The 59,987-nt window shown below is 38.4% G+C and overlaps 1 protein-coding gene across 2 annotated transcripts; it reads right to left on the minus strand.

The window, feature by feature from the left end:
• Positions 1 to 1,837: 1,837 nt before the first annotated feature.
• STK31 (serine/threonine kinase 31) lies at positions 1,838 to 55,043 on the minus strand. 2 transcript variants are annotated; one of them, XM_008148046.3, is made up of 24 exons: positions 54,996 to 55,043; positions 53,281 to 53,327; positions 53,140 to 53,192; positions 48,815 to 48,913; positions 43,032 to 43,106; positions 41,074 to 41,232; positions 39,017 to 39,375; positions 36,313 to 36,487; positions 30,853 to 30,968; positions 29,094 to 29,253; positions 27,035 to 27,157; positions 25,811 to 25,990; positions 23,640 to 23,756; positions 22,539 to 22,658; positions 20,162 to 20,293; positions 18,838 to 18,939; positions 17,441 to 17,521; positions 15,568 to 15,693; positions 14,823 to 14,948; positions 14,558 to 14,644; positions 13,724 to 13,873; positions 11,816 to 11,938; positions 6,948 to 7,016; positions 1,838 to 2,435 (listed from the first exon to the last, which is right to left on the minus strand). In XM_008148046.3, exons 2-24 carry the CDS (start codon positions 53,306 to 53,308, stop codon positions 2,208 to 2,210), a joined length of 2,988 nt encoding a protein of 995 aa, XP_008146268.2. In that variant the 5' UTR covers positions 53,309 to 53,327; positions 54,996 to 55,043; the 3' UTR covers positions 1,838 to 2,207. The 2 variants fall into 2 exon arrangements, with proteins under 2 accessions (XP_008146268.2, XP_054582207.1); XM_054726232.1 differs by lacking the exons at positions 41,074 to 41,232; positions 43,032 to 43,106; positions 48,815 to 48,913; ... (1 more) ...; positions 53,281 to 53,327; positions 54,996 to 55,043 and having other exon boundaries at positions 11,816 to 11,932; positions 39,017 to 39,357.
• Between the last annotated feature and the right edge of the window lie 4,944 nt (positions 55,044 to 59,987).

Raw genomic sequence — 59,987 nt, forward strand, 5'->3', positions numbered from 1 at the left:
GTCTCTTTACATCACACATTAGTATTTTCAATTTTGAAACAAAAAATAAAAATACTCAGTATGCTACAAAATCTGATTCTCTCCCTAGTTTCATAGAACAGAAATTGCTAGGTATAATGTGGAAAAGGGGGGTTTTTCGTTGTTGATTTTGGCAAATGCTAGGCTAAAAACTAAACAGGTTTTTCTTCTACAGAACTTCTTAGAACCTTTACCATCTAATATAAAAGATCAACCTCCAATTTAGTATTTATTACTTTCCAAACAAGTAATCACAGAATTCGTTTTTGTAATGAACCTCTCAAGGGACTTGGTTCAGAACACATTTGGAAAATACAGGTCTAATTCTTTATTTAAAATAGTGAGCATAAACAGTGTTCTATTCTTTGTTCCCTTTAATTATCCAAGTTTGCTGTAACCTTAATTACTGTGTCTTTATTACTGAATCAGATAAAGTTAAGTTCTATTATAAAACAGGAAACCCAAAGGTAGCAATGACTTGAATGTATGGCAATGGTTCTTTTTAGTACATTAGAATAACTTAAAGCCCTTGTTAAAGCACAGATTGCCAGGCTCCACCCCAGAGATTCTCATTTAGTGAGTCTGGAGTAGAGCCACGAATCTGCATTTCAATTGGGTCCTCAGGTGATGCTGAGGCTGTAACGTGATGTAACATGAAAGCTTGAGGCTAGCACAGAGGCTCCAGAACATTAAGGACACCAGCTCCTTGGACTTGCTGCTCCATCCTCCTAGTTCATGGGTTTCATCCTAAGGATGCTACTCCAATTCTAACCATCATGTTAACGTCTAGGCCAGGCGTCCTCAAACTACGGCCCGCAGGCCACATGCGGGTGTTTTTGCCATTTTGTTTTTTTACTTCAAAATAAGATATGTGCAGTGTGCATAGGGATTTGTTCATAGTTTTTTTAAAACTATAGTCCGGCCCTCCAACGGTCTGAGGGACAGTGAACTGGCCCCCCATTTAAAAAGTTTGAGGACCCCTGGTCTAGGCAATAGAAAAGGGGTAAAGGCAAAGGGGCACATCTCCCAGCTAAGTTACCTCCTTTTAAGGAGCCTTATTTGCAAGAATCTGGTCAAAAGGCCTCAATTAAGAGAAAATGGTGAATGTAATATTTTAGTCAAGTACACTGCCACCCCAAATAAAATTGGAATCTATTACTAAGAAAAAAGGAAAACTAGATTTTGCATAGGCAACTAGAAATTCTACCACACTTTACATATATTTCAATCACCAAGTCCAACTGATTTGCCTAATTATTTTATAATTATGTCTCATGTTTCATCACTATTTCTACTTCCCTAGATCTCTGTTTTCATCATTTGTCACCTACATTTTTATAATACCCTTCTAACCAATCTCCCTACCATCTTTCCTGTAGTGGGTATGAGAGGGACTTTGAGGGAACTAAAGCTATTTAACATTCTTCAATGACTCCACATTTCCTATAGAATGATTAGGTGTAACCCTTTATTATTCCATACAAAGCCCTCATTTACCTGTATGACTATCCATGCCTCAGATTTTATACAATTAAACGCAACAAACTGTTTCTCCTTTCAGTGCTTTCATCATGCTTTCTCTGCTACTTAAGACACTCTTGCCCCATCTTGACCTTTACTACTCATCGTTTAAGGTACTACCTTCCTCCACAGTTTAAGTCCACTTCTCTTCAATCCCAGAAGGCTCTGTCCAGAGCTATCATTGGATGCTCCATATTACATTATGAAGATCTGTTTATATCTCTGACTTTCTCAACAGATTGTGTGCTTTGTAAGTGTAAAGACCATGTTTTATTTATTTTCTATCCCCAGAACTGGGTACAAAGTGAAGCAACTATCATTTATTGAACAAAAGCATTACCCTTCATCATCAGCTGGCCAACATATTAAAAATCTGCCTAGGATCTGTCCACCAATCTAATAACCTTTTCTATTACAAGTATATTAGTCTAATTATGCAATTTCAAAAAATAATAGACAGAAAATCTTTCCTTAACACCTCCAGTTAAATGAAACTTCAAAGTTTCAACATTTTGCATAGCCAAATATCTTTTATTTTTTAAAACTGGAATACCAAAGACATAACCCAACTAGCTACAGAACACTTCCAGGTTTTTTCCTGTGTATTTAACCAAACTAAATTAAGTTTTTAAAGTGAACATCTGCAACAACAAAAGAACCCTAATCTATCAATCAAAGTTGGCTTCACCACTTCTTGTCTTTTCTTTATATTTATCCAAGTTCTCCAACTTTAATTCTTCTTCCTCTTTATACTGGGCATATTCAGTATCTTTTTCTGGGTTTGGAGTTGATGTCTCTTTTGGTAGCAAGAAACATTCAGCATTCAAAACTTGCTCAGCAGTCATTGAACTTCTCCGATAGATCAAACTACATAGGAGGGATTTGACATTATCACCCTGCAAGGAAAAAGAGATGTGGCAAAACAAAAATCAAATCAAAACAAACAAGCAAAAAGACAAACCTGCAATAAGGAAAGAGGATCAAATTCAAAAACACTTTTAACCAATGTTACAGATCTAAAATCACTTTTTCCTATTTAGATTTTTTAAGATTTCTACAAAATTCAACCAGTTTTTACCAGAAATGAATTACTCAATAGTTAAACAATGAAACTGAGTTACAAAAGAAACATAGCTGAAATGTCTCAAGAAACAAGTGAAATTCCAAAGCAAGACATTTTATGACTTCCCCTTTCCCGTTTTTAGGGTAATAGTCAGAGCTTGGCATGACAAAAATGTACACTGAAGCTCCTCTGTCTGGGCGGGTTTCCTGCTTTACCTCGTCAACTGCTTCTGGTTTCACGTTTGAAGTGATCTCCTCTGGGAACTCTTCTACTACCACTTATCAGTGTCATTATCATTATGGGAGTCAGTATTTATGTACCACTATTTCAAAGAATGTTTTTTAGTATTATCACATGTAAACAACACCATAATGTTGATCCTCCATTATTTCTACCTCCCAAATCACCTGGATATGCCTTTTTTGGCCCGCTATGATGACTTCAATTAGAGTATATTTCACAGTGAATGAAAATCACCTGTTTATTGCTAGTGTCCTCATTAGATTCAAATATCTTTAAGATCAGAAATTTTAGCTTATCACTTCATCCCCAACAATTAGTACAGTGTCAGGAATATAGCAGACATTCATTTGCTAAATGAATGAACGTCAATGCCCATAATGCAATCTACAGAATATCTTTTTAAACATATTTAAAGAGATAGGTATAAACTAACTAAAATTTACAAAATCTAAATTATAAAAATAGTACATGCTCTTCAAAACCACAAAAGTAGATTTAGAACAAGTAGAAAATCCTATCATGTTTTTAGACAAAAAGACACTCACCTCAAATGTGTCAACTGTCCCTGAGTTAATTTATAAACTTAAATGATTCCTATAATCATTGCCACCCACCCCCCCTAAAACTAAATAAGTTAACTGTAAAGATCTTTTAGAAGAATAATAGGCAAGAAGAGACATGAAAGGCCTGATAAAAATAGCCTTCCAAGTATTAAAAAGTTTACACTGAAGATAAACCTGCATTGAAGTCTGTTAATTGAAAGAATATTGCACTATAATTTGAATAAATAAAAAGAAACAGAACGAAATAGAAAAATTAAAAGTATACTATACAAATGAAATTGCAGTAACTGAAATGATGGCATTTTCCAATGAAGGAAGGGGATAGCTTTTTAACAAAAGGTATTGGGACAAATGGCTACCCACTGGAAAAAGATCAGATATATTTCTCCAACCAAACACTAGGATAATTCCACATGTATCAAAAATCTACATTTAAAAAATAAAATTACATTAAGTACTAGAAAGTAGTTTAATTACTCAATTCTCCAAAATCATGAAAAACAAAAAATTTTCCTTAAGCTTTCCCTCTCATAGATTACAAACTTTTACAAAATCATAAAACACAATTAGAGAACAGATAGAAAAGCAATCTCTACAAGTCAAAACCAAAAGGAAACAAGCTAACTATCTGACATTCTGGAAAAAGCAAAACTATGGAGTCAGTAAAAAGATCAGTGGCTACCCAGACCTGGGGAAGGTAGAGATGAACAGGCAGAGCACAGAGGATTTTCAGGGCAGTGAAAATATTCTGTGTAATACTACAATGATGGCTACATGTCATCAAACATTTGTCCAAACCCATAAGAATCTACACCAAGAGTGAACCTTAATGTGAACTCTAAACTTTAGGTAATAAGGATGTGTCAAAGTAGGTTCATAGGTTCATCAGTTGTAACAAATGTACCACTCTTGTGGGGGACGTTGATAAAGGATAGACTATGCATATGTGAGAGAAGGAAGTATATGAGAAATCTCTGTAACTTCATCTCAATTTTGTTTGTGAACTTGAAAATTGCTTTTAAAAAAAGTAAGCTCATAAAAAAGTGGTAAAACATTATAAAATATTTTCTTCATTAAAAAAATAGCATAAGAACTTTTAGAGCCTGATCATTATACTTTTATAGGCTCGTTTACTGCAATATTTAACTTCTTGATATTTAGTCATACTGTACTATTCCACTTCAAAATAATTTAATATTTTTATACCTTAGTGCAGGCTTTTGTCTTTATCAGAAATGCCTACCATCTCACTCTACCTCATGTAAAATCCTAATTCAGTCTTGAAGATTCACCTCAAATAACTAATTGCTTCCCCCTTTCTCTGCAGAATTAAAAATGGGCTTCCTCCAAAGTACTTCCTTAATGCTCTATTTATAGCGCTTTTGGCATGGCTCAATAGATAAGCATCAACCCATGAACCAGGACACTGCGGTTCAATTCCAGGTCAGGGCACATGCCTGGGTTGCAGGTTCAATCCCCAGTAGGGGGCATTCAGGGGGGCATGCTGGAAGCAGCCAACTGATGATTCTCTCTCACTACTGATGTTTCTATCGCTCTCTCCCTCTGCCTTTCTCTCTCTGAAACCAATAAAAACATATTTTTTTAAATACTCTATTTAAAGTGTCAGCCTGTGGACTGAGGGGTTCCAGGTTCGATTCCGGTCAAGGGCACATGCTCGGATTGCGAGCTCGATCTCCAGTAGGGGGCATGCAGGAGGCAGGCAACCAATCAATGATTCGCTTTCATCATTGATATATCTACTCTCCCTCTCTGAAATCAATAAAAATATATTTTTTATTTAAAAGACGTTCTTTATTTGTTGTGGGCACTTTGATAAATCTAGAATGGGTCTTGGTTTCTGCTCAGTAAGTAAGGAAAATGGCCCTTCTCCCCTGCCTTATGCTTTAGGTTAGCTAAAATTTCAGCAGGAGGAATATTGTCACATGCACCAGATTTCACTGAAAAGCAAGACACCTTTTCATTTCCTTTATGTTTAAATGAGTAAATATTTACTAAATATGTATGGTATACAGAACACTGCTAAACGCTGAATTTAGATTGAGGGCAAGAAATATTTGTGTTTTTTATTGTACCTTTTAAGTATTTTTATCATGAGTATTTGTGTCAAACATACCTGTTATTTTTTCAAAATATTGTCTTGCAAATAGTCTCTTATAGAGAAAGAAAATATATTCTTCTTAGAATTGATCTAATGAAAACTTGTGATATCTTTACCTTTCTCCTAGAGGTCAAGTGATTGCCATTTTTCCCCCTTTAATGGGGAAAATATACTCCCTATATTCTGGAGATAGGCATTCATACCATTTTCTAGTTAGTGAAACTCTGATTTTAAGTATTTGATCATATCAAAGTCAGATATGAATTTACTAAATGGTAAAAAAAATCTACACTAATAAAAGAGAATGATGCAAATTGATCATACCTTTGTGATGCCCACCAGCCAATCAGGAGTATGCAAATTAACCCAACAAAGATGGCAGGTTAATTTGCATATGCAGGCACCAAGTGGCTGGGGGCGGGGCGGGACGCCTGTGTTGTCACCATGGCGACGATGCAGGTATTCCACACTGCCCCAGCCGCTCCGGGCCTCTGGGCAGCATGGGAAGGCGGAAAGGTGGCTCCGGGCCGGAGCAAAGGCAGAAAGGCAGCTCCGGTCTGGAGCGAAGGCGGTGCCGGCAGCCAGGGGAAGGAAGGCCCATTCTTGCATGAATCTTCGTGTATCAGGTCTCTAGTATATATATATATATACATATATATATACATATAAAATACTCTATTTATAGATCTTGGTTGTTTACTTGTTCACATTTCCAAATTATTAATTTTTTTAATGCTGCAATCCTAGTAACCCAGCCCCTAGTTCAATTTCTGGTATAGAATAGAAACTTAAAATATGTTGGCTGAATACAAATATGAATGGCAAAGCAATATGAATGACACAGATGTGTGACAAAGAAAAGATATAGCTAGGTATTTATAAGAAAAGTAAAACAGCCCTAGGAGATTTGACTCAGTGGATAGAGTGTCAGCCTGTGAACTGAAGGGTCCCAGGTTCGATTCTGGTCAAGGGCACATGCCCAGGTTGCGGCTCGATCCCCAGTAGGGAGCGTGCAGGAGGCAGCCAATCAATGATTCTCTCATCATAGATGTTTCTATCTCTCTCTCCCTCTCCCTTCCTCTCTGAAATCAATAAAAATATATTTTTTAAAAAGTAAAATATTAACTTTAATACAATATCACCTTGGAAGATACAGAAAAGACTATTTTTCCTTAATTGTTACTTAAGATTATTTATATAATTTGTGTGAAAAACATACACTCCAGCAGTCTTCTCTAGCAGTAATTCTCTGGCAGTAATTTAAGTAGGGTACTTAACTTTTTTTTAGTATTACTTTATTGTGAATGCTATTTGGCATTCTTACAATAGTTAGAGCATACTTTCAGTCAAATATTTAAATTTACATTACTACTACACATCTATATCACATTTGCAACAAGTAAATAAAAAAGTCACATACCAAACGAAACTGATCCACTTTTGGGATTCCCTCTTCATTTGTCTCAAATTCCTGATTTTGAACAGAAAGCTGTAAAGAAAATCAGAAGGAATAAATTCCCAATGTACTGACCCTATAACAAAGTCAAATCTGGAACTCTTCAGATTATGGTGAAAAGAGAACAACTAACTCAAAGAAAGCACATTAACCCTTGCAGGATAAAAATACGTTCATTATAATAAGAACCTGTTCACAAACAACCATAGTTCCCCCCAAAAAAGTATCACTCAGAGTGGCTGCACACAGTATAGCGACTTTTAATACTTCCTCACCTTACAAGCACCATCCCCAACTGGAGACTGGATCAGCTCTGCCAAGTCCCACATAACCCTGTAGTTCCATGGCAGGAAGGGAGAGCAGCTCAGAGCTGGGCATTCAAAGTGTAAGACCTTTAGAGGGAGGCTATTGTCTGGGACCAGAGAAAGTGCTTAGCCCCATCCTGCTGGCTGGGCTGGCATCATCCTCAACAAGAGAGAGTTTTGATCTATCGTCCTGAGCCCAGGCAGGCTAAGCTTGCTCCTGTACCCAACCTGAACCTGCAGCGCGCCTCCATAGAGGAAACTAGAGTTGGAGACTGTCAGAAACCAAGGGGTTTGGCTTTGAACCAGGGGCTACTTTCCCTAAACCTATTCTCAGCTAGCCTGGGTTCATCCTACAGTCTCCCTTTGGAAGGCTCTGGAGGAAGACCAGGCAACCTCAGGGGGAGTTGGAGTAGCTGACAGGTGGAAGTGGACATCAGGGAGCTTCTGTCCTTTTACAGATCTGCTCCCAGCTCAAAGCTGGAAGAAGGCAACCCTTTTACACAGATTGGCCCCTCCCACACACCTCAGGTCCAGTCAATGCAGACACAAACTGAACAGAGTAGTAGTTACAGACAGGCAGCCCAAGGTCGGTAACTCAGAACATCTGACAGTGACCTGTACCTGAACCCCACTCAGGCAGACCCAGAACTAACACAACCAGTGGTGGGCTTCAGACCACACCAAAGCTTAACCCAACTAGCCACACACAAGTGGCACACCCAAAGGGGAATTCTGGCAGGCACCAGATCCTGCTGGAAACAACCCTGCCTCAGGGGGCAGCCCCTGCACAGCATTTCATGCATGGTGATCCAAGTTTACCTTATAGTCACCCAGACTGAAGGGTTAACCCCACCCACAAAAGGGCCAACATCATTCAAGTTCAGCCACAGCAGGGGGTGCACATAACCCACAAGAAACATTCCTAGAGGATGGAAGTCAGGTGATCTGGAAGATTGTTCTACTGAACCCAACAAGACACCTCAAAACTATACCAGCACAACAGCTTGCACAGTGTGGTCAGAGATGAGCCTCACAGTCAGCCAGCCTGAGGGTTGATCCTGACCATGAATGGGCCAATAGCAATCAAGACCCAATTACAACAGGAGGGCCCACATAAGCCACACAAGGGACATTCCTAGTGCACCCAGCTCAGGAAATCAAGAAGAGTACAATCACTCGGTCCCACAGCACACCTACTACATAAGACCACCCCATAGCAGTTCTATCTAATACACAGATGAAGAAACAAGTCCCAAATGAAAGAACAGGAAGAATCTCCAGAAAAAAAGAGTGAAATGAAATGAAGGCAAGCAATTTATCAGAGTTCAAAGTAATGGTTATAAGGATGCTCAAAGAACTTACTGAGAACTATAACTATTGAAAAAGAACATAGAAATCATGAAAAAGAACCAGTGAGAGATGAAGAATACCATATCTGACATCAAGAATACAAAGTGGGTTGGATGAAGCAGAGAATCAAATCAGTGATTTTGTAGCCAAGGTAGGAAAAAACACCAAATCAGAGCAGTAAAAAGAAAAAAGAATTAAAAATAATGAGAATAGTTTAAGGAACCTCTGTGACAACTTCAAAAGAACCAACATTTGTATGATGGGGGTGGCAGAAGGAGAAGAGAGAGAGCAAGGAATTAAAGACCTATTTGAAAACATAATGACAAAAAACTTCCCTAACCTGGTGAAGGAAACAGACATACAAGTCCAAGAAGCACAGAGTCCCAATCAAGATGAGACCAAAGAGGCCCACACAAAGACACTTCATAATTAAAACGCCAAAGGTTAAAGACAAAGAGAGAATCTTAAAAGCAGCAAGAAAAAGCAGCGTAACAACTGACTCCACACTACTAATAAATCAAAGACATATGCATCCACATTCTCACTGCAGCATTTAATAAGACATGGTGCATATCTATCTAATAAAGAGCCAGGGTCATAACAACCCTTATGACTGAAGGCTCCACCAGACCGAAGTCATGCTGGGTTGCCATGGTGACCCAGCACTGACTGCTTAGGGGGCTGCGGATCAGGCCCAAAGAGAGGCCTGCAGAGAGAAAGGCAGGGTCTGATCTGTAGCCTCTGTGGCAGCCATTGATCAGAACTTGCCTCTCTCTCCCAGCCTGGCCAACAGCCGTGCCTCCATTTCTCTCCAGGCCTCCACTGGGGCTGCTGATCAGCACCACCTTTCTGATCAGGCCCCGTTGATAGGCCCAGAGATGCTGACTGGCATAGAAACTGACCAATCAGAACCAAATCTGGGTGAATGTAAGGAGCCAATGGCTGCCTAGGAGGTGGAGCTTTTGATGCAGACTGGCATAGAAACTGACCAATCAGAACCAAATTGGCCAGCAGAGGAGGGCAGTTGGGGACAAGATCAGGCCAGCAGGGGAGTGAAGTTAGGCATGATTAGGCAGGCAGAGGCAGTTAGGGGTGATCAGGCAGGCAGGCAGAGCTGTTAGGGGCAATCAGGCAGGCAGCCAGGTGAGTGGTTAGGAGCCAGCAGTCCCAGACTGTGAGAGGGGTGTCTGACCGCCGGTTTAGGCCCAATCCTGGTGGTCAGACATCCCCTGAGGGGTCCCCAATTGGAGTGGGTGCAGGCTGGGCTGAGGGTACCCCCCCTCCGTGCATGAATTTCATGCACCAGGCCTCTAGTATACAATGAAATTATTCAGCCATAAAAAAAAAAAATGAAATCCTGCCATCTGCAATAACATAGATGGACCTAGATGGTATTATGCTAAGTGCAATAAGTCAGAGATACAAATGCAATATGATTTCACTTACATGTGGAACCTAAAAATTAAATAAACGAACAAGCAGACCAGAAAGAGACTCATAGATACAAAAAAAAACTGAGGGTTGGCAAATGGGGTGAGGGAATGGGTGAAAAAGGGTGTAGGGATTAGGAAATACAAAGTGGTAGTTATAGAACAGTCATGGGAATATAAAGTACAGTATAGGGAATCCAGTCAATAATATTTTATTAACTGTATAGTGTTAGATAGGTACTAGATTTATCAGGGTTATCACTTAAGTTGTATAAATGTCTAATAACTGGTTTTTACACCTGAAATTAATATAATATTGTATGTCAATTGTAATAAAAAATAAAATACTATTTTTAATCAACCAGCCACATATAATTGTGTCTATTCCTACTGTCTCTATACTGCCCCACTGATCTGTATGTCTAAGTGTACACCAACATCACACTTTCCTGATTTTTAATTTCATTAAGTCTTAAATTCGGATAGTTTAAGTCCTCCAATATTATGCTTTTTCGAAATTATTTTAGCTATCTCAGATCCTATGTACTGTCATATAAATTATAGAATTTGATTGACAATTACTGAAAGCCTAGAAGTATTGTTGTTGAAATTGTATTGACTCTGTAGACCAATTTGAGAAGAATTCAGATCCTTCAACATTGAGTCTTCCAGTCCATGAGCATGGCACATTTCTCCACTTATTTAGGTCTCCTTTAATTTCTCTAAACAACACTTTTTAATTTTCAGTGTATAGCTGTCTCTACTGTAAGTGATGTATTTCAATTTCCTATTTTGCTAATACATGAAAACACAATTATTATGCTGATGTTTTTTCCTGCAACCTCACTCAAGTTCTAGTAGCTCTTATGTACATTCCTACACATTTTCTACATAATAAAGACAGCTTTACTTCTTCCTTTTCAAACAGTGTGTTTTTTATTTCTTTTTATTGCCTTAGTACACTGGCTAGACCAGGATTAGGCAAATTATGGCCTGTATGCCAAATCTATTCCACTGCTTATTTTTGTACAGCCTGGAAGCCATTTTTTAATGTTTAAAAGAAAATTAAAATATACTATTTCTTGACATATTAAAATTTTAACAAATTCAAATTTCAATGTCCATAACACTCATTCATTTACATATTGTCGATGGCTGCTTTCATACTATAGAGACCTTAAATACTTACCATCTGGCCCTTTATTTTGCACAACCCTGGGTTAGAACCTCTAGTACAATTGTAAGCAGAAGTGAGAACAGACATCCTTCCCTGATTAATACTTAATCCCTCATAATTCACAGGAAGAATGGGTTTAAACCTGAATAAAAAATCGCCATCTGATTTACATTGAAATCAGGAATATTTACTCAAGGTTCACTCAGCATTTATTTTCCACATATGGATAAAATGCTTCCATATAATACAGGACAAAATCATTTTCACTGTTAATCTTGACTTTAATAAAACTAAGACAAGTGTGATATATAAATATATAGCAAGCCAATTTGTAGAAAGTATATAATAGGTGATAGAAAGTATGTCAACAGTTTGTCATAAAACTTTTTTAAAAGGAAAACAAGCAACTTTCTACTAAAAATCTATCACTGCTTTTTTGTTGAGGAAAATCCCTACAAAATCATCAGTTTATATACTGAAATACATACATACACACACACACACACACACACACACACACACACACACAGTATATAAATAAATGACCTATTTCAATAAAAAATAACATACCCACAATAAAATGCAGCCATACGCATACAAGTCAGAACTTGGAGAAGCAGGTTTTCCCATTTTCACTTCAGGTGATATCAAACTCAAGTCACCAACCATCATGTTCACTGAGGCTCGCTGACTCTAGGAAAACAGCAGGTTAAATATCTTAGAGGCAACACAGTTGAGGTGGCTCTCTGTGAAGTACTCTATATCTATTCAACAACAAAAGTAATTTGTAATACTCCATTCTCTTTTGTTACCAAGTATTTTTACCTAATTTCTGCTATTATAAACTGCTCCTAAAATCAGTGTCATAAAATTAACAGTGAGATTTCGGTTACATTTCACACTGTAGATCCAAGTAGATTTAAAACTAAGAACCACTAATTATTTAAACATTTGGTAGATTTTTAAAATAGATGTCATAAGGGAAGAGAAGATGTGCTATTTTCTAATTCTAAAATATTCTAAGTAACTTTTAAAAAAACTGAAAGTCTACTAAGTACTTTCCTTCTTTACTGACCATTTTCTAAGTATACCATTTCTGATGTGTCAAAAGATATCTAGTAACAAGAACAAAAGATATCTAGTAGACTGAACACTCTGTGGCTCAGTGGTTGAGCACCGACCTATGAACCAGGTGGTCACGGTTCAATTCCTGGTGAGGTCACATGCCTGGGTTGCAGGCTCAATCCCCAGTGTGGAGCATGCAGGAGGGAGCTGATCAATGATTCTCTTTCATCAGTGATGTTTCTCTCCTCTCTTTCTCTCTCCCTTCCTCTCTGACATCAATAAAAATTTATCTTTTTTTAAAAAAGAACATGAAACCTGGATTTAGACAGACCTTGGCTGCAATTCTCCTCTCCACTTATTTGCTGTGTGACCTTGGGCTTTACCTAATTCTTTGAGCCTAAATTAACTTGTAAAATGGAAATAGTATCTACCTTACAGAGTCATGGGAAAGCTAAAAATAATTGGTAATCACCTAGCACATATTACTGTTAATTATCTCTTCTCCTCCTCCTGTCTTCACCCTTGGTTCCCAAGTTTCTAAAAAATGTCTATTAATTTAAAAAATAGCAAAAGAAAAAAATATATATATATAACTTATATAATCTATTAGGAGGGAAGGTATTAATAGAAAGAGAGGCAGGAAATAGCCACCTAGTTTTCCCTATTTCCTAGCAATTAAATGTATCTTGATGATGATACAATAATGTTTAGTGTTGTCAATGCCACTGACTACAATGTCAGCTTGCTCTTAAGACTGCTAGTTACAAAACATAATGCAAAAATTTAGAAACTCTGTTCCAGCACCTAGCTGATAACAAATTGCTTATACTACATGATACAACTTAAACGAAAGGCAAAGCATCTTATAATTAGAGACCCGGTGCACAAAATTCGTGCACTGGAAGGGGGTGTCCCTCAGCCCAGCCTGCACCCTCTCCAATCTGGGACCCCTCGGGGGATGTCCAACTGCCAGTTGTTGGACATCCCTCTCACAATCCAGGACTGCTGGCTCCCAATCGATCACCTGCCTGCCTGCCTGATTGACCCTAACCACTTCTGCCTACCAGCCTGATCACACCCTAACCACTTCCCTGCCAGCCCAGTGGCCCCCAACTGCCCTCTCCTGCTGGCCTGGTCGCCCCTAACTGCCCTCCCCTGCTCCTGATCGCCCACAACTGCCCTCACCTGCCAGCCATCTTGTGTTGGCCAACTTGTGATGACATGGGGGCAGCCATCTTGTGACCACATGGGCGTGACCACATGGGGGTGGCCAGCTTGTGCGAGAGTGTGATGGTCAATTTGCATATTACCACTTTATTATATAGGATTATCATATCATGTAAAAGTGTTAAAATACTGCCTAATAATATTAAGTGATGTTTAGGACCTATTTGTAAAATCATGTTATTTTACCACAGATTTGGTGAAGTCAAAATCTCCAACAATTCCTTGTTCACGGTTTAAAGCAAATACATTATTCTGATGAAGTGATCCATGAATTATGTCAGCCTTGTGCAAGGTATGCAGGCCTTGAGCAACACCTTTCATGACCTTTAAAGCTTCCTATAGATAAATACACACAAAAGAAGTCAGGAAGTAGGCAAATCATTTTAATACATAATTAAAAGACTATTCCAGAAATGAGTAAAGCTTCCTCCAAATGAATCTTTATTAAGACTACAGCATAGAGAAAGAATTAGACAGAAGCTATGATTATGTAACTGGTGACATCATCTATACATGACTTAAAATTCAGTCTCTAAGAAGACTTAGATTATAAATAATGACTATATAAGGTATCTAGGGGAGAAAAAGAGACTGAAATAGTGTTACCAGGCAGGAAAATTCAGGATGTCCTTTATTGGTATTACTAATTCAAATTTATGACAGAAATTAAAGTTGTCACTCAAGTACTTATAATACCAAGTGCTATATATACAATGCAACTTACAGTACAGCTTAATAGTTTTAAGCATGAGCTTTGGTACCAAAAAGACCTAATTTCAAGTCCCAACTCTACCACTGGTTAAGGGACCCTGTGCAAGTCATTTAATCTCTGTGAGCCTCACATTTTTTCATCTGTATTTAATGGGATAACTCATATCACAGGGTTGATGTGACAAATACAGTAATATGAGTCAAAATTTTACATAGTATAAAGCAAGTAATATGCCCTCCATATACATTAGCTGTTATTTTCTCATTCAGCACATTCATGGAAATAGATTTTTTTTTTTTTTTACTTACCTCTGAAGTTAGAGGCATACTGGCTTGAATAGCACTCAAGTTTGCCCTAGGATAGTATGGGACCATCAGATAAGCCATAGGATCGGACTAAGAAGCAAAACAGAAAATAAGACTCAAAGTAAAAAATTCTTCAATATATTTTTAGTATATATTGATTGTTCAAGATACCTTAATTTAAAAGGAATGAATAATTGCCTCACTAATACTGGAAGCTAAAACTTTTTTAAAATGCAACATTTTCTGCAAGAGATTAGTATAACTTTACCTTACACAGAAATAGGAATATCAATGGTAGCAACCCAGACTCTTCCTTAGCTTCTCTCCAAGCTCTGTGATAGGCAGCTGTTCTCTGAACCACCCTGGCTTCTGTATCAACATCCACAGAGTAGCCCTTGTACCAAAAGGAGAGACACTGGTAATTCCAAGATTAAAAATCCCACTCTAATGATACATCATTCCAATTTCAACGTCATGATTTTTACATAAGTTAAATTACATCTAATTTTATTTTTAAACTTTTTAAGTACATTTTTATCTGCTTTGAATGCTGTAATTTAGAAAGGAAAGAACAATTCTACTTGTGACTTAATATATATCCACAATGCATGCCACTGAGGCCAAATTAACCTATTATCATGATAACAGTTTCCCGGATCAATTAAGAGAAGAAATCAAAGAATAGAAGACTGAGTTGGCAAAACAGGTAAAATTTTATAGTAACTCATTTCAAAGAGAAGTGTAAGAAAAACAAAAATTTTAAAAAGCTACTAGATAGAATGTAATAAATTCACTTAAAAAGGAAAGCAAGTATTTCCTATTAAGAAACATATATTACTTAGGAAAGCTTTAAATTCAAAATTATTTCTGGTTATCAAACAGGAGCATAATCATCAAGCTGGTCAACTAATAAAGTTTAGAAAACAAACAGTGGGCTTTTACTTTCCTAAAAAGTAACACCACAGCCCGTTACATTTCTGAATCTCCCATAAGTCAGAATAACTTAAACTTACCTTTAAAAGAATTATCTGCCCATTAACCTCAGAACATAACAAAGGACGCTTGCTGCTAAGTTCTTTCATGGGCTCAGCATCAAGAAGATCCCGTTCCAAGCTCATGGTAAGAAGACCACCAGAGTTCTAGGCACAAGTTTTTGTTAAAGTAATAATCCAAACAATCCCAATGCTTAAATCATCAACATAATTAGTTACGTGCTATTAGCTGAATTGGACATCATTAACCCACTGGAGAAACCAAGGAAATAAAAATATTTAAAGTTTCTTTTTCTTTTTTTTCTAGTTCCTGGCTCTTGAACCACAACCCAAAGTATTATCATCATCAATTTAATTGCTACTACAGTTAGAGAACAGACTCTGAAAAAGACTGGAATAAACCAGACATGCTTCCAAGGAACCCTGATGTTTACTTGTGAAACTTCTTGCGTTTTCTAAAAATATTAAAATGACAAAAAAAAAGGTTGTAAAATGGGAATGAGAAGCCTAAAAATTATGACTACTATGAAGTAATTCTAGTAACTCTGCATCTGTTTGAAGTGGAATCCTCAAGAGTGAAAATGACTTTCAAGTATTTTCATTCTACTAAATTATTCCTGCTACTTTTAAAAAGAAATGATGTTTTGCACTAAAACTTGAATATCAACAACTTAGGTCAAGCAAGTTTCACTGCGGTACAATTTTAGTAACAAGGACTGTAAAACTGCTTTGGGTTTTTCTTAAATATTGTCAATACCCACAACCTATAATCAATCCACAGAGGTTTCCTAAGTACGAATCTCAGTTAAACATCTTAAAACCATTAAAGAAGTCCATAATCCCTGATTTAACCCTTTTATATTCTTCCACAATAAAATAGGTTAGCATATTTTAAAATTAATTTTCAAGTCCTACATGGCACCACATATTCACTCACCCATTCTACATGGATAGTCTCTAAGCTACAGTTAAATAATTGCATGAAAAACCCCACATTATTTTTAAAGTTCCATCTGGAAAGATTTTACAATAATTTCTTTAACAATTTAAGAGACATTCATCTTCACATTTATGAATTCACAAATATGTGAATATCCCTTTGTGTCCCACATCTGTTATCATGGACTTAATGTCAATCTTTAAGAAGAAATATCATGCCCTAGCTGGTTTGGCTCAATGGATGGAGCATCGGCCTGTGGACTGAAGGGTCCCAGGTTCGATTCCAGTTAGGGGCACATGCCCAGGTTGTGGGCTTGACCTCCAGTGGGGGTTGTGCAGGAGGCAGCCGATCAGTGATTTTCTCTCATCGTTGATATTTCTGTCTCTCTTTCCCCTCTCCCTTCCTCTCTGAAATCAATAAAAATGTATTTTTTAAAAAGAATAACTATCCTATCTAGCCCCCATCACTACCAGGCAATAAAAAACACAGAGCTAACAAATTCTGCCTTAAGAGCCAGAGTCTACCATCCTGCTCCACATTGCCCTTCTACCTAGTACCCTGATTTTCCAGCCTTTGAATCCTATTGGCCTAGAAAATTATACCCACATCAACATCTCTAGCTTAACCAACATCTCTCCAATTTTCTCCAATCTGCTTTAACTTACAAGATACATTTGGCATAAATTCCTCATGACTAGCAATGTCCTGCTTTTATTCTAACTCTTGGGCCAGCAGCTAAAACTATTATTATTTCAAAAAATAAAACACCTAGAATGCACTGTGCCAGTATTAAAGACAGTTTTGAGAAAAAGTTCTCATAATACCCAGACACTACTCATCATAAACATTTTAATAGTATGGATATTATAAATTTAACACTGACATACAATTTTTAACATCATTAGTTTCAACACTGTCTGCAGAGTAGTAATTCTCAGGGGAAACAAAACTTACCATGTATTTAAGTAATCCTATTTCAGGATGAAGCAGAGGTAGCTCAGGGAACCATTTCTGTACCAAGTTATTCAGCTTCTCCTAAGTTTAAAAAATATAGATATATATTCAATTGTGATATGTTGGCCTTCGGGAAAAAATAACATAGCAGTATCTCCCTTATTATATATCTAAGAAGATATGTGTGTGCCCTAAGATACATAATCACTGATTCTGCCTTCTACTATAAAAAAAATAGCAAATGAAAGCCAAGAATCATCTTAGATCTAAAATACCATCTTTACTAACAGAAGAAAAACTTGATTACCAATTTTAGGCCTGGTATACATATATAAACACAGAACCTTGCCTAAGGTCAAGCTCTGCACTAACTTCCAAGCTAAAATGAAAAAGTGTGACAATACACCAATTTGAATTATGAAATTGTCCTTATTTCTCAAAAAAAAAAAAAAGAACACAGTGACATGTTTAAAATAACAGCTATGTCATTTAGGAGGAAACACACATAAACGCCTTGAAAAAAAATATATAGCTCTACAAAAGCCACTTTGAAGCAAATGTGAAAATTGAGGATTCTTAGAAAAGTTATTTATCACATATTCATTAAGTGAAACTTCTAGACACTTATCAAGTCACTGGAAGATAGCTATTTTATTCAAGGTGAATACTGAAGTACACAGTCATGTGAGTTTGCTAAATGAAATATAACCTTAAAATGTCTATTATTTCACAATATTTTTATTTTTTCAAAGCCATGTTCTTAACTTAGTTCACATTACATTCCTGATACATAAAATACAATACTCTTGCATTTTAAAGAGAAAATATGATGACTGACTCACAAAAACTAGTGGTAGATTAGAGACTTAAAGATGCAACGTCTCCCCCACCCAAAACCAGGTAGTTTTTTTGTTATATTCTTCAACTAATTTATGCTGCCCTATTAATGCTGTCATTGCGGTATTATACCAAAATGATGTTCATATGAATTTTAAGAAAAGGAAAAATCTTCAGGCTTTCTGTTAAGCAGATTATAAGCAGTGTGCAAATTGTGTTTATGCTATCATCTCGAGTCTTGTAAAAATAAGCAAAAAATATGAAAGGAAAGTTAACGTCAAAAATTAACAATGATCACTATTGTTACCACAAGTAGGAAAATTATGGTGATGTTTTTTCTTCTTTATAATTTTGTGTAATTTCCACATTTGGTACAATGGTAATAAATTATTTTGTCATCAGAAATTAAGATCTAAATTCACATAAACATTATTGTGCCAATACATAACTATGCCAATATAATCTCTATCCTTGTTATTATAGTCCACTTCATAAAATGGATATATTAATTCAATTTCTAGTTCAAACTAATTCAAAACTTCAAAGAATCAAATACTTACATATTCCTCTCGCTCACGATAAATTTCCTGAAAGACACTATTACGTAACTGAGTTATTTCTTGTTTTATTTTCTCAATTTCAGATCCATCATGGTCATCAGACTTTAATCAGAAAGAAAAAAAGTGACCTTATAGGCTTGTTAAAGTAGACTGAAAATAAGTCTTCCTAGTAAGAATTAATGCAACTTCTAAGCAAATAACTCCATCTGATTTCTACATATCCTATGTACCTAGCACATAATAGCACTTGTTGAATTAATATTCTAACACTAATTTTCTAAAACCTCTGAAAAGGAATTATAAAAAATAAAGACAAAGTAAATTACATAGATTTTTTTCTCACCTCTTAAAATTTGCTGAAGAATTTCTTTACAATAAAGATGACCAACTGCCATCAGAAAGTAAGTGTCAAGAATAGGAACCAGAATACAATTAAATGCCCTGGAATGGTTTTCTACATAAGATTTGGGTTTGTGTTTTTTTTAATGAGTAAATGTGTGGCATGTCTACTAGAGGAAAGACTCCAGTGATAATAAGCCATCTTAAATGGCACATTTTCAAAGTTAGATATATTTCTCCAAAAGTTAAAAAAATTAAACTGAAAAAGACACCATTCCCCACAGCCCAGAATACAATAAAACTGGAAAAATATTAAACCATTATATTCCACTTAAGTGCTTCAAAGAGAAACAGAGCTCATTCAAATTGGATTAAGACATAATATAAAACTCTTTTTAAATCAAGTTCTCAAGGGAAAACTAAGAATTCCCAAAGTTTCACAAAGTTTTAAAACTAAGGAAGAAAGTTAATGAAGATTAGAATGTCCTAATTCTTCTAGTTCTATTATCATATAAAAACAACTTTAAATATTTCCAAGAAACAATAAACAAACAATATGTACAACTATTTAAAAAAGAAGTGAACAGAAGACATCATGATCTGAAAAATAGTTTATAACAAAATTCTACCTTTGGGGAACACCCCAATACAAGCCTTGCATGTAGTAGGTTTATATTGTAATAGACATTATATAACAATCCAAACCAAAAGAGTTTTTCAAATTATTCAAAAATATTTATGTTACTGGAAACCAAGGCAGCCATGTAAACTGTTTTCAAAGAGCATTTAGTGACATGGAAAAATGTTTACACTATTAATGTAATAATTTTATTTACATACACAGAGGGGAAAAGATAAAATGTATAAAAATGTGAATAATGATTCTATTCTATTCAAAAGAGAACATTTACGCATTACTTTTATAAAGCAGAGCCCAAGTAAAGTGAGGCACACAGAGTTCAGTGACAACCAACTATTTGCTTACTTCTTCCAAATTATTCTTTTCAACCAATTTCCATCTCAGTCGAGCTTTTAAGTTTTTCAGTGTCTTTTTAATGGACAGCAAATGATCCAGATTGGGGCTCTTATTTAAACTTTCGATAATCTGCTTCTTAAACTAAGTAAGAGAAAGATTATCACATTTTCAAAACAGACAGCATAGTCACTTACAGACCATTTATTACTTATCTATTAAGATTCAACTAGTATTTACTGAATGCAGGTTGAAATAAAGTCTACAAGATAATTCTACCACTTGATTTCTTAATTATCCATATTTCTATTTAGAAGAATATCTGTTCCAGTATTGAAAAGCAAAGGTAAAAGTAATATCTCAAGCTAACACATACAGTAAGGCATACTTTGCTAGAGAATATGCAAATTGGAATTTCTAATGACAATGTAAATTAAAATTACCTTTCCCATCTAAACAATAAAGATTTATTTTTTTAAAAATTACCTTTCCCAAAAGTAGTTTGATAATATGTATCAAGTTTTAAGAATATTCATTCCTTTTGACTTAATAATAATTTTTAGGAATCTGAGAAAACAGACATACAAAAATAAATATAGGGTGAGGGCATGTGCTGGGGAGGTGGGAACAAGCAGGGAGAGGTCAGGGGGGGAAAAGGATTCATATGTAGTACTTTAAACAATAAAGGACTTTTTAAAAAAGAATAAATATACCATAAAAGGAAAAAAATTAAGTACAAAGTTATGTACAGTATTATTGATGGTAAAATAAAATTCAAAGTAACCTTAATGTCTAATGCAGAGGAACAGTTCACTGTATATCTGTACGAGGAATGACCTTCTCAGCCCTGGCCAGGTGGCTCAGTTAGTTGGAGCGTCGTCCTGTACACCAAATAATGTTGCAGGTTCGATTCCCAGTTAGGGTACATACCTAGGTTGCAGGTTTGGTCCCCAGTCAGAGCGAGTACAGGAGGCAAATGATTGATGTTTCTCCTCTCTCCCCCACTTCCCCCCTTCCTCTCTCTCTAAAAATCAATGGAAACATATCCTTGGATCAGAATTTTTTGAAAAATGACTTATCATATGGGAAAATGTTCATACTACACCATTAAATGAAGAAAATATTTTCAAAACAGTTCACAAAATGATATAATGCACATAATATACATACATACATACAAGTCACCATACAAAGGAAAAAAAGGCACACGTCATTTTATTGTGCTTTCCTTTATTGCACTTTGCAGTACTGTTTTTTTACTAATTGAAGGTTTGTGGCAACCCTGGTCAAGCAAGTCTATCGGCACCATTTTTCCAACAGCATTTGCTTATTCCATGTCTTTGTGTCACATTTTGGCACTTCTCACAATATTTCAAACTTTTTCATTATTATGATATTTGTTATGGTGATCAGTGATCAGTGATCTCTGATATTACCATGGTAATTGTTTTGGGAGCCACACCCATATAATATAGCAAACTTAACCAATAAATGCTATGTGTGACTGCTCCACTAATCAGCCCTTCTCCCATCTCTCTCCTTCTCTTTGGGCCTCTCTATTTCCTGAGACACAACAATAACGAAATTGGGCCAATTAATCTATATATATATGAAAGGCTAATATGCAAAGTGTCCCCTTGGGAGTTTGACTGGAAGACTGGGAGTTTGGTCGCTCGCTATGATATGCACTGACTACCAGGGGGTGGCACGGAACGAAGGAAGGTCCCAGCTGGCAGCCAGCGGCCAGGGAAGATAAGCCCCTGCCAGCAGCCAGCAGCCAGTGAAGGAAGGCCCTGGCCAGCAGCTGGAGGCCCTGATTGGCCCTGATCACAGGCCAGGCCTAGGGACCCTATCCATGCACGTATTTCGTGCACTGGCCTCTAGTAATCCTATAATGGCCTCTAAGTGTTCAAGTGAAAGGAAGAATCACACATCTCTCACTTAAAACCTAGAAATGAGTAAGCTTAGTGAAGAACGTTGAAAGCTGAGATAGGCCAGAAGCTAGGACGTTGCATCAGCTAGCCAAGTTGTGAATGCAAAAGAAAAGTTTTAAATTAAGTGAACACACAAATGATAAGAAAGCATAACAGCCTTATTGCTAATATAGAAAAAGTTTAGTGATCTGGCTAGATCAAACCAGCCACATATCCTTAAGCAAAAACCTAATCCAGAGCAAGGCCCTAACCCTCTTAAATTCTATGAAGGCTGAGAGGTGAGAAAGCTGCAGGGAGAATTTAATTACATACCAGCTTACAGCAGGACAGTGCTTTACTAGCAATAACAAATAATTTACCTACACACGGGGTATTAAACTACCTGAGAAAAGTTTAAGTATTAAAAAATACAAAGCATCAACACAGAAGACAAATAGAATAAAGCATGATCCAACCTCAATACTGTGCTTGTACTTGGATTGTACTGCGGCAATAAGCCTTTCCTCTGAATGGATCTTCTGTAGTACCTGACTATATGTACTTAAAATGATTTCCTTGTCTGCATCACCTTGCTCCTAAATGAAATCACACATAATGGAATTATAGACAAAGGAGTATTCAAAACAGTTAAAACTTTCAATAACAATGGAAAAACTTCAAAATGATGCCTTTAACACATTTCTATATCCATTTCAAAATACTTCTTAAACACAAATCTTTTTCTAGACAGAAGAAAGAATGATGTCAAAGATGTACATATGGGAATTTTACTCCCATTACACTATTATTCTTACAGCTGTCTGGAGTAGAGGAACATTAAAGAAAATCAGGAATACTACAATGCTAAATGTAGGAACTAAACACAAAGCTATTTTTAGAATAATCTATTAACAACCATTTCTAAAGTTAAGTCTGACAAAACCATCTAAATGAGGACTATTCGACAAAAGAGAATACAGTTAAGTATGTATTTTTAATACTAATCTAAATAAAATCACAAACGGTAAAAAGAAATACTGTAAGTAAAATGAAGAACATTACTACTGAGACTTTGGTAAACAGCTGATAACCTGGGAAAGAATCCTAGTGAACAATATTAACATTAAAAACATCCTTTTGAGGAACTACACTAATTTTTAACTTGACATACCAACAGAGAATATGCACAATAGAGAAATGGAGCTATTAATCACCCATGTGTAACTGCTTCCGAAGCTCTCACAGATTTATTTCAAGTTTTCACAAATTCTAAGAATCTTTTATTTCAGTCATTGAGTACGATGGACTAAAGAATCAAATGCTTCAGAAAGTGGTTACACTTAGATTTCCTAGAATTAAACATTAGATTTTATTTTTAATGTTAAATGTCCTATTAAAAATGAAAATACCATGCCTGGGGAAGAATGAGATTTTGTTTTGTATTTGGATTAGAACTTGACAGTGTTACTCTTTCTAACAGGCCTATAAGAGCAAAGCTAAGACCAGTCTTGATATTTTCTAACCAGCAAGAGAAACAAACCATATTGCTTCAAAGGATGCAATAAATATCAACTCACAATCAGAGATATCTCCAGCTCTTTGCAGACACTTGACTCAGCCTTCTCTAGGATTTCATCAATATTATCAATTGTGTCTTCAGAAGTCAGTGATTCTTCCACAGAAAGATCAAAAGCCTCATTTATAAAAATAAAAGCATGAAATATCTCATGTAATTATTTCAATAAGTATTGTGTCCTTATAACTGGAACAGAACATTAGCCTATTCACAGAGCTATGTGGGGGAAATAAGGATACACAGAAAAAAAGTACTATCCTCATGTAACTTAGGCATGGGGGGGGAGGTACAGATGCATCACACACATTAAAAAAAACAAACAGATTTTTTTTATAGTAGTTAGTGGTTAACAGAGGTAAGAGAATACAGAGGAAAAGTATGGGGGGGTGGGGGGGGAAGAGACAAGACCAAGATGTTTGGGGAATAGTAAGAGTTAGTCTTACTAAAAACTGGTTAAAAAAAAACAAAACAACCTTGAATGTGCAGGTGGCAAGCTTAAATCTGAAAGTATTAGGCAGGCAATGTTAGGTCTTGAACAAGGAAGGAATATGATTATAACTGGTGATGACTTACTAGTATTTAGGAATCTGGAGACTAAAAGTTACAGACTAGACTCAAATGGTTCCATTTATTAGAAAAACAAAGGTATTTTCTATCAGGAAATAAACTTAATAGTAAGATATTAAATAGAATAAAATCAGGGGCCTAAGTTATAATATAGAACTAAAGATCACAAACAGTGACTTTGGTTTCAAATAATCAGACTGTGGAAATGAAAGAAAAAGATAACGAAAAATAAACCTAAACAGAAAGGTAATTGTGATCAATAACAAAAGAGAATAAAGCAATAACTTACTTATGTTAATTATCCATAAGAAAGCACCAAAAAGGAAACAGCCTAAGTGCCCACCAGCAGATGAACAGATTAAAAACCTGTGGTACATCTACACAATCAACTACTACGCTGCTATTAAAAAAAAGGAACTCTTACCATTTGCAACAGCATGGATGGACCTGGAAAGCATTATGCTAAACGAAATAAGCCAGTTGGAGAAAGATTAAGTATCACACGATCTCACTCATTTGTGGAATATTATGAACAACATTAACTGATGAACAAAAATAGATCCAGAGACATAGAAGCATCGAACAGACTGTCCAACCTCAGAGGGAAGGCTGGGGGGAGGGAGGGTTAAGAGATCAGCCAAAGTACTTTTATGCATGCACATAAGCATAACTCATGGACACAGACAGTAGGGGGGTGAGGGCATGTCCTGGGGGTGGGAACGGCTGGGGAGAGGTCAGTGGGGGAAAAGGAGACATATGTAATACTTTCAACAATAAAGAAGTTTAAAAAAAAAAAATCACCTGGCAAGAGCCAAATGGGAAAGTACAAAAAAAAAAACAAAAACAAACAGTTATGCAAGTAGCTAGAGATTAACTTGTGTTTTTTCCAAACAAAGAAATTCGTATTTGGAAGTCATTCTCACGGATTGCCCTTGTTAAGGAAGTTGTAAAGCAAATAGAAGAACAGAGAATCAATAACAAAATTAGGCTAAAATTTAACTAGCGCTCTGAGTATATCATATAGAACCACATGCCCCCACACCTTTTGGAAAATTACATGCTGTTTTTGTAATAGTAAACAAGAATTAAAAAGAATGATATACCAAACATCGTCTCTAATATCTAATATCAACTAAGACTAAGAGTCTCTATTTAATTTAGGTATCTTTTTAAGATCTTTAAGATATCTAAAACTCAAAAGATTTAAACACCACCAATTAGCATATTTTAGGCATGACCAGTTAACCAACTAATCTTAAAATTCATCTTGCTAAAAAAGAAAACAAAAAATAGGAAAGCTATACTATCCTCTAAAGCACATGTATTTTTACATGCCCTTATCTCCACATTATAGCTGCAAAATACATACTATTTGCAATAAACTCCAGTAATATTATCTTACACCTATAGCTTTAAGTTGTCTTTATATAGGTCCTAAACAGACTACAAATATGTAAATTCCTCATTCCTCCATCCCAGCACACACATTCTCATTCATATTCATTCTCATCCTCCCCACACCCCCTCAGAAAAGAGGTAAGTTACATTTGAAAATTTTTCTTTTACATTCCCTGGTTTGTGCCACTGAGCAAGAGCTCTTACTACCTTTAAGGTGCTCTGGAACCACGCTACCAGACGTTGTAGAGAAACTTCTGTTTCACTCCTAACACTGGTGAGCTCCTCCCTTTTATCACACTTCCAGTCATAAAATTTCTTAAGTATTTCTTCAGAGTTTGTCCCTTCGTTGGCCTGTCCATATACTGCTTCTAAAGAGGCTGACAAATCCTGCAGAGATATATTTCTGTTTATTAACTTCCTACTAGGATTAAAGCACTGTATTAGAACCTGCGAGACAGAAATGTAGTATGTTGACTATACTTGAAAATTTTATAAATAAAACAGAACAATTAGACAGACATGAAAGCATACAACTACCTAGAAGCTGACTTGTTTGGACTCTAATAGTGAAAGTTTACTAAGTGAATTAAGGTTACATATAGAAAGCTTTATAATCTTAGGCTTGCTATTAAGAAGAAAGCCCTTTTCTCTGGCTTTAAATTAGAATCACTACTGCTTTATCCTGACATGGAAGTTTCCAAGACCTACTACTTAATAAAAATAAACTACACATCAAAATATACAAATAATTCCAATTAAGGAAAGACACCAAACATATAGTGTACTTAAAAGCATTTAAGGACTGGAAGAACAAGAGAGCCTGCTGACTCTCTCAAGGAATCAAACTCTAGAAATATCACAGAGACCAGAGAAAACTTAATAGAGCCTGAAATTTCCATCATAAAACTCTGAGAAAGCCTTGGGAATAGCACTAAGAAAATACAATCTGTGCCAGTGGGAGAGGACTGTACCTCCTGTGGGAAAAGATAACTTTCTTCACATGCAGAACAGATACACATATATACATAAACATATTAAATACATTCATATGAAATGTTTTAAATGTTTTTATTGATTTTAGAGAGGAAGAGAGGGAGAGATAGAAATATCAGTGATGAGAGAGAACCACCAATTGGCTGCCTCCTGCACACCCCCTACTGGGGATCGAGCCTATAACCCGAGTATGTGCCCTTGACCAGAATCAAACCCGGGACCCTTCAGTCTGGAGGCCGATGCTCTATCCACTGAGCCAAACCGGCTAGGGCCATTCATATGAAATTTTAATTCCATTAAGAAGAAATTAGAATCAAAGAAGAGAAGAAAAACTTTTCCAACCATTGGTACTATCTGAAGTCTCCAGGTAAATACTAATTTCATCTCTCAAATGATAAATATGTATATCTAATGCTATGTATCTTTTTAAATTCCAACCTGCAATGTTTTCAAGCGTTCATTAAGAGGTAATTCATCTACTTCCAAAATAAAAACTTCTACTGCCTTGCACAGTTTCTGTTGCACTTCATTTCTTCTGGCAATCAAAATATCCCCTTCATTCTGAAGGAAGAGAAAAAAAGGATAACTATCATTAATATACACATCCAATGTTTTTTATTGACCTATATTAAAAAATTGATCTTTAGCCCAACTGGTGTGGTTCAGTGGTTGTGGGCAGGGCACATGGCTGGGTTGTGAGCTTGATCCCCAGAAGGGGACAGCTGATCAATGATTCTCTCTCATCACTGATATTTCTATCTCCCCGCCCTTTTTCCTTTCTCTCTCTGAAATCAATGGGGGGAAAAAATTTTTAATTGATCCCTTCAAAACAGTAAAATTTAAATTACATTCTCCAAACACAGTAGCAAGTAAGACAAACACCTCTCTTTAGATCAGGGATGGGAAACCTTTTTTTTTACCAAGAGCCATTTTGATATTTATAAATCAAATGGCCATAAAAAATTATCAACTTAAAAATTAGCCTGCTATATTTGGTCAAACATTGTATTAACTCACCCCTAATGCCTTGGCAGGGCCAGAGCAAATGAATTCTCAGGCAGGACGTGCCCACCCCTGGCCTAGATCAACAAACTGACAAAGAGCTTTCTTTCTCTTAATTAAAAATAAGACATTTAAATTCAACAATCCTGCTCTGCTAATCTTTATTTTTTCCCATTATTTCTACAACAATGAAATTTTTGTTTTTCTTAAGAAAAACATTCAAGTTCCTATTAATTACACACACTGTCTCCCCCTAGTCCCATCCTACCCTCAATGGACAGAGACTTGACTTGGGATGGTGAACATACAATATATAGATGATGGACTGTATTATACAACTGTACACCTGAAACCTATATAATTTTATTAACCAATGTCACCCCAATAAAAAAGAGGAAAAAAGTTTGTGTAAGGAGAAGTTTATAAAGTACCTATAGCATTGCCAGTGTTTCACTGAGATTCAAAAATTATTACTTCTGTCACTTTCTTCCTTCCATAATCAGAAGTGACCAGTTAGGGTCTAATATGTAAAATAACCCAAATCTAACCTTTCTCCAAATTAAATATTCCTGACATTATCAGAGGCCTAGTTATTCTGTTCACTCTGCTCATTCAGAGCCAGTTAGTTGCCAACTGACCAACCTAAGTTTGAATAGGGAGTAAGACTTTCAGAGAATACTCCTCAGAGGCAGAAACCACTGCGACTTAAGATTGGATAGTTCCAAACACAAGCATAGAACTCACAAGTACTAAGGAAAACAATGACTGTTGTGCCAAATATCTTTATTAAAAAAACAAGGAGTTATGCCCAGCAGCTCAATATAATAAAGAAAATTGGAAGAGAAAATAAATATAGTTGTACCTACACTAATAAAGAATTCATGTGAAATATTCCTTCTTCATATCCCTCCCCTCCCCACAAATAACCACCTCTCAACAAATGGTTTAGATAGCATTTAATAGTAAGGCAGAGTCCAAAGCTGCAGCATAAAACACACCTCAGACCAGAAGACAAGATCCTTGGTAGCAGGTGTGGTAGCCACCCTGACTTAGTCTCCTGCCTCTCAACAACTACTATCTCTTACAGACATAGCATCCAGGATCCCTCAGGGGGTATGCCTAGTTGCAAGAGTTTCACCAAGTACTCGTGTCTATAGTTCCTCCCCGTCCAGATACAATTTACCAATCAGTGGTTTTATTTTCCTAAACAATGTTGCCTAGTAATATGACAAAACTATTTTATCACATTACCAAGGGAACTAACCAAAGATCAAATTATCATGCAAAAGTGGAGTAGATTTTGTTAACCCTTTATCTACAACCACTATTCCCTACCTTTCTTACAAGCAATAAAATAATCAAATAATGATAAAGATACTGTAAAAATTAATATTTCACACAAAGTATCAATACAGTAGCTGCAGTCCTGCTTCCTCAAAAGATATCTCCTTATATTAAACACCAAAAAAAATAGTAATAGAAATTCTTGACCCACCACATTTTGACAAGTTTTAATCTTCTCCTGAGCCAGATTGTATTCTGCCCAAACTATCTCTAATTCATTCAAAGAAACTGGGGTAGAAAAGCACTCTTCATCCAACATTTGTATAGCATCTGAAAGGTCATTTCCCAAACGAACACTGATGTTAACACGTCTATTAAAAAAAAATAGAAAAAGGAAAAGATAAAGAAAATTTTTAATTGGTATGAGAAAAAGTTGGGCTTAAATGTTATGGTCTAAAGTTACTATTTATAAAATTGTCTATAAAGAGGTACTTTTTTAAACTTTATATAAAACCATAAATAACTGGTACAAAGTTATAATTAAAAATATATATGACAGAAAAAAATGAAATATTTTTTAAAACCTTTATATAAAAGGACTTCAAAAGTTTGCAGAATTTAAATTATATCAAATGGACCTTCATTTCTTGTTGACAATTAAATTGGTAAATATATTTTTACAAATTTTAGACTTAAATTACCACGACTACAGGCACAGAGCCCTTGTACCCTAATAAGCAGACCAGCATTTGTAGACTTTTAAAAAGAAATGTAAAAAGAAAAGTCAATCAGAAAGGGAGGCCAACTAGCAAAACTAACAAGGTCCATACATATTCTTTTTTCTAGCTTCCAGCTAGACTGCCACCATTCGAGTAGCACATTATGTCTTCAAATATAAATTGAAATATATTGGATTTTTTTGGTCTGAAGTCTGTTTCATAACTTTGCAATGTAGCCACTTAATTTTTCAAGGTATATCAAAGGTTGATTAGCCTCTAGAGCAGTGGTTCTCAACCTTTGTAATGCCTCAACCCTTTAATACAGTTCCTCATGTTGTGGTGACCCCCAACCATAAAATTATTTTTGTTGCTACTTCATAACTGTAATTTTGCTATTGTTATGAATTGTAATGTAAATATCTGTGTTTTCCGATGGTCTTAGGCTCTACAGCAGTGGTTCTCAACCTGTGGGTCGTGACCCACAGGTTAAGAACCGCTAGCAGGGTTGCCTAAGACCATCGGAAAACACAGATATTTACATTACAATTCATATAAGGCTTTTATTATATAGGGTGCCAATTCATGGATTTATACTGGAGAATGTTTTCATTGGACAGAAGACCAACATGCAGCATTCATTCAGGGCAATTTCTTAGTGTTTTAAAATACATGAGAAAATGAATTACTGGTTTAAGTTCTGTGTGTAGCATAAAAGAGAACTAGGTTACTTTGAAAACTATTTTTTCCACATTCCAGAAAAGTATAACAAATTTTTCCTAACCAGCAATAAAGTAATCCTCTATTAGATAAAATACCTACATAATTCACACATACAAAGTCTGAGAAATACTAAATAAACTCTGCACAAGACTTGCTAATCCATTTTCTTTTGACTCCATGATGACTTTTTTTCTTTCTTTAGACAGAGTATAATTAATTTAGATTACTGAAATCTTTAGCTTCAGTATAGGCCCAAGAGTAACATCAAGCAAAAAACTGGAGGTAGTAGTTCCCCATGTGTTGAACTTTTAATTTCATTCTCACAGATGACTTTAGGACAATATAACTCCTTCTACTAACAATGTAACACTACAAAATTTGTTTAATCAGGAGTTACTATTTTTAGTTTCTCTCTTTAAAGTTATAAAAATGCAAAGTTAAATTTCAAAGCAAAAATGGTGGTAATACAGAGCACCAACTAATAATTATTTTATTTTAAATTATCCTTCTCAAAAATATGCTCTTACCTACCTAATTTCTTTCAATCTTTCAATCTTAGCTGCTAGATTTTTCATTCTGGTACCTACATGAGTCTTCAGAGTGCTTTTTAAATGTTTAGTTAAATCCATGATGGTTGCTTTCTCTTGCTGAAACAAAGAACAAGCACATCCCAGTGAGACCGAAATAGGAAACTGTATTTTCACTGTTATTTAAAAATGATTTTTAGAAATAATTAAAATTTTAAAGGTTAAAAAAATGTTAAGCCACAGGATAATAAATGATGATGTTCCTACTAGTAATGGCCCGGTGCACAAAATTCGTGTACGGGGGGGGGGGGGGGTGTTCCTCAGCCTGGCCTGCACCCTCTCCAATCTGGGACCCCTTGAAGGAAGTCCTACTGCCGGTTTACAGGGATCGGGCCTAAACCGGCAGTCGGACATCCCTCTCGCAATTCAGGACTGCTGGCTCCTAACCACTCTACCTGCCAGCCTGCTCGCCCCAACTGCCTCCCCTGCCAACCTACTCACCCCCCACAACTGCCCCCCACTGATGGCCTGCTCTCCCCCAGCTGGCCCCCCTGCTGGTCTGCTTACCCCCAACAGCCCCGCCCCCCACCAGCCTGATCACCCACAACTGCCCTCCCCTCTTGACCTCTAACCGCCTCTACCTCAGCCCCGCCACCATGGCTTTGTCCAGAAGAACGTCCAGAAGGTCTCTTGGAAGGTCTCCCAGTCTAATTAGCATATTATCCTTTTATTAACATAGAGGCCTGGTGCATGGGTGGGGGCCGGCTGGTTTGCCCTGAAGTGTGTCCTGGATCAGGGTGGGGGTCCCATTGGGGTGCCTGGCCAGCCTGGGTGAGGGGCTGATGGCTGTTTGCAGGCTGGCCACGACCCCCAGCGACGCAAGCTCCCAACCCCTCTTTTTTGCTTTTTTTTTTTCAGCACCTCCTTGAGCAGAGGCCAGGGCTGGCTGGAAGCAGGTATCTGAGATTTATTTTTCTTCTATAATTGAAACTTTGTAGCCTTGAGCAGAGGCCAGGGCTGGCCAGGGCAGGCGGGAAGCTTGGATTCCTCCATTGCCGTTGGCAACCCAAACCTCCTGCTCGCTCCAGCTCCATGGCCGCCACCATCTTGGTTGGGTTAAATTTGCATAGTTGCTCCTGATTGGCTGGTGGGTGTGGCCCTTGGGCATAGTGGAGATATGGTCAATTTGCATGTTACTCTTTTATTAGATAGGATTACAGTCTTCTGCCTTCATACAGACTAGATTCATACAGTGGAACTTCGGTTCTCAAACTTAATTCTTTCCAGAAGGCTGTTCAAGAAGCAATTTGTTCCAAAACTGAATCAATTTTTCCCATTAAAAATAATATAAATTAATCCATTCCAGACCCACAAATGATTCCCTGTTTTAACCTTTATTATATACAGTACATATCTAATAAACACATCTTTTCTTAAATTTAGTGAACCACCCCCTACCAGCCTTAAATGAATCACTTTCAGCACTTGTTCCAGGGGTGTCTTTTAGGAGGTCAGTATACAGCACCTTCACTTTTTCACATATCATTGCCTCTGAAATGCTGTCACTGGCCAAATGCTTTGCATTTATCCAAATCAACAACAATTTTTCTACCTCTTCAATTGCCTGTGATTGTTGCTTTGTGAGCACTTCCGTACCCTTAGCAAAATTAGCACTTTTGATGACCTCTTTGTTTTAAAATTGTGCTAATCATTTACTTCACCAGCAACAAAATTCTCTCCTTTGTTTGTGGTCTGAGAGATGCTTTTTGTCATGCTGAGGAACTGGCATGAAAAGGTTGTCACTCGAAAACTAAAGTTTTATTCAACAACCAAGTCATTTTTTCCATGAACAACTTGGTCGAGAACAGAATTGCTTGAGATAGACATTCGAGAACCAAGTTTTTACTGTATTTCAGAAGCCAAATAGAAACAAAATTTCACACTGTACGCCTTAATACTTACATTTTAAAAAGATAAATGAAAGATCATCCTAGAAACAAAATGATTTTGAATGACAATGTCTTTTCTTTAAAGTTTTATGTCATTCTGCATTACTCAAGAACCAAAAATATCATATCCCAGACCAAAGCTAGATTAAACTCCCTGATTCTAAGTGGTATCTCAAAGTCTACCATGATTATCCAAAATAATGTATAGAGCTGTAATATGGATAAAGACCTAGTAATTTTATTCTAACACTAATGCAAACTAAGTATTATGTAACATAGAACTTTTATTCAATATTTAAACATGTTCTCCAGTCCTCACATTTTTTTCAGTTAAATAAATAGAGAGTGCCAGCCCTGGTCAATATGGCTCAGTTGGTTGGATGTCATGCCATGCATCAAAAGATTGCTGGTTCAATTCCAGTCAGGACACATGCCCAGGTTTGGGGCTCAATCCCAGGTAGGGGGTGTACAGGAGGGAGCTGATTGATGTTTCACTCTCACATTGATGTTTCTCCTTCTCCCTTTCTCTCTCTCTAAAAATCAATTTAAAGTGTTTAAAAGAGAGAACAGTGATGTTTGTTCTTAACTGTTTCTATCCACTGTGATTGCTAGAATAATTAAATTACATAAATCTAAAAGAACTAGCCCTACACCAGGCCCCCTAACCTAGGGTTTCAGTGCCAGGAAGAAAAGTCCCCATAATTTCTGGCTGTAAACGCCAGTGAATTGAAGCTGAGCGAGATGGAGGGCTACTGGAGTCCCAGGCAGTTCCTCTTAAAGGGCCCCCATATGGACTTACTCAGACTCACTCCCTCTGAGTTCCAGTGCTGGGGCAACTCAACTGAAACTGTCACATTGCGGATGGGGGACCTGGTGTGAACTACTCTGAGAATTAAACACTCCAGGGGGAGTCATTCCTCAGGAAGCCTATTTTGATCAGTTTTACATCCTGAGTCTCTACCACTTTCTCACCATAAATAACAGAAAAATTCCAAGCTTCCAGCAAGGGGAGGAGAAAAGAAACCATTTTGAAATATGCTAGGCCTTTCTGTAATTCTTAACAAGATTTGCCCTCAGGGAAAACTTATTTAAACAGGGCCTAACTAACCTGGGGAAAGGAGAATAACCAACTCCCACTTTAGCCATCTGTCTTACCTAAAAGGTTTGGATGGGAATGAGAAGCATGTGTGAAGTTCGCAGTCCAGAGGCACAGGCTCATTAAAAGATTGAAATCTTCTCAGTCGTTTAGGACTATAAAACATTTCTCCTCCCCCCATACCTTACCTTATCACCACATTACTAAAAGCCTAGTTATAGCAGTTCCTTTTACCTAGTACATCATGCCCAGCTATCAAGAAAAAATTATAGGACATTAAAAGACAAAAAAAAAAATAACAGCTGGAATAAGAATCAGACAAGGAATTTAAAACAGCTGGAATAAGAATCAGACAAGGAATTTAAAACATGATATGATTAACATGGTAAAGGCTTAATGGATAAGGCAGACAGCATGCAAGAACAGATAAGCAATGTAAGCAGAGAGAAGGAAATTCTAAGAAATGCTAGAAATCAAAAACACTGTAGCAGAAATGAACTAATATTTTAACGGGCTTACCAATAGACTGAATATAGCTGAGGAAAAAAATTTCTATAATCCAAGATATGTAAATCATATGTCCACTGAAAGACTTGTACAAGAATATCCACTGATTTATTAAAAGCCAAAAAGTGGAAACTACCTAAATGCCCATCTACAAAATAATGGGTAAATATACTGTGGTACACTCAAATGGAACACTACTCAGCAATAAAAATGAACAAACTATTGATACACACAATATAGATAAATCTCACAGACATTAAGTGAATGAAGCAAGACACAACAGTGTGTACCAGAGGATTCCCTTTATATAGAATACAGTACCAGGAAAACTATACTACGATGATACAAATCAGAACACTGGTTGCCTTGGGTGGAACGGAGGATAGGCTGGAAAGAGGCACCAAAGAACTTTCTGGGGTTGAAGAAAATGTTTTATATCTTCAGTACATAAAGCAGATGAGCTGTAATATACTTATTCTCTTCATGGAAGGGGACAGAATATCCCCAGAGAAAAGAATAAAGGCAGGTGACTATTTTAACCTGTCAACTAGACCTCTCAAGAAATAAAAAGATTTTCTAAGAAGAAGAGACTGTATCTCTAAAATGTCCTTAGCAGGATGTCCCTAGCTAAAGAATTAGTTATAGTGGATAGAACCCAAGATTTATTGATTTCTGAGACAGAGCTCCCTGGAGAATGTCACATATGGATTTAAGGGCTAAGGATTGAATTCAATTACCAATGGACTTAATATAAGGTGACAGAAGATTTGACTTCGGTGGTAGGCACAGGGTGCAATATACAGATCTTGTAACATAGAAACCCACACCTGAAAACTATATGTTCATGCTGACCAATGTGTCACCCCAATCAATTTAATAAATATTTTTTTAAATTACCAATGGTCAATGATTTAACCAATCAGGCCTATGTAATGAAACCTTGATTTAAAAAACAAAACAAAACTCAGGATGAGGTTTTGAGGAACTTACAGACTGGTGACCAAATCCATGTGCTAGGAAAATGCCAAGCAAGAGACATCCCTATCCCCTACTCCCAACCCCACCTCCATCATCACCCCATACCTTCCCTGATGCATCTCTTCCTTTAACTCGACTATTCAATTCTCTCTCTTTTAGGAATGTTTAAAAATTTCCACTGTTAAAAGTTTTGTTTTATTTAATCCTCATCTGAGGAAATGCTTAGAAAGAGAAAGAGAGGGAGAAAGTGGAGGAAGAAGGTGAGGGGAACACCTATGTAAGAGAGAAACACCAATCAGTTGCCTTCTGTATGTGCCCCAAGCAGGGATCAAACCCAAAATCCAGGTATGTGCTCTGACAGGAAATAAAACTGGCAACTCTTTGGTCATAGGACAACGATCAACCAGCTGAGCCACTTGAGCCAGGCATAGTTAAAAATTAAAAAAAAGAAAAGCCAAAACCGGTTTGGCTCAATGGATAGAGCATCGGCCTGCGGACTGCAAGGTCCCAGGTTCGATTCCGGTCAAGGGCATGTACCTTTGGTTGCGGGCACATCCCCGGTAGGGGGTGTGCAGGAGGCAGCTGATCGATGTTTCTCTCTCATCGATGTTTCTAACTGTCTATCCCTCTCCCTTCCTCTCTGTAAAAAAAAAAAAAAATCAATAAAAAAAAAAAGAAAAAACATAAAAGGAAATGTAAATGTGAAAATATAAATCTTTTAAATATCCAATGAAATCCAAAGGTGATAAGTTTGGAGTATAAGAAGAAAATTTCATCTATAAACCAATATAAAGTAAGAAGGAGAGAATGAAGAGGGGGGAGAGAAAGGGAATGAAAGGAAAAGTGACAGAAAATTTAACAAGTAAGAGTAGCTGAATATCGAGATCCCAGTTGGTCATTCTTTACCTTACTTAAGCCACTGAGCATACCATACCTGCAGTTCCTGGGCAGTCTGTTCTACTTTCAATTCTAATGCCTTATAACTTTCGAGAAGAACCTCCTTTTCTGTTTTAAGCTTTTCATTTTCTTCAATCAGTTTCTGGTCCTGCTTAATTTTTGCCAGGCTGACATTAGACCCTAAATTAAAGTCACCAATAGCCAAACATTCCCTGTTAAAAACAAATACACTCATTTTAAAAACCAAACTGTATAAGGCTAACAGAGATCAGAAATCTACACTAATTTATGTTAGGCTTTTTATACTTTAATATATCTTAAAGTTAATTTTGGAAACTATTCTAAAACTTTACCTAGACCACCACTAAAAAATATCTTAACGCAAATTCGATTTTATAATTAAAGTTATACTTCAGAAACAATGCTTCCAACTCTTAAAGAAAATATATTCCAAGTTTTTCACAGTAATATCAACTCCAGCAAATACTGTAAAAACCACTCCATCAGTTTCTTCCAATCCCTCCTCACCATCACCCCCACTCCATTTGACAGTTTCATTCCTAAAGCACTGAAAATATCCCAACAATAGCTACATCACCTAACATATGGCATCATGACTTGGATCATGATACAGAAATATGAATGGCTTGGTACTTATAAACATCAAATGTGGCTTTCCACTTCAAGCTTATGATTCAAAATTATCTAAAAAGTGAACTCCTTTTGTAATAATCAAGTTCCATCACAATTAGTTTTCACAGAAAGAACAAAGAGCCTCTCTTTTGATTTAAAAATAAAAAAGTCAATTCCCTAAAACTCATTAAAATATTTCTAAAGCCACAGGAAAAACTTCAAAGTTTATTTGAAATTCTAGCTTTCCCTGAATAATTCTGATTTAGGGGGAGGTTCTATTTTTGATCAACGTATTCAAGAGCATGCTTATAACCCAGCAATTCCACTTCCAGGTATATATTCAAAGAAATCCAAAACACTAATTTAAAAAAATATATGCACCCCTATGTTCTTTGCAGCATTATTTACAATAGCCAGATATGGAAGCAACCCAAGTGTCCATCAATAGAAGGTTGGATTTTATGAGACTGACGCACTGCCTACTGCGCTAAGGAGGCAGCTTAGAAGATTGGATTTTAAAAGTTGTGGTACACGTATATACAATGGACTATTACTTGGTCATAAGAAAAGAATCTTAATATTTGCAATAGCATAGATGGACCTAGAGGGTATTATGCTAAGTGAAAGAAGTCAGTCAGCTAAAGACAAACAATATATGAATTCACTTATCTGTAGAATCTAAAGAATAAAATACCTATCTAAACAAACAAAACAGGCTCATAGATACAGAGAACAGACTGATTGTTGCCAAAAGGGAGGGGACTTGGGGGACTGGGTAAACAAGGTGAAGAGATTAAGTACAAATTGATAGTTACAAAATAGTCATGGGGATGTGAAATACAGCATAGGAAGTATACTCAATAATCCTACCTAATAATAGACAAATATGCAAATTGACCGTACCTTCGCTATGCCCGCGATTGGCCAGGAGGCGCGGGGGGGGCGGGACTCGGGGTGGCCGATTGGGCCAGCGGGACGCTGAGCTCACGTCGCCAGCGGCGGCTCGAGCTCAGCGTCTGCGCCATGGCTGTGCTGTGGCACAGAAGGGGCCTCTGGGGCAGCGAGCTCATGTCCCACCGGGGACCATCAAAAGCAGGGGAGCTGGGTGCCTGTCCACTCAGGCACCAGGCCTTTCAGAAGCCTCTGGCGGGGCGGAGGCTTCTGAAAGGCCTGGTGCACCAGCGGACAGGCACCCAGCTCCCCCGTGATCGAAAGCGAAAGCGTGTAGGGGACCCTACACGTGCATGGTTCAGTCATGCACTGGGCCTCTAGTACTATAATAACTCTGCATGGTACCAGTAGAAATATTAGGGTGAACACTTTTAAAGCATATGATTATCTAACCCAGGCATCCTCAAACTACGGCCCGTGGGCCACATGCAGGTGTTTTTGCCATTTTGTTTTTTTACTTCAAAATAAGATATGTGCAGTGTGCATAGGAATTTGTTCATAGTTTTTTTTAAACTATAGTCAGGCCCTCCAATGGTCTGAGGGACAGTGAACTGGCCCCCTGTTTAAAAAGTTTGAGGACCCCTGATCTAACCACTATGCTGTACACCTGAAACTAATGCAAAAATTATAAAAAATGTAAATTGTAATTGAAAAATATAAAACAAAAAATAAGAATATTAAAAAGGAGTTGGCATAGTTGGTATATGAACTTTGAACAATTCAGTAATGATTTTCTTTCAAAATGGCTCTTAACGAAAGTATTCCTGCCAAAGAGAATAATAATACATGTTTTAAAAAAACAGAAATAATTACCGTATTTTCCGGCGTATAAGACGACTGGACATATAAGATTTTCCTGGGTTAAAAAGTCGTCTTATACGCCAGAAAATACGGTAGTCCAATATATCTAATCCATTATATCTAATCCCATCAATATAGTCCAATATACCATATTTTCCGGCGTATAAAACGACTTTTTAATCCAGGAAAATCTTATACGCCCAGTCGTCTTATACGCCGGAAAGTACGGTAGTATCATTCCTCAAAATCATGACATAGCTGAGGACTCCAAAAACATAACCGTTGACTTCTATTATGACAAGGGCTTCTACCATGAATTAAATATTAGGTAAGATTAAAACCCCACCAAGTCTTACTTTGGAAATGGCACATGATTTCCTACATCATTTTCATCCTTCGAGTCAAGTGTCTGCCTCCCACTTAATCGCCCCTTTGGCCTGCTGAAGGTTGACTGGTTTGATCTATGTCCCCACAGAGGAATGGGGCCTTTGAGGTTCCTGAGAACAAGCTGACCAGGATCTGGTTTTTGTTCTTCACAGATGTTAGTGCTGGAAGTGAGTTTGCATTTTTCTGCAAATCCTTTCTTAGCCACCTCTTCCCCTATATCCACAGTGCCATACTCAGCCTGAGCAATAACTGTTCCATCTTGATAGGTTGCTTTAATTCTCATTTTTATTTCCTTTTCAAAAATCAAGCTCCCCAGAAAGGTTCTACCCTAAGAAAGACAGGGAAAAAAAGGCATAAAACAGCTACACCAACATGTTATTCTTCACTTGTTTCCACCCAATGTTTCTAATAATTGTATTTTTCATTCTCAAATCTCTATAGACGTGGTCTTACCTTGTTATGCAATTATACTCCACATGTGCATGAATATATTCCAATTATACACTTGCTGAAGTAGAATACCTGAAGTATAGGTACCCATATTTATATATTTTTAATGTGTATCAATTAAATATCCTCAAATAATTTTTTAAAACCAATCAGACTGCTGACTATTTTGGCCCCAACTAAATATAGTGGTGTCCTCAGAAGCTACAGAACATAAAAATAGATTTTGATACCTAGAAAAGGTGCTAAAACTCAACAAAACTTTAAAAATATTTTAAAGGCAAAACCAGGTACTCTGGTTTTAAACACAAACAAGAACAGGAGCAAAAAACAGAACTAAGAGCACAAAATATCAACAATTTTCTTTAAATCAACAAATTGAAATTACAGAATATGAGATGTTAGAAATTCCTAAATTCAAAACCCTCTTAAACTGAATTTTGTTTAAGGGCATAACACTTGTACAACTGGTATATAAAAAGCCATATGAGTAATTATGTATTTGCTAACTTTTAATTATTAATTATCCATCCTGTGCACTAAGCACAAATATACCTGACATATTTTGGAATGGAGGATATTTTGAGATCTGATTTTAATAAGGACCTGCTTATAGCTCAAAAATATTAAAATTGTTTAAATTACTTTGATATACTCTAACCACCAAGACAGAACCCTGAACTTGGAATACAATTTAATTAAACTGTAAAACTACCCCTGAAATTATCAGATGTCTTCCAGAATTAGATTACTAACCCAAAATTTAACGGAAATGAATACAAACTAGGATCTAGATTAGCAGAACACATCACTGGAAATTACCACATCAAACAGTATGAGCCTCTGCCAAAGTGATAAAGTCGGATTAATTTATAACTTCACTAATTTCAAATGTCTGATATTTATGATCAGGACTAGGTTAAAGTTCACTTTTACTTATATACTGTCTCAAAACCCAAAGACAACATCATTTTCTTCATCATACATGAGACTCACCTGTTAAGCTTTCCTAACAGAAAAAACTATTCATATTAATTATATAAATACTAGAAGCCTGGTGCATGCATTTGTGCACTGGTGGGGTCCTTCGGCCTGCCCTACGGGGATCAGGCGAAATCAGCTCTCTAACAACCCCCTTGGGGCCCCAGATTGCGAGAGGGCATTTCTCAGCTGACACAACCTGGAATCGGGCTCCCTCCTCTCTGGTTCCAGGTGCGTCACCTGAGAACCACAGCTGCCAAATCACCACAGCTCAGCAGCTCCTGCGTTGAGTGTCTACCACCTGGTGGTCATTGCGTGTCATAGCTACCAGTCGGACACTGGGACGGTCACTTAGGTTTTTATATATATAGATATAGATATACACATATATATACCACTTTTATCAATACCAGCAAAATGTACCTAGCAAAAGATGAGCACAAACATGTTATTATATAATTGCTTTTGAATCATTCTATAATTAATATTTTTTATTATTTATACAAGCTCTTATATTAAAGAAAATTAGTGAAATTTAACTACTCTTATATTTTGTTTTACTTCCATTAACAAAAAATATTTAAAATCTGTGACTTGCCTGATCAAACTGGTTAACTTCTTGGCCAGAAGGAATCTGTAGTCCCCAAAGTCTATACTTTTTGGCAACACTAGAAAACTGCAGATCCAAAGGAATCTCAACTATATCAGATCGATTTAGAATTTCAGTATTTCCATAGTCAATGTATCTCACCAGACACTGGGAGGAAAAAATGAAACAAATGCTAATAAGGAACTAAACATCTCAAAGAAACCACCAAAATTTGCTTTCTATTAATTAGCTATAAATCAAGATAGCATTTTACCTCAAACTGGCAAACAAGAGCTCCAGCAATATCCTCAAAATAAGAAAAATCCATAGTCCAGTGAGAACCTAGTGATTTCTATATTTGTATCCTACAGTACTACTTCCAACAGTATCATTTCTCATTTTGGATTTGTTTTTAATCAACTGGCATTAAATAAATATAAATCTATGAAGCTTATGGCCCTCTCCTACCTTGAATATTAAAATCATTCAACATTCTTAAATTCAAGCTGAAAAGACAAAGTTATCAAACTTCCTGTAAAATTAAACCCACTCCAGCTATTAGACCTTGAAAATGAAGCAACTTCACCTTTACCTCCAGCTCTATATCTGTTTAAAAAGAAAAATACCTTATCACAAGTCAAAGGCCAGCTTGCTACTTAATTTTAAAAGTTAAAGCCAAATCAAAAGCAAATGCAAAATAGCAACGACAGTTGTCAAATTATGGAGAAAAGCTCTATTAGAAAGGTCTATTTCATTAAGATAAATCATTATCGCCCTAACTGGTTTGGCTCAGTGGATAGAGCATCAGCCGGCAGACTGAAAGGTCCCAGGTTCAATTCTGGTCAAGGGCATGTACCTTGGGTGCGGGCACATCCCCAGTAGGGGGTGTGCAGGAGGCAGCTGAATTGATGTTTCTCATCTATGTTTCTAACTCTCTATCCCTCTCCCTTCCTTTCTGTAAAAAAATCAATGAAACATATTTTTTAAAAGATAAATCATTATCTTTGACAGTAATAAAATGTGAGGTTTTTTAAAAGATATTTGAAATATTACTCAAATTGTTTCATCTTAGCATTTCCTTGTTACAAGAAAAATATTTATAAAATATACATATAAAGTATTTTAAATCCAGGAAAACCACCACTGAAAAAAACAATAAAGGAAAGCCCACAGAGATGCGTTTACACAGCTTTGCAAAACGCACTTTTTAAGTAAAATAAATAGCTAAACGCAAAGAAAATTCATCATATTTAACAAAACAGGAGAAAGCTTCAAGCCAATCTTCATTAACAATATGCACATGAACTAAGAGATAAACATAACTTTAGGACCAATAAAATGTTATTTTCCTACTTCATCTTAATAGAAGGAACTTTTCAAAGTTGCTCAGCAAAAATCAAACATAATTATTAAGAACTGAGATACAGCCGAAACCGGTTTGGCTCTGTGGATAGAGCGTCAGCCTGCGGACTCAAGGGTTCCAGGTTCGATTCCGGTCAAGGGCATGTACCTTGGTTGCGGGCACATCCCCAGTAGGGGGTGTGCAAGAGGCAGCTGGTCGATGTTTCTCTCTCATCAATGTTTCTGACTGTCTATCCCTCTCTCTTCCTCTCTGTAAATAATCAATAAAATATATTATAAAAAAAAACTGAGATACACAAAAACATCAAAAATTATTTAATCTATTCTTCTTGGACAATCTGGAGTGATTACATAACAACATAAATTCAGAAGAATGTTCCTGAATCTGACCTGGATTTTTTTTAAGCAATTCTTTTCTTTTATATTCACTAGGTAAAAAACAAATACAAAAAAATTTTACAAAAATTATGTTTTAATCCATTTAAAAATTCCCTGAACCAGATCTTATTACCACTATGAATAAGCAATGAAGGGTTAAGTAAGCATCAGATTTTAGAACAGAATAAATATCCCTCAGGGAGGAAAAATTGAACATTTATTCCTGCCTTTTCATCACTGATGAGTTTCAGTATTTTGCATCTGTACCAACACTTATCTTCAGAAAATAATCCACCATAAATCTACAAAGAGAAAAAGAAAGTACAATTATTTGGAATTTTAATTAATCAAAGCATGTTAAGTAGATGAAAATAGTGGTTGCCACTTAACTACATGTCAGTAAGTACTTTATTTATACCTTTTTTTATTCTTACAACAACCTGAACAGGCAGGAACTGTGTTTCACCATTATCCAGCTAAAGTCATAAGCTAGTTAGCAGCAGAACCAGGATTCAAACTTCAGAAATCTGACTACGGAGTCCATTATGCTATTCTGCCTTTCGAAGAAAAGGGGTGGGATTGGGGAGGGTAGGAAAGTTAAAAAACAGACAACTGAAAAAGGCAACACAAATTAGTATTTTCATATTCTTTGGAGATAAAGGCACCATGTTCATTGCAGCATTATTTACAAGAGCCAATAAATGGAAACAACGTAGGTATCCAATGATATATAAACAGATAAGGAAGATATGGTATATATATATATATATATACATATATATATATGTATACACACACACACACACAATGGAATATTACTGAGCCATAAAAAATGAAATCTTGCTATGTGCCAACAGCATGGATGAACCTAGAGGGTACTACGCCAAGTGAAATAAGTCAGACAGCCTGGCCACTGGTGGCTCAGTGGTTGAGCACTGACCCATGAACCAGGAAATCACAGTTCGATTCCCAGTCAGGGCACATGGCCAGATTGCAGTCTCCACTAGGGGACATGCAGAAGGCAGCCAATTGATGATTCTCATCGTTGATGTTTCTCCCTCTCTCTGCCTTTCTCTCCCTCTTTCTAAAATTAATAAAAAACATATTTAACAAAGAAACAAAGTGTCAGGCAGAGAATGACAAATACCTATAATTTCACTTATATGTGAAATCTAAAAATCCAAACAAACCAACCAGGAACAGACTCATAGATACAGAGAACAAACTGATAGTTGCAGGAGTGAGGGAATGGGCAAAAAGGTGAAGGGAACTAAGAAGTACAAACTTCCAGTTATAAAATAAATAAATCATGGGGATGTAATGTACAGCATAGGAAAGATAGTCAATGATATTGTAACTTCATACAGTGACAGATGGTTACTAGACTTAATGGTGATCACTTCATAAGCAAAAATGTTAAATGTCTATGTTGTACATCTGAAACTAATATTGATTGTATGTCAACTATACTTTAGTAAAAAAATGCCCAAGCATCAAAGACTTGAAATCATGCTGTTTTAATATATGAAGACATAACTGACACAACTAATTGCTCTTTAAACATAAATATTCCAAGCACATGCCACTTAAGTCTAATTCTTAATTATGGTGGGATCCGTATGTCGTACCAGCCAAGAATGGTTTTTATACTTTTTATTTTATATACTAGAGGCCTAGTACACGTGGAGTTCCTCAGCCTGGCCTGTGCCCTCTTGCAATCCAGGGCCCCTCAGGGATGTCAGATAGCTGATTTCGGTCCGATCCAGACAGGAGGGAGCCCAACCCTGCAGGCCTGATACATAGAGAGGAGGGAGCCCGATCCCCACAGGCCTGATCCAGACAGAAGGGAGCCCGATCCCCACAGGCCTGATCCAGACAGGAGGAGCCCAATCCTGTGCATCAGTTGTTGAGGCTTTTATATATATAGACTAGAGGCCCGATGCACGAAAATTGGTGCAAGAGTAGGCCTTCCCTTCCCCAGCTGCAGGCACCGGCTTCCCTCCAGCACCCGGGCCCCAGGCTGTTTCCCTCTGGCTACCGGCAGGCATCCGAGACCGGGGCTTCGCTCCAGCCTGGGCTTCATCCGGAAGGACGTCTGGAAGGACGTCAATCTAATTAGCATATTAACCTTTTATTATTATAAATAAGAAGTTTAGAGTTATTGAGTAGATAAAATTAAATCAGATAATATACTTAACACCAGGCTTTCATTTACTTTAAATCAGTATTTTAATTTAATTATCCTCCTATTTAATAAAAGGGTAATATGCAAATCGACCAAATGGCGGAACAACCAGTCGCTATGACGCACACTGATCACCAGGGAGCACACACTCAATGCAGGAGCTTCCCCCTGGTGGTCAATGCACTCCCACAGAGGGAGCACTGCTCAGCCAAAAGCCAGGCTGACAGCTGGCGAGCACAGTGGCCAGCTTCCGTGGTAGTGCTAAGGATTTCTGACTGATGGCTTAGGCCCGGAGCAGGTCTAAGCCATCCGTCAAACATCTACCAAGGACTCCCAGACTGCAAAAGGGTGAAGACCAGGCTGAGGAACAACCGCGCCCCCCTCCCCCCCCCCCACAGTGCATGAATGTCTTGCACCGGGCCTCTAGTGTTTAATAAAAAAACAGAGAAAAAATTACATATTTTAAGTCAATTTCTCAACTCAGCACCACTGACATTTGAGACAGGATAATTCTTTGCAGGGTGGGGGCAGAGGGGTGTTGGCTGTCCTGTCCATTGCAGGATGTTTAACAACATCCCCCTGCCCTCTACCTACAAGATACCAGTAACACCCTCTCAGTTGTGACAACCTAAAAGGTCTCCAGATACTGCCCAAGTCCCCTTGGAATGAAGAATACAAAAATCACTCCCGGTTGAAAATTGTAGGGAGCGGCTATAGGGTTAAGCCTCGCATTGACCTGTTGGCAAAGCCACAAACAAGTCCCAGCTTAGAGGGCACAGCCCTCTTAGCATAATTAAGTTTGACCTTATGACACTCCCTAGATCCTATCTGGGTAGCTAATGGGCTGTGGGAGGTGCAGCAAGTGCTACCAAAACAAGTGAAACTCACAAGAACATTGTAACTATGGTGACCACTACCTTGTTTACCTCTGGCTATAAAATAAAGACTCAGCTTGCTGTCTGGATCTTTCTCTGTGGCCTTAGCCAGGCACAGGAGATCTATCTAGACCCAGCTTATTCTCTTTGTCTGTCTTTTCTACATCCTTCGCCACCCACCCTCAGGCTCGCCGAACCCTTGGCTGTGCTGGCACAACACAGAAAACCACTATAAATCATTCATTCTCAATGGGGAAAATATCCCCAAGGAAGTTAAAACTGGTTCTTTAGGTGTGGGGAGGCATCATAGATATTATAATGGTTTGTAGCCCTCCCAAGTTCAACCCTACCTGACAACATAAACAGCTCTATGGTATATCTGTGATGTTTAAATGTCTTGAAGGAAAGAGAACCATTAGGAGGAAAAATGCTTTAGAAGGGCATAATGAAAAAAAGGTTGAGTGACAGAGTAAGACTAATTTTAAGCATATCACTCTGAACTAGAACAAATTCACAGATTTTAAAGCAAAAAGAATAAACAGTGTGAAACTTAAAATTTTTAATTCCACAAGGCAACAAAGTATAAGTCAATTGAGACACATGGATATCTACCAAAGCAAAAGCTACAAAGAATAGGTGTGTTCAATTAGCACTTGACTGTGGTTCCCTCAGCTAACATTCAACTGGAAGGCAAGAAAGGGCACGCATGGCATGGTACCCTCTCCCAACCATGTCACTTCATTTTCCAACAAGCAAACAGGCTTAGTAGCAAAAATAGCTGATAATCTACAGTCCTATTCAATTTCAAACTCTACAAAAGGTCACATTATCTTTAGTTAAGACTTTGTAATCTAGCTATATATATAAAACCCTAATATGCAAATAGACCGAATGGCAGGACAACCGAACAACCAGTTGCTATGACGTGCACTGACCACCAGGGGGCGCACATGGAACATGGCAGGCATCAACCGCGGGGGGTATGGTGGAGCAGGTGAGCGGAGCAGGGGCTCCAGACCAAGGCAGGGCGCCGGTTGCTGTCATTGGGGTGAGCCTGTGGTGGTTACTGAAAATTCTTTGCTCCTCCGCACCACAGTCCTACCCGGCACTCGCACCTGCTGCAGGCACCAGCCCTACTCGCACCTGCTGCCAGCGCCGGAGCTGCTGCTTGCACCCCCTGCTGGCACACAGTGCCAGACCCAATTGCTCAGAGCCATCAGTGTATGCGAGGGGCAGCTGCCAGCCCCAATCACCCCTGAGGGCTTCTCCACCTCCCCCTGCTCCTGAGAGGTAAGCAGGGCAGCAGCCGCTGCTTGCACCCATTGTTGGCGCCAGCCCCAATTGCAGTCAGCAGGTGCGAGCGGGGCCCGGCAGGCACCCTCAGCACGTGGGAGCGGTGGCGGCAGGAGCGGGGCTGCCGGCAGACAAGGGACTGGGGGCTGCAGCTGGAAGGGCCGGGTAGGGGCGTGGAGGATGGGCCGAGACCCACCCCTGTGCCCACTGCAGCCTCACGGCCCACAATTCCTTTCAAGGTGCACGAATTTGTCCACTGGACCCCTAGTTATACTAATAAAATAAACATTGGATATAAGGCAGGTGACAGAAATGGTATGTCACTGCAACCCAGTTTAGGTAAAGGTGGGGACACTTTGTATCCAGGAATAGAGCTGGGACCCAACCAATTTGAGAAACCTGAAGTTATCATCATATACAAGTCTATCCCAAACAGATTTATTTGTCTTTAAACATAGTCCCACTGAGCCCGGTTCCCAGCTTCTTTCCAACTCAACTGCTCATGACCTGCTTACATGGTGAGAAGGAGAGAGCCACTCAATCACTAAAGAAAATTTACAAAGTATAATCCATTCATGGATAATCAGAGATGACTGAGTAATCATTTATAAGTCTATTATTGAAATTTGTTTACATTTTTTGTTAAGCAAGTAGTTGATTTTGCATTCAACAGAAGAAAACCAGCTGTGTTTTTAATTTTTAACACTATCAAACACAGTCACAGACTATAAGGATGCTTTAACCTTTTGCACTCGGATGTTGAGTGTGATGGTTATTGAATGTATCAATAATTTGAAATATAAAAAAATCCAAATAAATAAGTTTGTATGAAAAGAAACTCCAGTTTTTTATTCTACTGCCGTGCTTTGTAAAATCTGGGGTATTTAAAAAATTAAATCCCAAGCAGAATAAAGGAATCGAGAAAAAAGCAAGCGAGTGCAAAGGGTTAAAAAACTAAAAACTTTATAAATTGCATTTCCTTCTCCATTCTGATGTCAACTCCAAGCCACATTGTTTCCTTCCTTCTAAATTTCCTCTTTTCACACATTTTATATATGCCATTGGGGTTTAATAATTTTAAAATAAAACTATAAAGGCATATTAATTAGAAGAAAATCAAAGTATATTGAAAAGGGTAAAGAATAAGACTTCCTTCCCAACCCTCTTCAACATGAGCCTCTTGAAAGTAATTTTATTTTTACACTAATGCTCCATATACACTAGGATATATGTTTATACATTTTTACACAAATGAGCTGATTTTACATACACTACTTTGCATCTAATTCCATATTAAAATACAGACATCTACCTCTCATTTAACTAAGCAAGGCACCCAACACACAAAATTTAAAGAGGCACTCACTCACTCTGAGGTACCAACTCTGCACTTGCTTAAGTGCCTCCTTAAATTTCACACAAGGACTCTTATTTTGTTCACCAGTGTATACTCCATGCTTAACACAGTGCCTGGCGCATAGCAGATAGTCCATAAGTATTTCAAAAGAAAAAACTTACTATGACTACAGTTTATACATATTCTAAAATTTTGCCTCTTCCTTTCAAATATATCAAAATTTTCAAAAACTATAAAATTTAAGATATAGGAAAGATTAACATGACAGATGGGGTAATTATATCCAAGAATATGACTCACCTTCTTTAGATCAAGATTCCCAAAAACTGAATTGGCATGAGGACAAACTTCAGACAGTGAGCAACCAATCTTCATAATATCCTCATTTCTACTGATACTCTAGAAGGAAGAACAGATTTAGTATGATTCAGTAAAATATTATTTGATAGTGTTATTCAATTAAGGGTTCTACTAAGCATAATACCTAAAAGATTTTGAAGCATTGGAAATTAAATCAAATTTTTATGTCACTTTTTCATAATTCAAATGAGTTCTTTATAAAAAATGGGACTAGGCTATAGAAAATGTTTACTTCCCAATGAGTTCAAATTACTTGGAATTCAAACCAAGATACCAAAATATTATTAATATGAAGAGGTAAATTTAAACAATTGTCTCTGGATTTTACTTTAAATCAAACTTTAATTGCTCAAAGTGGATAACATATTTTGATCTAATGACTTAAGTCTTGTCACATATTTGTTGTTGTGTAAAGGAAACATGCAAACATAATTTCAAAAGTATACATTCCCCTGTACACAAATACTGTAATCTAGTTAAATTCATTTCTTACAGATTCTTGGGATAACAGTTCAAAATTAGGTATATACTAGGATTGAACAAGTAAGTAAATATACTGTAAATAATGAGAGCAGGAAGAAAGAAATTACAAATAAGGAAGTCTAAATAAATCTACAGCGTTAGACTAGAACTGGAAGGTATCAGAATGAACTCATAATATACATGCTATTGGTGCATGTGTCTGCATTATGTTTGTATGTAATTGTGCATATATGAGACACACAGAGATAAAGAGAAATATAGATGTGTATATGAGTGAGAGGGTTCTTATACATATACTAGAGGCCCAGCACACAAAATTCATGCGCAGGTAGTCCCTAGGCCTGGCCTGTGATCAGGGCCATCTTCCCTGGCTGCCTGCAGTTGGCCCTGCCCCCTGCTGCCACCCACCCTCGGTTTTCCGTTTGCCATCAGGTGATCGGAGCCAGCAGGCCGAGGGGAGGAACCGAGATGTCAGCCGTTTTGCCCACTCGCTGGCCCTGCCCCCCGCTGCCACCCACCCCGGTTCTGCCATCGGACGATTGGAGCCTGATGGCTGGGGGAAGAGACCGAGAGGTAGGCTGTTCCCGCCCTCTCGCCAGCCACGCCCTCGTGTGGGTTGTCCTCTGTGTGTGGGGTGACTGGTGGGGCGGGGCCCTTGGCCTGGCGCCACCCACCCCCAGTTCCCCGTCCGCCATCGGGCAATCGGAGCCTGCTGGCCAGGGAAAAGAACAGAGAGGTGGTCAGAGCGCCTCACAGTGACCAGTCAAGCAGTCCCTCTGGTCATTCTGCCATTAGAGAAAATTTGCATATTACCCTTTTATTATATAGGATAGAGGCCCGGTGCATGGGTGGGGGCTGGCCAGCCTGCCCTGCTGGGGGCCCTGGATCGGGGTGGGGGTCCCTGCTGGGGAGTGGGGCTGGCCAGGGTGAGGAGCTGTGGTCATTCTGATCTCTGGTCATTCTGCTGTTTCGGTCGTTGGACTTTTATTACATAAGATATCTTTTCTAGCTCTGTCTACTGAGAAGGCCTAGACGCAGTGACATTCCAGTAGCAATAAGGACATTTTGATTTCTAAACACCATTCTCCAATAAAAGGAACCAGTGTTCCTTGGAGAGAGGTTGATTCCAGGGCTAGAAAAGGGAAATAAAAGGCAATCCTGTAATATCTGGTGGGGCCAGAAAGTAAAGAAATGCTATAAAAAAAATGGGTATATATTTAAAGGATGCAATAGCCAATGAATGTGAACACTCTCCTAATGCCTGAAGCTGCAACAAATTAAATTATAAAATAAACTAGAGGCCCGGTGCACGAATTCATGCACCAGTGGGGTCCCTCGGCCTGGCCTGTGGGATCAGGCTGAACCGGCTCTCCAACATCCCCTGAGGGGTCCCGGATTTTGAGAGGGTGCAGGCCAGGCCGAGGGACCCCACCAGTGTATGACTGGGGCCAGGGATGGACACGGGAGGTTGGCCAGCTGGGGAGGGACCACAGGAGGGCTCCAGGGCTTGTCTGGCCCATCTTGCTCAGTCCTCATCATCCAGACCCCAGCAGCAAACTAACCTACTGGTTGGAGCATCTGCCCCCTGGTGGTCAGTGCATGCCATAGCGAGCGGTTGAGCAGCCTTTATCATATTATTAGAATACTAGAGGCCCAGTGCATGATTAAATCATGCACGTGTAGGTTCCCCTACACGCTTTCGCTTTCGATCACTGGGGAGCTGGGTGCCTGTCCGCTGGTGCACCAGGCCTTTCAGAAGCCTCCGGCCTGGTGCTGGAACGGACAGGCACCCAGCTCCCCTGCTTTTGATGGTCCGCGGAGGGACGTGAGCTCGCTGCCCCAGAGGCCCCTTGTGTGCCGCAGCACAGCCATGGCGCAGACGCTGAGATGCGAGCTCAGCACCCCGCCGGCCCAATCGGCTACCCCGGCCACCCCGAGTCCCGCCTCCCCACGCCTCCTGGCCAATCGCGGGCATAGCGAAGGTACGGTCAATTTGCATATTTGTCTATTATTAGGTAGGATTATGCTTTGATTGGTTGAAAAGCCAACCAGTCAACAGGACACTTAGCATGTTAGGCTTTTATTATATAGGATATAGTATTGGATTATATCCCATGGACTATATATATGTATATATATATATACCCACTGTCCATATTAATATAAATCATTAAATGGTGGAGAACAGACAATTCTTCCTTACAGAATTCCAATTAATAAATGTAGAAGGAATGAGGAAAATAGAAAATCATCATTTGGTATGCACCATACTAATAAATAATAAAATTTGTGGGTACAACATTGAAGAGAAACAAGATTAGTCTCAATGTAGCTCCCTCTAAAACATTTATTAACTGCAAAAGGAAAAATAGTAACTTTACAGTGAAGAAACTTAGCAGTTACAACCATAACCAAATGGATCAAGGTTACTGTCATCAATAATGAGATATATCAATATGATGAATTCCCAATATGATGCGCTGAACAGGATACTTCACTTCTGCAATATCACTACCAATTTAAGAGAAGCCATGTGTCTGCTGAATTTTAAATTATCCATATGGTTCATATTATTCTACTGGATAGCACTGGTTTAGAAAATCTTAAACTAATAAACGTTCCTATATAATGAGCTTAAACATAATTTATCATTCAACCGGGGACACTGTTGAGAGTGACACAGATGCTATGCTATTAATACAAAGGGCATAGAACTGAAACGTGGACACTTTAGAAAATACAGAGACAAATCTGCCACAAGCTTTCCTTCTCCAATATGTTTTCTATACAGACTTAAGAACTCTGGGTTAATCAGATTCTTCTATAACTTTTTTTCTCATAAATTCTATTTCCCACATTGCCAATTCACTCCACCCACACACAAAAAGAACTTCTCGCCCTAACTGGTTTGGCTCAGTAGATAGAGCGTCAACCTGCGGAATGAAGGGTCCAGGTTCGATTCCGGTCAAGGGCATGTACCTTGGTTATGGGCACATCCCCAGTAGGGAGTGTGCAGGAGGCAGCTGATCGATGTTTCTCTCTCATCGATGTTTCTAACTCTCTATCCCTCTCCCTTCCTCTCTGTAAAAATCAATGAAATATATTTTTTTAAAAATAAGGACTTCTCATGCTGTAGGAAGTACAAAGAAATATCATTCCCTTCCCTTCATGTGTAGTTCACAAAATTAAAAGTGAGTACTTATGTTCCTTAAAGGGATTCACCATCTTAAATTCAGGAACACATGCACTTTGGTGCCTGGCTTTTTATTTAAACCTGAATAAACGGATCTGACTTGAAGCCTTACTACTAATAGAAACTTACTAGTACTTCATTACTACTTCCAATTTTGCAATGAGAAAGATATTGTAAATCAAATTCAAAATTAAGCCATTAGGAAAAAATGACAGATTATCTTTCAAGAAACAATCTTATAAAATATCACTAGATGGAGCTGTAACTTCACAAATAAAAATCTCTCAGCATCTTTAGTAATTTATGCAGCCTAGATCACTGGTGTTAAATTCAATGTAATTGTGAACCATGATTACACTCTTGTTTGCTTATACTTAATATATTATGAACATTCAACTCAGAACTCAGGTATTAAGCTCCTGCTGTAGCTGTTTGTCTTCTAATAATGCCTTGTGTTAAATGGTTGTCAAAAATTAGAAACTAAGAATGACAATGATGTATTCTGGGATTTTTATTTTTGTTTTTGTTGGGGAGGACCTGTGTTAGTGGAGGAAGGATGGGAAAGAAAATCAACCAGGCTGCGATTTACCTGGGCCCAAAATGTTACTGCATCTTCCACATGACTTCCAACCACATCTTCAACTAAAACCAAATCACAGTTTGAAGAAAATTAGAAATTAATCAAAATCATCTAACTTTTACATCCAAAAATAATTTTTAGTGTAAGTACCTTTATTGTAATGTATATCTTCATCCATTTGGACAATTCCTGAAAAACTAAAACAATGCAATATCTTGAATTAGATTCTAATAATCTGTCCATTAGCAGTGAAAAAACTAAACCTAATGTTCAAGTTCCTACAAATATGTTTTGCACTAAGTAAAGTTACCAAAATTCAACTCTATATTTAAAAAGACCTCAAAAATATTTGTTCAATAATTATTTTATTTGTTTTTAGTATACTGTATTTTCCATTTTCACCATATACAAACACCAACTTTAAAATTATCTCTTTAGCAAAACTTTTACAAATTTACACCAAAGTGGATAATTCATGCACACTGTGATCAGTTACATAAATCAATACTTCATAACAATGTGCATATTCTTTTAAACTAATTGATGTCCTCCCAAAACAAGAGCAGGCCTTCTATAATTTAAACAAGAAGAAACACTACAAATATAGAGAGAGAACAAATGCCTCAGACTGGTAATCAATTTTATTTAAAAGGTACAGTGGCTTCTGCTTTTGAAGATACCTTGCAATTAGAGACTTGCAAAAAGAATCACATTTTTCCCATTATTTCAAAAATAATTTTCAGCCCTGGCTGGGAGGCTCCATTTGTTGAAGCATCAACTTGTACATCAAAAGGTTGAGGGTTCGATCCCCAGTCAGGGTGCTTACAGGAGGCAACCCATCCATATTTCTCCTCTCTCCTCTCTCCTCCTCTCCCCACCCCCCACCTTCCTCCCTCTCTATAATCAATAAAGACATCCTCAGGTGAGGATTAAAATAATAATAATTTTTATTACATAACAAACTTTGCCAACTGCAAAATATTTCAAAATAAATACCTACTGCTTTATAATTTTACACTTAATACACTAGGATATTGCACTTTACATGCATAAATGTTAGTGCTTTAAAGAAAACTGAAAGTATATATTTAAGAGATTTTAAAGTTATCTAACTATACCGAAGTTTAAAATGTTCTCTCAAAGAGATAAAAGTTAACTCTGTCTGGGGAGGGGGGTGGGGGAAGTTCATAAAAAAAATTTTAACTGTAGTCTCCTAATTTTTGTTACAGCTTTAAAAACTTTTTTTCACACACACTCAGCAGCATCAAAACATTTTCAAAACAAGGATCCTTCCTCTGATATTGGTCAGCAGGTAATTTTTAAGTTGAGCAAAAATTTAAAACCAAGCTGGAGTCAGTTTAAGGACACCGAGAGTTCAATTTAGTAAAAATGAAAATGTTGGCTTTGGAAATCCCACCAGACACCTAAGAAGCTTTTTCTAGAATCGTTTTAAATCTTATTTTAAGGGGTGTGGGGGGAGAGGACGGGGAGGGGGGGCGGAGGGCGGTCAAAACGACTTTTCTGCAAACCTGGGTTACCAAATGGGCACTCGCAAATCCAGGGCGATGATTTGGAGTCCAGGTCGCTCCTCGACAACTGTTTCGAGCGATTTTGAAGATTAAATGGCACAGAAGAGAGAATTCCACCGTCTTCCCCGAGAGCCCTCGGCCAGAGGTATTTGCAAGCAGGTTTGGCCTCTGGGCCGGGGCTGGGGGCCGCACCCTCGCAAGCGGGCCGGCGGCTCGAGGGCGAGGGCAGGCCAGGAGGTGGGCCTCGCCCGCTCGGAGGCCTAACCGGCACCCAGGGGCCAGGCCGCGGTCCTGGAGGCGGCCACCCTCGCCCCTACCCGTTCGACGACTACTGACCTCACACTTTCCGCCGCACAATCCCTAGGAGCGTGGTCCCAGCCCCACATGCTGGGCCCGCAGCCCTCTCCCGCCACCACGGCTCACCGTCCCCGTCCCTGTCCCCGTGGTGCACGCGCAGACTTACCGCGCGAGCCTCGGCCGCTGGGGCTCCAAGTGGCGCCTGCGCACACCGCCCTGCGCCATCCCGCTCCCGGTGCGCTCACGTGCTCACGTGGCCGCTGAGGCCTGGGCCCCGCAGGGCACGCTGGGCGGGGCCACGTGCACGGAGAGCCCTGCGCGGGGCCTGCGTGCAGCGGGGTTGCAGGAGGTGGGGGGATGCATCGCACCTGCGGGTAAAGGCAGGGTCCTTCCGCTAAAGGCAAGGTCCTTCCGCGAGGCATCAAGCAGTGGCGTGAATTGTGTGCTCTGCCCTAATTGGTTGGCGCTGATTCCAGTTTTAAAACAGCGAAATGAGAAAAATGCCAACATTCGTTTTACAAGAGGGAAAGGGGAAAATTCGGGCCTTGGTGCATGAAAATGTTTTCAGATTCGTAGCTTCACAAGCATTCTCGGCCCAGCCTCTATTTCTCTCTCGTGTCGCGGCTTTTCCACCGCTCCAAGGAAGGGGGGTGGGGCAGAAGGAAAGGGGGTACATTAATATAGTTTAGGTGTCTGGTTATATACACATAATACAGTTTGTGGCAAACCTTGCACAACAGTTAAAATTATTTCCATTAGGAAATTAAAAACTTATTTGAAAAAAAATATTTCCATTAATTTAATTCCTTGATTGAGGTATAATTAACAATAAGCTGCAGGTATTGAAAATGCACAATTTGATTAAACCTAACATACACACTGTTGAAATCATCCTCGTAATCAAGATGATAATCATTTCATTTACCCCAAAAATGTTCCCTCTCCTATTTGGCTCTCCTACCTACCCCAAGTGGCAGATTCTGCTTTCTGTCACCATACATTAGTTTGCATTTTCTACAATTCTTTGTTAATGAAATCATACAATACATACATTTTATCTGGTTTCTTTCATTCAGCATAATTTTCTTGAGAGTCACCTATTTTGTCACCTGTATGAATAGTTTGTTGCTACTCATTGCTAAGTGCTATTCCATTGGATGATTACAATTTGTCTACTTTTGAGAGACATTTAGATTGTTTCTAGTTTGGGATTGTTTCAAATAAAGCTGCTATGGGCATTCAGGTGCAAGTATTTGTATGGGCAAATGTTTCCATTTCTGTTGGGTTGATATACAGAAGTAGAAAAGTAGGGTCGTATAGTTGAGTGTGTTTAACTTCTAAGGAAACTGCTAGGCTGTTTTACAAAATAGTTTTAGTATTTTATAGAGTTGTAGTTGCTCTATATCCTCACCATCATTTTTTATGATCAGTATTTTTAAGTTTAGACACTTTGTGTATAGTGGTATCTTTTTGTGCTTTTAATTGAATTTCTTTGACTAAAAATATTGAGTATCTTTTATTTTCTATCTATATAGCTTCTTAGGTGAAGTGTCTGTTCAAAATTTTTCCTATTTTTTGTTTTCTTGTTGAGTTTTGCAGTTCTTTATATACTGTGGGTAGAACTCTTTCAGATTTGCAAAGATTTTCTCCCAGTTTGTGACTTTTCATTCTCTAAAAGAGGGTATTTCAAAGAGCCTTTGATGAAATACAATTTATCATTTTCGTCTTTTATGGATCATGCTTTTGTCTTGTTTCTAAGAAGTCTCTGGCTCACCCAGAATACAAAAGGTTTCTCCTATATTTTCTAGAAGTTTTACATGTTTAGGTTTTACATTTAGACTTAAATCTTTTTTGAGTTGACTTTTATGTAAGATGCAAAGCGTTCTTTCTTTGCTATGAATATCCATGTCACTCTTTCCTAGAAAGCCCTCCACCCTCGATCCAACACCCTCGAGATCTACCCCCAGACATATTTCCTGCCAATACATTTTAACCAGAACCTGCCATTCATTCAGATTGTAACCGATCCTAAAGCAGGCGTGGGGAACCTTTTTTTTCTTTCTGCCAAGGGCCATTTGGATATTTATCACATCATTTGTGGGCCATACAAAATTATCATCTTAAAAATTAGCCTGCTACATTTGGTCAGACACACATACACACACACACACACACACACACACACACACACACGTGTGTGTGTGTGTGTGTGTGTGTATTATTTTTTTAATTTTTATTTTTTTTTTTACAGAGAGAAGGGGAGAGGGATAGAGTATTAGAAACATCAATGAGAGAGAAACATTGATCAGCTGCCTCCTGCACACCTCCTTCTGCGCCCGCAACCAAGGTACATACCCTTGACCAGAATTGAACCTGAGATCTTCAGTCCGCAGGCTGATGCTCTATCCACCGAGCCAAACCGGCTAGGGTTGGTCAAACATTTAATTAACTCACCCCTAATGCCTTGGCACGGCCAGAGCAAATGATTACTCGAGTATTATACGGCCTGGGAGCTGGACATTCCCTACCCGTCCTATAGGAAGGACTGAATGTCCCCCCCTAGGGGATGCTGAGACCTGATCCTAGTTTTCAGTTTGAAGTCAATGAGCGGTGGCAGGGGTGGCTATGGAGGAAGACAAGTGTCACCTTACAATGCAACTGCCTTCAAGTCACTGCAGGATCTCCAGGCAAGCACGGGCTGCTCTCCTCGAGCAAAAGCAGGGAAGCTGCTTCTGCCAATTCAGAAGTTCAAGAAAACCCAAGGGTTCAAGATCAGGCTCCCCAACACCAATGTCCCCATCCTGTGTGTAGGGAGCGGTTCTAGGGTTAAGCCTCGGACTGACCTGCTGGCAAAGCCGCAAACAAGTCCCAGCTTGGAGGGCACAGTCCTCTTAGCATAATTAAGCTTGATCTTGTGACTGCTCCCTAGATCTTTCCTGGGTAGCTAATGGGCTGTGGGAGGGGCAGCAAGTGCTGCCAAAACAAGTGGAACTTACAAGAACATTGTAAATTACCTTGTTTACCTCCGACTATAAAATAAAGCATCAGCTTGCAGTCTGGATCTGTTCTGTGGTCTTAAGTCACGCACAGGAGGTCCACCTAGACCAGTGATGGGCAACCTTTTGAGCTTGGTGTGTCAAACTTCGCCAAAAAACTGAGCATAACTCGGGTAGTGTGTCACTTTGAGGAAAAAAACTAACTCCAAGACTCTAGTCGCAAATGTTTCATCCTCGGCATGCGGCCACGTGTCATCAGAAATGGCTATGCGTGTCAGTGCTGACACGCGTGTCGTAGGTTCGCCATCACTGACCTAGACCCAGCTTATTCTCTTTGTCTGTCTTTTCTTCATCCTTTGCTGGCCCTCCCTCGGGCTCGCCGAACCCTTGGCTGTGCTGGCGCGGCACACCTGTGATTCCGTGTGGCAGTGTTATCCTGTCAGCATGCGGCCTTGGTGGGAGGGGATGATCGCGGCTGTGCGTCGTTTCCTTCGCAGCCTTGGCACTTTACTACTAACTGTGGGCCACTTGTCAGCGCAGATTGTCTGCATCTGCAGGAGATGAGACAGACTTTCCGTAAAGGGTGCCATCGAGGTGCTCTGGCATTGACGGCATGCCTTGAGGTAAGCGGCTAACGTGAACCTATGTCGTTTTCCTTGTTCAAAGTTTCTAAAGCAGTGAGCAATAGCTCACAAACATCTCCATCTTTATCATTTCCACCAGCAATGCCACAGCTACTGTGTGGCCTAACATGTTACCTTCCACCCGCACTTCACCCAAATCCAGTGCAGTAACTGTGACGCTTCCTGACAGGCGTTATCCGTGTCCCACTCACCCACACTGGTGGGGTCTTCATTGTCATCTGTCCAGTGAAGGATCTGGTCACAGAACCCCATCCTGAAGTCTTGTTAAGTGTGTTCCGGGTACCCCTCTTAGCCTGGTTTAACCCCACTGCCCCAACCAAACGCAAAGCCTAAGACAAATGTTAATACATACAGGTAATTTATTTGGAAAGTGATCTTAGAGAACCTGTTTGTACACATATTCCCAAGAAAAAGCCCCAAGCCTGAAAGGAGGGCAGGGAAAGACCAAAGAAAGAGGCAGGCCACTGGAGTCTGGCAATTAACAGTTTATTCAGGGAAACTTACATACCAGGCATGTCTTGGTGTGGGCGGCTGCAAAAGGAAGTGGATATCCTTCTCCAGGCACCAAAGGATTATACAGAAAAGGGCGAGATGGATGGGGGTACTGGTATGTCATCAGTCCCGGGTGCGAGGAAAATGCCGTACATACTTGCCAGGTCAGGGCAGTGGCCTGTTCCAGGAACCAGCACAACAGGGGACACAGGAGAGCTCTGGTTTACGTCAGAAGGAAAGTACCGATTATGATCAGACAGTCTCTGAGAGGGTTTACGGGAAGCACTCTGTTCTGGCCCAGGTCATCTGTGGGTCTGCAGCGGTCACATCATGGAACAGCCTCCCCTCCACAGAACCAAAGGGAAGGAACCGGGGAGTGGAAAGGGGGGAAAGAGAAAGCTAAGATAAGGATAAATTATGAAGTTGGCCACTATTTGGGGTGACTGGGGAAGCTTATGAAAGGCATCTCAGGACTGCCTTCCCAGCAGACAGACAGACGAGGGAGTGTTTATCTATCAGCTTCCCCCTGGGGGTTAGTCAAGGGTGGTCACAATGTCATTAACTCCCCCATATCTTTTACACATGTATGATGCAAAGGGTTCCAGTGCGTATCCCAAGCCACGGAGTCAAAGGATCCCTGGAGAGTCTTGACATGGTCCCAATACAGAAGCCTGCTTGGAAGTGTTTCACAGCAGGACTGGGGGATGAGGCAGGGCTCAGAGATTTTGAAGTGGACACAAGAGGTGTCAATACAGTTACATGCAAGGCATAGTTAACAAAACCACCTAAAAATCAGGAGATACTGCTAGAAAATGATTATATAATTTTGAAATAGCTTTTTATTAAAAACATAAATCAACATTACAAAGTTAAAAAAACAAAAAATTGATCATTTTAAC

The sequence above is a fragment of the Eptesicus fuscus genome, chromosome 14 (genome assembly GCF_027574615.1).
Source record: "Eptesicus fuscus isolate TK198812 chromosome 14, DD_ASM_mEF_20220401, whole genome shotgun sequence".
Lineage (NCBI taxonomy): Eukaryota > Metazoa > Chordata > Mammalia > Chiroptera > Vespertilionidae > Eptesicus > Eptesicus fuscus.

Coding starts and splice junctions, on each gene's coding strand:
- STK31 (XM_008148046.3), bottom strand. CDS start 53,308: ATGGATGAAGATATACATTACAATAAAG. Junction 39,376..41,073: donor AAGTTAACCAGTTTGATCAG/GCAAGTCACAGA, acceptor TGTCTTTCTTAG/GGTAGAACCTTTCTGGGGAG. Junction 25,991..27,034: donor AACGCTTGAAAACATTGCAG/GTTGGAATTTAA, acceptor ATATCTCTGCAG/GATTTGTCAGCCTCTTTAGA.